The sequence below is a fragment of the Armigeres subalbatus genome, chromosome 2 (assembly GCF_024139115.2).
Source record: "Armigeres subalbatus isolate Guangzhou_Male chromosome 2, GZ_Asu_2, whole genome shotgun sequence".
In the NCBI taxonomy this organism is placed as follows: Eukaryota; Metazoa; Arthropoda; class Insecta; order Diptera; family Culicidae; genus Armigeres; species Armigeres subalbatus.
The window spans coordinates 233,232,565-233,290,030 of NC_085140.1; the positions used below are offsets into that span (position 1 = coordinate 233,232,565).

At 39.6% G+C, this 57,466-nt stretch overlaps 1 protein-coding gene across 1 annotated transcript; it reads right to left on the minus strand.

The window, feature by feature from the left end:
- Positions 1-32,984: 32,984 nt before the first annotated feature.
- On the minus strand, positions 32,985-49,875 carry LOC134216016 (lathosterol oxidase-like). The gene is made up of 5 exons (XM_062695056.1): positions 49,641-49,875; positions 48,717-48,901; positions 48,400-48,651; positions 33,533-33,716; positions 32,985-33,453 (listed from the first exon to the last, which is right to left on the minus strand). The coding sequence occupies exons 1-5, from the start codon at positions 49,816-49,818 to the stop codon at positions 33,059-33,061; spliced, it is 1,194 nt and encodes a 397-aa protein (XP_062551040.1). The 5' UTR covers positions 49,819-49,875; the 3' UTR covers positions 32,985-33,058.
- Positions 49,876-57,466: the final 7,591 nt, after the last annotated feature.

Here is a 57,466-nt window from a genome sequence, read left to right on the forward strand (position 1 = left end):
TTGATATGAAATTTGCGAAAAAGAATCTACGTGTCTCCAAAACGCGTGTTTTGCTATAAGAATATCGTCTGTATCTTCTTCCATTGTCGAGTTATATCAATTTTTTTGAAAAAACATGATTTTAGTAAAATTGGTAAAACTTGAGATAAAAAAATAACATATCTTCAATTTTTTGACATAATAAGGAATATGAATTTCTCTTTCAAATGCCGTATAAACATATTTTTTTGGTCTGCCCTAACCGGAGATATCAACTTATGAAAAAAATGTAATTTTGACAGAAAAACGATTATAACTTTTGATCGGTAGAAGATATTGAGCATATTTACCCATCAAAAGCTGCATTTTTTTGAGCTCTAAAAGTTACCTAAAGTCAACTTTTTCAAGAAATCTAAAACAAAAAAAGTAGATCAAAAATACTGTTTTTGTAAGGTACACCCTAATCAAATTAGGTAAAATTGCTCTAAATCAGCCAACTTAAGAGCTACAGAAAAAGTTTTTTCAGCAAAATTGATTGGAATAAGCTGCGCTACAACTTTGTAGAACATAATATGTCAATATTCCAAAAAATAGAAAAATATTTTCTAATTTTTTTTATATGATGGGCCACCCTATTTTTTGGTTGCACCATAATGATGGCCTTATTATTACGAACAATTTTGTAGAACAACAGTTTTTTCTAAAAAATATAGTTTTGGCGTAAAATGCATCTTTCCGCTTAAATCTGTATCCTGGACCATAGTGCAACGTCTCGAAAAACCGTAAACATTTTTTGCTTGACCTCTATTCACACTGATTGGAGTTGCTCAATAAACAAGTGCGTATAATTAGAAAATATGTAAAATCTACATAAATTACAAGGAATTGCCGATAATAATTCATAATTTTATCATAACTCCTAAATTCAATCTTATCCAGTACATTCTTCCTCTCCTCTACTCTTGAGATGTTTTATACTTAGAATGCCAATATTGCAAATATCTTTGGTTCTTAAAGAAACATCAATTCGATTCTTTCTGCACCAGTTGTGAATTGTCCATATTACAATATATAAAAACAACAGTTCCAACGACTCCAACCAACGAAACCAACCAAAATAAATAAAACTCTAATCCAATCCGAATCCAATTCAAATACAATCTAACTCGATTTCAAATCCAATTTAATCTTGATCCAATCCAAACCCTATCCAAACCTTATCGAAGTACAATCCAAATTGAACTTGAATATAAATCCAATCCAAATACAATCAAAATCTATTTTAAATCCAATTCAAATTCAATCAAATCTAATCCAAATGTAAACCAAATTCAACCAAATCCAATCCAAATCCAATCTGAATCCAATCCAAATTCAATCAAAATTCAACCAAATCTAATCCAAATTCAACCAAATCCAATCCATATCAAAATCCACTCTTAATTGAATACAAATCAAATTCGATCTAAATCCAATTAAAACTCAATCCAAATCCAATTTCAATCCAATCCAAATCCACTCCAAATCAAATTCAAATCCGTTCCAATCCAAATGCAATCCGAATTCAATTCAAATCCAATCAAAATCCAAGTGCAATCTAAATCCAATCCAATCCAATCCAAATCCAATCCAAATCCAACCCAAATCCGATCCGAATCCAATCCAATTCAAATCTAATCCAATCCAAATCCAATATCAATTCAGTCCAAATTCAGTCCGGATCCAATCTAAATCCCAAATCCAATCTGAATTCAATCCTGATCCTATCCAAATCTAATACAAATCCAATCAAATTCGATTAAAATCCAATTCAAATTTGGTCGACATCCAATCCAAATTTGACTTAAATCCAATCCAATCTAATATAAATCCTATCTAAATCCAATCAAAATTCAATCAAAATTCAATCAAAATCCAATTCAAATGCAATCCAATCAAAATACAATACAAATCAAAATCCACTCCAAACCGAATTTAAATCCAATCCAAATGCAATCCGAATTCAATTCAAAATCAATCAAAATCCAAGTCCAATCCAAATCCAACCTAAACATAATCCAAATTCAATCCAAACCAAATCAAAATCTAACCCAATCAAATCTAATCCAAATACAATCCAAATCTAGTCCAAATTCAATCCAATTATAATCGAACTCTGACCCAAATGCAATCCAAATCGAATCCAAATTCGATTAAAATCCAATTTCTAATTTAAAACCAATTCAAGTCCATTGCAAAACCAATTTAAAATCTAAACAAAGTACAATCCGAATCTAGCTTAAATGCAATCCAAATTCAATCCAAATCCAATCTAAATCTTACACAAATTTAAATCCAATTTTCATTCAACCAAATCAAATCCAAAATCAATCCATGTCGAATCCAATTTCAATGCAAACGCGATCCAAAATTCAACCTCATCCACTACGTCCGCCAGATACGAATTATGTACCACAGGCTTCTGTTGATGAACACCTACATCCGTTGGGTGTTCTCCACTGATACATACCATGTTTCGTTAGCATATAACAGCACAGATATCACTTAAGAGTTGAAATTTCGGATTTTGGTGCCTAAGTGACCGCAGTTCCTGTTTTTCCATATAAGCAGCACACATATTCCATATGGGTTACTGTAACACATATGTGACTAGATTTAGTCACAATCCAGTTGATGCAAATATTTTTGTCTGACTTGTGCTGCTCGGGATATTTCTAAAACTCGTAAAGGCAGCCCTTGCATTCTTGATCCGTGCGCCTATGTCGATCTTGGTACCGCTGTCTGACCCCATTTGGCTACCAATATATTGAAAGCTTTCAACATTCTTCACTGATTGCCTGGCTATAGTGAAACTGGGAGGGGTCGCCAATTTAGAGTGGCCCAGCCTAGTATGGGGAGAAAAAAAAGTCGTCGGATTCTACTATTCTACTATTACTAAATAAACTTTAAATCAGTTTTTGGCTGATTTATTTGGAGTTGGGTTGAGCACTTTGAAATTCATTAATTTCAGCTAAAAACTAATTTAAAGTTTATTTAATCATAGTAGAATTTTATGTCGAATTGTTCATTGGCATGTTAACTTCATTTCCTGCAAATCTGGGCTCAATCGGGCTTTTCCATCCAATTTCCTGTACGAAATAGTAACAGAGGTGTATTTTCCCATATATTTCGGCTGAAACCCCCATATTAACTTCAAATCAATTGCGCCAGCTTATGCAATAACCGATCAGGCTGAAATTTTCAGAGAATGATTTTCTTACCCAAAGGCAAAATCCTGGGGGGTGCCCCGTAGAATCGGACGACTTTTTGTATCCTGGGCCAGTCTAGTTGCCATGTTTTCATTCAATGATATGGTTTTGTTAAGGTTGATGACTAAACCTACCGAAGAGGAGCGCTCGGCAAAGTTGTTGAGGTCTGCATATCAGAGCGCCGTTGAGCGAGGAGTGCAACGTCATCAGCCAATTCGTGGTCTTTTAGGTGCTACATGGTTATTGGCTACGGTTGGCCCGCGGTTTGGTTCAAGGTCAATCGCATCTAACAGTATCTCTTCTATTACGATGAAAAACAATAGCGGTGATAGAATACACTTTTGTCTCACACCAGCTACGACCCGGATAGGGTCGGACAAGACTCCATTGTGCAGCACTCCGCACAAGAAGGCCTTGTACTGTGCTTCGATGAGGCCGATAATTTTCCCAGGAACCATCTTGCGTCGCAGGGCGCCCCACATATTCTCGTGATTGAGACCAAGATAAATACAGTAAACATGAATACAGAAAACCCCATTTATAAGAAGGTTATTCCCATCTTACTCTCATTCATTATAGGACTAGCTGAAAAACAGATGAAAAAACAATTAAATACAAATAAGAATGTACTCCAACATTTTACGCATTAGTACGAAATTCTGCGTAAAGGTGACATGCGTCGACATCACTATCAATAATGAAACACTATGCAGCTATTATACCGGTGAATAATTCATAGTAGTTTTGAAGTTTGAATTTTTCAACAGATTCGAGCGACAGTTGGCAACTTCTCATACATGTGTGACATGTTCTCATGCTGATGCAATGGAGCGAGTCATACCTATACTACTGGTCATTTTCCATCAACTGTAGGTTACTGGTCTGCTTAATTATCCAGCTACGGTTGCACGAATGAGACAGGACAAAAAGTATCTCATGGATACAGGAAGTGTGGATAAAATTTGAGAATTATTTTTTTCTTCTTATTAGTATTCCCACAGTTATTAAATGTTATGTCGGCTTTTAGAGGTAATTTAAAAGTTCCCTTTATTCTCATTCTGAAACCTGTTGGGTATATTAGCATCCCTGTAACCAGAGACCAGCGGAGTGGAAAACTGACAAAATGGGAACGTATGAAAACGTGAAAATAATATTGGCATCACTTAAACTTTTTGCTTCCTTAAGCCTAGTTCGCTGATCTTACGGAATGAATTTTTGACAGCTGATTCAGTATGGGAGAAATGTCACTTTTCCGTACGGAATATTTTTCCGTTAGGAAAAATGACAGCTCCATTTACTTTACGCAGACGTTATTAGCATTACGAAATTTTCTTTACTTGACAGGTACTGCTCACGGAATTTCATTCCGTGAGCATTCCGTATCCTATCTATTTGCACAGCACTTTTCAGCAGCGTACTAGCCTTAAAGCAGCCTATGTTTAGTCAAAGTATCATACTTGTTTAGAAAAAAACAAACTTTGAAGAAATAAAACGAAAAATGCCACAATCCTTTTTTTATGTCGCATCACGTAGAATCACGTGTGCCAGTTGTGAAGGCATGATGTTAAAGTGAAAATGTCCTGCGGCGAAATTTTATCATTTACCTACGTTCCATTGTGACTATATGTGTATGATTTTGCTTCAACAAGCCCTGCCAATTTGACAATGGTATCGACTGTCGTGTACACGTTATTTTGACTGCATTTTGAGCTGAAAACGGTTCTGCTTAATTAGTCATTTCTAGTACATGGCACGGAAAACATTTTAGTACATCATCCCTGGTCGTTCACATCGCTGATCAGATGCAAACGAACATTACAGTGCCGGGGAAATATCACCGCAAGATGTGTGATTATGTGTCCTCTCTAATTTGCATACCAATTCTATCGCATGTTTAGTGCACTTGGAAAAGAATTTATCCTGGACACAGCATACTGTACTTTGGCGTTGGAAGTCCCAATTTATTTGTTTGTGTTGTCGAATTGACGACTTGGAGAAAAGTAATTGGGTAATATATTGTTTTATTGAATCAAGTCTTCACAACAGATAACACTAACTGCGCTCAAATCTTCACAACAGATAAAATTAAGTAATTGAATGGATTTTTTGTTTATTATTTTTTAACTTGTCCCCTTGGCTCCATAGGGCATCTGGTTCAATCCTGCTGCAAAGTATTGATTGTTCCAGCCTATGGGGTTAAATATTTAATTAGTAGGTCTGACTCTCACGTGATGTAATTTAGTCGTCATGTACTGATTTACATTGCTGGACTCCACTTGACCCTACATCAATTTGGTATCGGTTTGTGCACCTGTAGGCAACATGCGATAAAGTGGAGAACTGTGTTTCCTGTTTGATTGAAATAAAATATTTGAATCACTAGATTGGATGCTGGACAGATGCTGGCTTGACCGAAAATGCCCTTTATTTGTAGGTTTCATGTGAGTTTTTGAATGACTGGTAATGGTGAAATGCTAATTAGCTGAAACAATTGCATAGCAATTACTCAGGATGCCATGGTCACAGCCAAATGAGAAATAGAGTAGATCGGAATAAAATAAGCAACATTAGTCGAAAAGCTTAAGAAAAAGTAGTACTGTAAAAAAAACGGTGTTGGTACCTTTCTCGTTCGTTAAAATGGGTTAAGAAATGTATAAGAAAAGTCTAAAATGACACTTATAAGTGGATAGATCCTATTTTCCATGTTTGTTTTATATGTATTATACTATTTCTCGCTGAACGTAACTTGTTGCAAGCAAATCGGATGAGCAGAAGTGTCAAAAAAGTGATTTTGTATTGAGGGTTTGGAATTAGTATTTTGGCCATAAATGCTGATCCCGATCCGGCCAATTTTCAATAGGAAACAATGGGACAGGATTCCCCGTCGAATGCAATCCGTTTCGAGCAAATGAATGAAGTCTAAGTGCCAAAAAAAGTGAGCTAGACTATTTGCACGATTTTTTCATAATAAATAGTATTTTGGCCTTAATTTCTAAGCCCATAGTCCGATCCGGCCAATTTTCAATAGGAAACAATGGTATGGCACCCTACCGAAGATTCTACAGTTAGCAAGAAAGGCAAAAGTAGAACAAACGGATTGATTCAACGGCAATAGACCCGGCAACGGATAAAGGAAAACGATTGGAAAGTTAGATCTTGGAACGTGATAGCTTTGAATGAACCCGCACGTGTTGGGCTCCTGGCTTGTGAGCTGCAGATGATCGGCTTGAGTGTGGCAGCAATTCAGGAAATACGGTGGGCTAGAACTGGAGAACGTGAATTCCTTGCCCACCGTATTTCCTGAATTGCTGCCACACTCAAGCCGATCATCTGCAGCTCACAAGCCAGGAGCCCAACACGTGCGGGTTCATTCAAAGCTATCACGTTCCAAGATCTAACTTTCCAATCGTTTTCCTCTATCCGTTGCCGGGTCTATTGCCGTTGAATCAATCCGTTTGTTCTACTTTTGCCTTTCTTGCTAACTGTAGAATCTTCGGTAGGGTGCCATACCATTGTTTCTTATTGAAAATTGGCCGGATCGGACTATGGGCTTAGACATTAAGGCCAAAATACTATTTATTATGAAAAAATCGTGCAAATAGTCTAGATCCCATAGCGAATACTTCCTTCAAGTACCACATCTACTATAGCGCTGGTGACAGAGCAGACCGAGGAGTTGGCTTCATGGTGATCGGGAAACAGATGAAGCGTGTTGTCCGGTGGAAGCCGAAAAGCGACCCCATTTACGTATTGAGAATGAAGGGCAAATTCTTCAACTATAGCCTGATCAGCATCTATGCTCCAATGAACGATAAGCCTGATGACGTGAAGGATAAGTTCTATGAGAGCCTTGATGAAGCCTACGGAAAGTACACAACACACGATGTAAAGATTATCATAGGGGAAACCTACGATAATGATCTGCGACTTGTAAACTTTGCTGCTGCTAGAGGGATGGCAATAAGCAGTATCTACTTCGCACGTAAGAATATAAACACCTGGCAACACCCGAGTGGAGACACTTGCTCACAGATATACCACGTGCTAATCGACGGACGACATTTCTCGGATGTTATAGATGTAAGGTCCTTCAGAGGTCAGAACATTGACTCGGATCATTACCTTGCAGTTGCAAAAATTTGGGCGCGACTTTGCAGCGTCACGAATTCACGAAACAACAGAACGATGCGTTTCAATATCCAACGCTTATCAGTTAAAGGAGTACTTGGCTGAACAGTACCATCAGATATAACCCAAGTATCACAAAAAATAAGATGTTTTCAGGTGATAGTAAAATGAGCTTTTAGGGGAACAATTAGAAACTTCTCATGCGGAAAAAGATCGTAGTAGTCAGCGGCATCGGGTGGATCATTTTTTGCGCAGGGCCGCCTTTTTTTTGCAAAAGTTTTGTGAATTTTTTAATGTGATTATTGTGTAGTGAACGAAAGAGTCGAAATTAATACCTACGAGTAATGTGTGTTATGAGTTGAAATCCATCCGCTGAGCACCATTCCAGTGCTGATGCAGTTATTTAACTACATGTGCGCCAGAAGCTCTTAGATGCAACCAAGTTTTGTCCGACACACGCTTTGTTTCTGAGTACCCAAGCGAGGAAAATCGGAGGAAGCGTGTCTCAACGATAATCCACCTGGTCGAGGGAGTAGCCATTTCCATCGCCATCTGCTTTCCGGTTATCCGGGACAAAGGGCAGTACGAGATATGTACAGGCGCTCGTAATTCCGGCAGTGGCGTTGTTTAGGCATCGGCACTTCCCCAATCCTGAAGTTGCGCGACAGCTGTTACTCCTTAATCGTGAAGTGTCTTGCCTATGGATATGGACTAATTTGGTAAGATTGTTTCAAAATGTATTTTATTATGTTTCTACGCGCTGGATATAAAAATCCAGAAGTTTGCTTATGGATCCATTATCCAATTGATAATGGTAGCATAAACAGGCGGGGCTTATTGTAAGCAAAAGTAACCTCGGACTGGCCATGAAATACCAGTTAGTCTGAAATGGGTTACTGGAACTGCAGTAGAGATAGCACTTTCTAATTCCCGGATTAAATCTGCCTGAACTATATAAACACACAGCTTTCTTCCATAACATCACTGCCAGACAGTGGGGGTTAGTTTGTACACACACACACACATACACAATTAGATACTTCTTATGCGGAACCGAGACCCATTTGAGCGCTGATATATGACTTATGTGGACGCAAACTACAGAAAAAAGGTAACACGAAGAGAGTGTGATAGCTTAAGTGCAGAAGAGCATGCATAAAAACGATGTGCGGAGATTTTACGCAACTGTAAATGGCGCGTGGCATAAAACTGCGCCAGTGCCCGCCATGTGCAATGACCGAGATAGGGAATTTGCTGACAGACAAGACTATGGTGACAGCCAGATGGAAAGAGCACTTCGAAGATTTGTTGAACGGTAATAATGAAGGTGTATTAAGGAGCAGGATGGACATAGTCACGGCCAAGCTGTGGAACTACCAACGCTGGACGAATTAAAGAAGGCCCTAAACGAGCTGAAAAACGAGGTCCCGGTCTAGCTTCTCAAACACAGAAGTGAGCAGCTGCATCAATCAATGAACCACATTATCCAGAAAATATGGGACGATAAAGAACTGCTTACCGGCTGATTGGATGGCCTCATATGCTCAATCTATAAGAAAGCGCACAGACTAGAGTGTGCCAATTACAGAGAAATCACCCTTCTGAACTCGGCGTCCAAAATCCTATCGCGTATCCTGTTTAACATACTGAGACCGCTTGAGAAATCCTACGTCGGCGAATTCCAGGCAGGTTTTCGTGAGGGCCGATCAACAACGGATCAGATGTTTAGCCTGCAGATGATCCTTGAAAAAATCCGGTACTCCCCAAGTAGCACACGCAACATCTTCCTAAAAGCACATTGTTTCTATTCAGTTTCATTAAAGGCGTTGGAAAAACATCAAAGCACGAAAAAGTTGCATCAAGATGTCAAACGTTCGAATTGTGATCAATGTTTCATTAAAATTGCAATGCAGTACTTGTTTGACATTTGGAAACAAACAACCAAAGAATACTTCACTTCATGTTACAAACACGAAACAAAATCATTAAATTGCATTTTTCTTACCATGTTACTTCAAATCGTCTTTCAAAATTCAATTGTTTGTTTCAATTAAGTTGCAGAAAAGTTGAGTGTGTCTTCATGTTTAATTTAGTATCGTTCAACGTTTTGACAACACACAATTTTTTCCTGTGATGGTCAGGAAACCCGAGTACAAAACTTCATAACCGTATGGTTTTTATGGCGAGTCAACATCCAGTCCCTTCGTAGTGTTGATTGGTGCTGTGGTAGAGTGAAGGACTATCAATCACAAGATCCATAAATCGAATCCAGTTTAACATTTTTATTTTTATTTTTTTCCGCTGTAGTGTTTTGCTGTTTCCGTAGGCTCCACCTCTTGCGCTTTTTAGATTGCAAAAGAGTTATATTTGATGAGACATACGCGAAGATTGTTTCTTTCCGAAAAGTTGCAACACAGTGAAATGTTCAGTAGTGAAACAATTTGTACTGCTTATCATCATCTGTTCATTGATTTCAAAGCAGCGTACGAGGAGGGCAGTATCAGCACACGGTTGCATATGCTCCTGGGCTTTACGACTACATCGACCTCATTGGAATCGATCGCAGAGCAGTAGTGGAGACTTTTGTCCCACTGAAGAGAGAGACGGCGAGGATAGGCTTAACACATTAACTCTACCAAGGCAAAGTGAATGGTGGAAGGTAGAGATAGATCAAGACCTAGTGGTGTTAGTGCTGAGGTAGTGCTTGATGGGGATGTGTTTGAAGTTGTTGAAGAATTTGTTTTTTAGCTTGGAACGCTTGTGACATGTGAGAATGACGTTCGTCGTAAATTGAAAAGACGTATTGCTGCTGCGAATAGGCCTTTCTACGGATTACGTAATCAGCTTAGGTCCCGCAACATGCAGACGGAAACGAAATTTGCTCTATACAAAACTCTGATTCTACCAGTGGCCCCTTATGGACATGAAGCATGGACGTTAAAAGAGGCGGACCGGAGAACTTTCGGGGTTTTCGAGCAAAAAGTCCTTCGAATAATACTCGGAGGGAAACTAGAAAATGGTGTGTGGCACAGGCGCATGAGTCATGGGCTGTATCAAGTATACAAAGAAGAAAATGTTGTGAATCGTATAAAATACGGCAGACTTCAGTGGGCTGGTCACTTAGTGTGAATGTCGGAAGAAAGAATAGAGAAAACAATATTCAACAGAGAACCAGATAGGGGCCGGACACGCTGGCTATACGCGGTGGAATCTGACCTGGGGACCCTAATCGTTCGAGGAAACTGGAGGAACATCGCCCAAGACCGACGATTATGAAGCTCTACAATACGATAGGTGTGCCGCCGTTATAGCCAACCATGTATCCAGGTAGGTATTATTATACAAGACCGATGGCGGTCAGAGAAGCGTTCCTTTGCCGCTGGAGCTCCGCAAGCTTCAATACTGGGCCCGGTATTATGGAACCTTATGTACGACGGGGTTCTGAAGCTAAAGTTTTCTACTTGTGTTAAGATCGTCGGCTTCGCCGATGACGTATACATAGAAGTCTACGGGGAGTCAATTCCCGAGGTAGAACTGACCGCACCACACGCGATCAGCACGGTGGCGAATTGGATGAGCGTTACATCCAAATAAGTCTCAAAGTGGTATGCTAGTACGTGAGTCATGCGACAGGGTGAGCAATGAGCATTAGAGTGATTCAAATTTTGACTTTTTTGCTCCCCTATGCTTAAACGATGGCATTTGCCATTTTAATAATCGTCTTAAATTTTCAGCTAATTTGGATGTAATTTGACTGAGCACAAGCAGCTTGAAGCTTGTATGAAAATTACTATGAAAACAGTAAGTTTTGTGAAAAACCGTTCCCCATCATTGTCCATTAAGCTCTAAAAATGTATGAATGCGTTAACAACATAGGAAATTCAACAAGGGAAAATATCGTCGTTGTTGCTAAACGATTTGATGCTGGCAACAAAAGTTATTATGGAAATACCGAATAGGGGGAAATTCAATTTAACACGTAAAAGAATAGCATCAATATCAATAATGAGCATTTCTGTTTTCTTTATAATTTTGCTCACAAAATTCAGATTGCTTCGCAACAACAACTGACTTTCAGCTTAGGATCTATTCTGTGATGGTGATGCTTTAAATATATTCAAATAGATTCTGGGCTGCTTCACGAAACGATCCTTTACATAAGTGGCAATTCTCATAGTAATTTTCATATAACCTTCAAACGGCACGTGCACAACCAAATTACATCCAAATCAGCTAAAAATTTGGGAGGACTATTAAAATAGCAAAAACAATCGTTTAAGCACAGGGGAGCGAAAAAGTCAAAATTTGAATCACTCTAATGAGCATCCAAGTTAATCTCACATGGTGCGTAAAGGGTGAGCACCCAAGATAGACTCACATGATATGTTAGTGGTGAGCATCCAAGTAAGACTCATATGGTGCGTCTAAAAGAGTGTCAGGGTGTGTTAGAGAGAGCATCCAAGTAAGCCTCATACGGGACGAGTGCCTGTGTGAGCGTGAATAAGCGAGTACACTAATTACGTAAGCATTTATGGGTGGAGGGGTGGGGTCTCTCATTTTCATACACTCCATATAAATAAAAAAATATTTGTATGGGAAAAATCTTACATGGGGGGAGAAAATTTGCTGACGTAATTAGAGTACGGCCCCTAAGTAGATACTGCCTGTTCCCCAGAAATAATTCTTAGAGGCAGTTCCTGGAGGAAATGATGGGCGGAGCCCAAGGAAGTTTATAGTAGGTATAACCTTCACTGGTTGAGTCCGACACTACAGTACACTTCCGCGTGGTAACTTGGCAACCACTTAAGAAAGTAAAAAATAAGACGTGCGTAGTGCCTACACCCAACCAGCGGATGGCAGATTTTAATACAGCTCTGCATAAGAACCTTACAGAAACCACAGAGAACAGACGTTCATCTTCATTCGCGTGCATGTGTAAAGTTTTTACTGATCATTTTGAAGTATGTCGTTATGCCCCCGTTACGCGGTGCTAGTGTGCTGATAAATATGGTTAAAATTTGCCGTGTTTTACTTTTTAGCGCTAGTGTTCATTCCGAATTGCTCCTAGGTGGCAGCACTACATTGTTTATGTAGTGTATGCCAACGCCATCACTTAGTGAGATTTAGTTTTTATGTCGGGCAGCCTGCGTTGGCGGCGCTGAGGTGCGATTTAAATCTTTACACACGTTTTTACCGACAATTTGTTCGAGCATCCATGTCTGTTCTCTGAGCAGAATCTGTATAATAATTGGGCATATACAATTTCGGAAGATTTTAATACAATTGTTGTATTGAAATAATACAGGTTTGTATTATTTTAATACAATATTTGTATAAAAAGCTTACAGAATTGTATATGCCCAGATTTTATACAATAATTGTCAGATTTGTTTTTTGGGTGTACCCGTGTCACCAAACATTGTGTCGAAAAACTGACAGTTCAAATATAACACTCGGTTTCAGTAACAAAAATCAACATATTTTACCTAAACGTATTAAAGTCACAAACTTTCAATAAATTTGTCTATGTGTAAGTACAGTCCTTAGTTCAACGATTCAAGGTCAAATTGAATAATAAAATATGGTACCATAACTTCTCAAGATACGTTTCTGACACTTAGTTTCATAGTTAGTAGCTGTATAGATCGATTTCTCTTCGTCGATGTTTTCTTTTTATTATTGTACCGAATTGCGCTAGTTTGTCGATGATTTAATGGTTTGGTGTGATCATAAAGGATAATTGCATCTTGCACCAAAATCAATAGTCACGGTTGTAGCTTTTGAAACAAATGAGTTATTAACAAAATATAAAATCGATTAAGAGAAATCGATCAATACAGTTACGCCCCTATGAAACTAAGCGCGAGATTTTTGCTACGGTAAAGTAAGGCAGAATGTGATGCATGTGTGCCATTGAGTAAATTCATGATGCTTTACAACTAAATAAATCGATCACTGGCCCAGTCACGTGCTAATATATCAATTATTAACCCCTCAGTACAGAACCTATTTCATAGCTTCTGTGCTACAAACAAATACAACACCAACTTTAACCACTCATCACTCAAAAGCAGAAAATCGCATTTCCATGATGGGGGATACATGGAAAAACTATTCCACCATAAATTGTGAAATTTATCTGCTTCCTTCTTTGATGCCCACCTTGCTCGGTCAGCGCTATCTCGTTTGCTAGCCGTCGCTCTTGGAGCAAAATAGGAGATGCACCTGATTCATCTCTCATGAATAGCATTCATACGCCGAAAACCCATGGACCATGGACCAGAAAGCAGAAAATGGGGGTAGAAAAATGCAATATATAATAAACTTGAAGGCAAAAATCTGGCCCCAATTTATGTAATGGATTTTGTCTGCTCTTTATTCTGTGGATCCAAAAGAGCGCCAGGGCTTTTTCAACACACATCTCCACGGTCGGATCTGTTATTACTTCATTCGTTCTGGCGCCCAGGCACAACATGCTGCGTGCTGACGAGTTGAATACTGACCAGTTCTTCTGTCCGCTGTCAGGTAACTTAGGTGATTAGGCTAAGCAACGTACTGCTTGCAGCTTTAATTCTTGTCTAGGTATAAGTTACTGTGCAGTGTACGTACACCCAACCGTAAATATTACCATTATGTATACAATCTTGGTTTTATACACAATTGCTATATTCATATTACCCAATTGAATATTATTCCATATTTATCATCATATCGTCAGCAAATGCATGGGGCTCACAAGGTTTACACATATACAGACGTTCAGTTGCGTCTTCTTTCTATGGAGTTGTTTAGTTGTGTTAACAAAAACCATCAGACTTGTAGTTGTGGATCGTTTTGGGAACCAAATTGTGTTAATATTCATAAACTATAGAGCAAATAGCTCAGAACAAAACATCGTAAACCATCTCCTCGAACGTTTTCGGGAGGAAGCTGAGGATAGTAATCCCAGGAGATCTGTTGAAAGGGACCAAATAATGCGATCGTTTAAAGTGATCATAACTACTATGGTGCACATCTGCGGCAATAACTTTTGTAATGATGAGCAATATGCAGTATGAGAATTTTTTTAGCGAGCACCATCCCAAATGCCTCTTCAAAGTGATTCCACAGATCAACTTTCGTCTCCTGTCACCATTAGTGTATAAGTTCGTGGGAAGTTATCAAGTCAACTTCGTTGATGGCAGCGGACCAGGCTTTTAATGTAAGGCAAATCGATAAAAAATGCCGTGAATATCAGGTCCCAATGCGCACAGTAATGACAATTTCAATACACTTTGTTGATTTTACGTTCATTTGATTCCCAACCCCAGGCAGTAGGAGTAGGAACAATGAATACAACAATGAACATCATTTGTAATATTCAAGTCGTATATAGATGTGTTGAATATCTGCTTGATAAGCCAACAAAGCGAAAGTAGTAGCTTTTCTGTGTTTTGACTGTAAAATAGAGAAATAAAAAAAAGTTGCCCCCCCTAGAATTGTTCCTTAGTTACGCCAATGGTTATTTATTATCTTTGGAAGTTCGTACTACATTTCTGATATATTCTACTTGAACTTTAGAATAAGAGAGTTTGATGGAGAAAATCAAATGCGCACACTTGCCCCGTGTTTGGGGTAAGTTAGGACATTTCGCGGTGCAAGAGTGCACACGAGAAAGATTGACTGATTTTAACAATTTTTGCTCCGTGTTCACTAATGATAAAAGGCAAATTTTTATGAACCATTTGCTCAAGGCTTTGCCCAGCTAGACCACTCCCTTTTAAACTGTGGGCCTTTTATTCGAACATGGTAATTATTGTGATTATTTTTATGATGATTCTAGACTAACATTTGAAAAGGGCGTAACAGCCAAATTTGATTCCTTCTGATTCTTCGTCTACATATATAGCTATGTATGTGGATGAAGAATCAGAAGGAATAAATTTTGGCTGTTACGCCCTTTTCAAAGGTTGGTCTAGGATTGACCAATATCCGTAAAGTAGGTAATGTACATGAGTTTGGACGATTAAAGCGTTAAAGCGCACACTTCCCCCAGCTACTTATTTTTTTGTAATAAATTAATTTTTTGCAAAATTTATGAATTTTGTCCACACAAACAATTCGTAATATACACTAGTTTTTTTTATTATTTAACGAATCAGATCGAGCAATAGTTTTTAAAATAGCGAATGTTTGAAATGATGAAATCGTATTAACAATTCCAAAGATTCGGTCGAATTTGGGTAGAATCCTAAGAACATCAACAAAACAGACACAACTTCACCAGACAATTTCACGTTGAAATTTCGAAAAGGTCTTCGTAAAAACTAAGATGAACTTCGAGTAAAAATTGTGAAATTCGTTGAAATCTGAACAATTCCTCGTTGAAATTGAATTTTTGAACGGAGAAGGGTCGTTTGGCATAAGGCCACATAGTAGAATATGTCATTTGAGCGAACTAATCATTTGAGCTGAGCTACAACATATTTTCTCACACTTGTAGACCCTAAATTGTATTTTCAAAATCAATTTTGAGAAGTTTTTGAAAATGTGACAGTTTTGTAGTTAGCTCACGTGTTGACACCTCGTCATATAGTAAAATCGAGCTAGAGGTGCTTAATACGCGAAATTATAAAGTTTTTCGAAATTGATTCAAAATAGGTAGTTCCTGTGCACAAAAATTCATAATTGTTCCTTCAATTCAAGATATGTAATTTGTATTTATTTATTAAATCCAACTGGCCACACAAGGTCATAGGGAAGATCCATTAATAACGTAACGCCAAAATCGAGTACTTTCAACGTTGTGGTTCAGTATCTCTAGCGATATCCATTGATAAAGGTATTTAGGTAGTAATAATCTCAATACCCCTAAAAGCCCAATTGGTCATTATACAAAAAAAAAGTCATTTAGCCGAATAGGTCATTTGGAAAAATATCCCTTTTGGACGAAATGGTTGTTTTGCAGAAATGACATTTTCAGGCCAGATAGCTCTTTCTGCCGAACGACCATTTCTACCAACAGCATTTTCTGCCAAATGATCTTTTTAGCCAAACGATTATTTCAGCCAAACGGCCATTTTCGGCCAAATTACCTGATAGGATAGACAACTTGTTCTGCCAAATTTCCAGTTCGGCCGAATGTCCCTTTCGGCTGTATTTCGATTTCGGCCAAATTTAGGAACTTTTTTCAAATAGGCGTTACTGTATTTGACCTTCCTAGAAATGTCCTTTTCGGCCAAACTATTTTTGACCTAAAAACCGTTTCTAACAAACTTTCATTACAGCCAAAAGGAATTGTTACTCGGTCAAGTAGCATCCGAACAAATGGCTTTTCACCGAATGACTTTCGGCCAAACGGCCATTCTGTCGAAGGCCACAAGCCCGAAAGAGGATAGTCGAATATGTCATTTGACCGAACAAACCTAGATATGTCCAACGCGGATGTTATGAGTTCTCCAAATCCTTATGGAGCTCAGACCAATTGATCTACAATTCAAAACCAATAGCAACCCATGGTGTCTATATAGGCCCTTAAAGGCCATGCGCATAATTTACGATCTAGATATGTTCAAACCGGATGTTCTAAATTCTTCAAATCGTTCTGGAGTCCAGACCTATTGATATACCATGTCAACTAGGTGCAACTTCGACGTCGTGGCGCTGCAGGAGATTTGCTGGACAGGACAGAAAGTGTGGAAAAGCGGGCATCGAGCGGCTACCTTCTACCAAAGCTGTGGCACCACCAACGAGCTGGGAACCGGCTTCAGAGTGCTGGGTAAGATGCGCCAACGCGTGATTGGGTGGCAGCCAATCAACGCAAGGATGTGCAAGCTGAGGATTAAAGGCCGTTTCTTCAACTATAGCATCATCAACGTGCACTGCCCACACGAAGGGAGACCCGACGACGAGAAAGAAGCGTTCTACGCACAGCTGGAGCAGACATACGATGGATGCCCACTGCGGGACGTTAAAATCGTCATCGGTGACATGAACGCACAGGTAGGAAGGGAGGAAATGTATAGACCGGTCATCGGACCGGATAGTCTGCACACCGTATCGAATGACAACGGCCAACGATGCATAAACTTCGCAGCCTCCCGCGGAATGGTAGTCCGAAGCACCTTCTTTCCCCGCAAAAATATCCACAAGGCCACATGGAGATCACCTAACCAAGAAACGGAAAACCAAATCGATCACGTTCTAATCGACGGTAAATTCTTCTCCGACATCACGAATGTCCGCACTTACCGCAGTGCGAATATTGAATCCGACCACTACCTCGTTGCAGTATGCCTGCGCTCAAAACTCTCGACGGTGTACAACACGCGTCGAAGTCGGACGCCGCGGCTTAACATTGGGCGGCTACAAGACGGTAGACTAGCCCAAGAATACGCGCAGCAGCTGGAAGTGGCACTTCCAACGGAAGAGCAGCTAGGCGCAGCGTCTCTTGAAGATGGCTGGAGAGATATTCGATCCGCCATTGGTAGCACCGCAACCGCTGCACTAGGCACGGTGCCCCGGATCAGAAAAACGACTGGTATGACGGCGAATGTGAGCAGTTAGTGGAGGAGAAGAATGCAGCATGGGCGAGATTGCTGCAACACCGCACGAGGGCGAACGAGGCACGATATAAACAGGCGCGGAACAGACAAAACTCGATTTTCCGGAGGAAAAAGCGCCAGCAGGAAGATCGAGACCGTGAAGAAACGGAGCAACTGTACCGCGCTAATAACACACGAAAGTTCTATGAGAAGTTAAACCGTTCACGTAAGGGCCACGTGCCACAGCCTGATATGTGTAAGGACATAAACGGGAACCTTCTTACGAACGAGCGTGAGGTGATCCAAAGGTGGCGGCAGCACTACGAAGAGCACCTGAATGGCGATGTGGCAGACGAAGATGGCGGTATGGTGATGGACCTGGGAGAACGCGCGCAGGACATAATTCTACCGGCTCCGGATCTCCAGGAAATCCAGGAGGAGATTGGCCGGCTGAAGAACAACAAAGCCCCTGGGGTTGACCAACTACCAGGAGAGCTATTTAAACACGGTGGTGAGACACTGGCTAGAGCGCTGCACTGGGTCATTACCAAGATTTGGGAGGAGGAAGTTTTGCCGCAGGAGTGGATGGAAGGTGTCGTGTGTCCCATCTACAAAAGGGCGATAAGCTGGATTGTAGCAACTACCGCGCAATCACATTGCTGAACGCCGCCTACAAGGTACTCTCCCAAATTTTATGCCGTCGACTAGCACCAACTGCAAGGGAGTTCGTGGGGCAGTACCAGGCGGGTTTTATGGGCGAACGCTCCACCACGGACCAGGTGTTCGCCATTCGCCAAATACTGCAGAAATGCCGCGAATACAACGTGCCCACACATCATCTATTCATCGACTTCAAAGCCGCATATGATACAATCGATCAGGACCAGCTATGGCAGCTAATGCACGAACACGGTTTTCCGGATAAACTGACACGATTGATCAAAGCGACGATGGATCGGGTGATGTGCGTAGTTCGAGTTTCAGGGCATTCTCGAGTCCCTTCGAAACCCGCAGAGGGTTACGGCAAGGTGATGGTCTTTCGTGTTTGCTATTCAACATCGCTTTGGAAGGGTAATACGAAGAGCAGGGATTAACACGAGTGGTACAATTTTCAATAAGTCCGTCCAGCTATTTGGTTTCGCCGACGACATAGATATTATGGCACGTAACTTTGAGAAGATGGAGGAAGCCTACATCAGACTGAAGAGGGAAGCTAAGCGGATCGGACTAGTCATCAACACGTCGAAGACGAAGTACATGATAGGCAGAGGTTCAAGAGAAGACAATGTGAGCCACCCACCGCGAATTTGCATCGGTGGTGACGAAATCGAGGTGGTAGAAGAATTTGTGTACTTGGGCTCACTGGTGACTGCCGAAAATGACACCAGCAGAGAAATTCGGAGACGCATAGTGGCTGGAAATCGTACGTACTTTGGACTCCGCAAGACGCTCCGATCGAATAGAGTTCGCCGCCGTACCAAACTGACAATCTACAAAACGCTAATTAGACCGGTAGTCCTCTACGGACACGAGACCTGGACGATGCTCGTGGAGGACCAACGCGCACTTGGAGTTTTGAAATGTAAAGTGCTGCGTACCATCTATGGTGGGGTGCAGATGGCGGACGGTACGTGGAGGAGGCGAATGAACCACGAATTGCATCAGCTGTTGGGAGAACCATCCATCGTTCACACCGCGAAAATCGGACGACTTCGATGGGCCGGGCACGTAGCCAGAATGTCGGACAGTAACCCGGTGAAAATGGTTCTCGACAACGATCCGACGGGCACAAGAAGGCGAGGTGCGCAGCGGGCAAGGTGGATCGATCAGGTGGAAGATGACTTGCGGACCCTCCGTAGACTGCGTGGTTGGCGACGTGTAGCCATGGACCGAGCCGAATGGAGAAGACTCTTATATACCGCACAGGCCACTTCGGCCTTAGTCTGAATAAATAATAATAATAGGTGCAATTTAAAACAATGGCAACCCATACAGGCTTGCGATCTAGATATGTCCAAACCGAATGTTCTAAGTTCTCCAACTCATTGTGAAGTTCAGACCAATTGATCAACCAAGTCATCCGGGCTCAAAATAAAGCCAATAGCAACCTATGATGTACATACAGGCTCTTAGAGTCCATGCACATTATTCACGATCTAGGTATATCCAAATCGTATGTTCTAACTTCTCCAAATCATCCTGGACTTCAGACCAATAGATCTACCATGTCAACTGGACATAATACAAAGCCAATAGCAACCCATGGTGTCCATACAGGCCCTTAGAAGCCATATGCATGATTTACGATCTAGATATGCCCAAACCGGATGTTCTAAGTTCTTCAAATCATTCGGGAGTTTGGACGAATTAGTCTTCCAATTCAAATGCGATCGATACAAAGGCAATAGTCATCCATGGCGTCCATAAAGGTCCTTAGAGGTCATGCGCATCAGACTGGCCCTGGAAACAAAAAGTTGTCGAGTTCCACGGGGCACCCCCCAGGATTGTGCCTTTTGATGATGATGATGATGATGATGATGATACTACCATCTATTGTAGCAAGGCACCTGCTGATAGCACTGGTCATATCTGACAAACGATTTGTTCATGATTATACTATTGTTTGTATTTCATCAAACTTCTGTATGAAGGGCCAAAATGGGTGGGGTGGTTCCATAAGCAAAGACACTTATGCGAATCCACGGGATGAATAGAGAATCTCCTTCCAGAAGAAAGTTCGTACATACAGTCATATAATTTAGCCCTCATTTCCCAGATTGACCCAATAGATGGGGAGAAGAGCCCGCCCTTTATCCACAAGATGTTAACAATAAGAAGTTGGCGATTCCACTCTTCCTATCCAAATCGCTTCAATCGGGTGCCCTGATGGTTTTTTTTATATAATTATATAGTTTCAAATATATGTAATGTAAATTGATAATATATGCAATGGAATTTTCTCACCAAAATCGAAATCTTTTCTTCATCACCAGTATGTTTTGAAACCAATTGTTGCTCGGAGATGGAAAACCGTCCGTCGAAGAATATTCTGGTTAAAATTAGGAAAACGAACCCATTTCAACATGAACAACATAATTTTTGAATCCTGAAAAGATGATATGAGAAGATGGAAGGCAGTATCAAATATAATAACATGAGTGTTTTTGTTTAAAATGAAATATGTATGTATATTTTTTATTTTTATCTGGGTACTAAACATTTGTTGGCCAAAACAGCTGCAATTTTTTCTGATTATATACCCGATGTATAATTGTAGGTATAAAAAGCAGATTTTATTTCAATAAATAATAATTCAATATTCAATTCAATAAATAATAATCGTGTCTTTATTTAAAATCCAATCAAGGGACGCAAATTTTCATCTAAATAGGGCGGTTGGTGATTAAGACGACAACAAGGGCGATCACGGTATGATACGATAGGATATATATACAGTTATTAAACTATATAACTGTCACTATGAAAAGCGTAGACTGCAACACCATAAATCAGTATAAGGTACCCCGGAGCAAGTGAAAATACGGGGTAAGTGGGTACTATGGCTGCCGATTAATCGGTGAACGTTTTTAATGGTAACAATGTTCTAGAAAGATGAAGCAGAATTATCAACGAATTCGCCTGACACAAAAAAAAATGGAATCAAAACCATTTGCGGCACCATACTAATGGTATTGTTTAATCATGACTTTAAACTACCGGCAAAATCTATCACTTTTATTTTAATTCAATGGATTTTCCAACAAAATAGTCGTTCCTGAATTCATAATTGATGTGGAAAGTGAATATTTTGAGCAATTAAATAATTGTGTGACATCAAAAACGATTTAAATGTTTTGATTAAAGCCAAAATCTGCAATTTTCACTTTCCCTTGATTTTTAACATACATGGGGCAAGTGGGACATATTTGAACAACATTTTTGATAGAGCCATTTTAGGGGCCGTACACATATTACGTAAGCACTTATGGAGGGAGGGGGGGTCGGTCAATATCTTACGCTCCATATAAATAAAAAATCATTTGTATGAAAGAAATCTTGCATGGGGGGAGGGGGTGTCGAAAAACCCAGAAAAATTGCTTACGTAATAAGTGTACGACCCCTTATCTGTTTTTAGATTGTTGTCTAGTAAAAAATAACTTCGACACTCATATATCATATGGATCTGAATCAAATGCAGTTGATATCGTTGGTTTAGTTGTTAAGAAGTAGTGTCCAGTTGATTTACCAAATGTGTATTATACTTTCCGAAAATTATCTCCCTCATGGAAAAGAGCAATGGTTATAACTATGCAAAATTTTCCGTTTACAGTGCAAACAATCTACTTATTCTACAATAGATCAACAGGTTTTGTGTTGTGTTTTGTTTTTTTTAAACTTCGCATCAGATTCACAGATTTTAAGATAAATAAAGTGCTTAAGACATAAATTGGCCATTACGTTCTATTACAAATTTACAACACCGCCTGAATAAAACCGTTCCTTTTGAGGTTCTAATTTGTGTAATAATTTGTGTTAAACAGAGAAACATTCATTCGAAAAGTGAACAAAGATTTGCTTATCTCTTCCATCTAACACATTTGGTAAGAAAGTAAGCTAATGTAAAGCCAGACAACAGACAATTAAACGGTAAACCGGCTGTTGTCTTGATTTTATATCTGCTAACATTGTAATCCCTTTCTTTTGCCAAAAACAAAAGTCTGACAAGCAATAAACCTTCATCCATGATCTGAAATACTACGGCTCAGAAATTACATGAGCATTATATCTACATTTTTCAAATTAGTTTCGTTCGACAGTATAGAACAGAATAGGTCCCACTTGCCCCGTTTGAAGGGGTAAGTGGGTCCCACAGGTAAATTTAGTTAAGTCACTACCAATATTTTTGTAACTGAATAAATGGCTTACAACACGTCTACAATTCAACAACGGAAGCATATTATGATGTATCCGTGGTTAATGTCCTGAAATACCCTGTTTTCTAAATATGCTTTAGCGATTTTGCTGAACTAGCGTTTTTTTAGGTCCCACTTGCCCCGGGGTACCTTATACATACTTACTTGATACTTGATACTTGATGGGCTACAGCTCTTCGATGAGCCTACGCCGAATGGAGTATCCTTCTCCACTGGACTCGATCCTGGGCCAATCGCTTCCAGTCGCCCTGAACATTGAGCGCCCTCAGGTCCTCTTCAACTGCAAAAGGCCATCGTGTACGCGGCCTTCCACGAAGCCTGCGGCCTCTTCCGGGTTCTCTACTAAATATTATCTTCGCTTGACGTTCTTCCGGCATACGAACAACGTGACCAGCCCACCGTAGTCTGCCGTGTTGTCTAAGCTTAATAATATCCAGCCCTTTATACACCTGGTACAATTCGTGATTCATGCGACGCCGCCAGATACCGTTCTCCTGTTTACCGCCGAGTATTGTCCGCAGCACCTTACGCTCAAACACTCCGAGAGCTCTCCGATCAGCCTCCTCCTCCTTATACATACAATTACATAAAATTCTGCTGTTATCAATGATTGAACACTCGAGCACGCGCGCTGTTGTGTTTTGTACAACACTAACGAAAAAAAACATGATCAAGAAACACAGCACGAGCGAGCCAGCATGAGTTTTCCAAGACCGCGCGCGTGATGAACTGTTCATGGGACTAGCATAAATACAGGATACTAAAAATCTGCTTACTTACTTAGATTACTTAGATTACTTACCTTGTTAAAAAACCTGTAACGAACATCCAGAGGGCACACATATACAAACCATTCATCCTTTGTACATTCGATAGTCGAGGGAAAAGGTTCTTGATTTGATCCAAATATAACGGCCAGGTACCAGACGTCGACACGTTCAGCAGAGACATCACTGTTAGTGTTAGCATCACATCTTTGTTGAGGTTGAGCCTCACATATTGGATCATGCGGGTTGCGTGCGGTATAGGTCCTTTCCAGAAATACCCCAGACAGATAACCGGCGGAATCGCAAAACCCCAAAAAATGGCAGTCGACACGTAGGGCTCGCTTTTTGAACTGGATTCGCTTGTTAACACTCTTGATCGTGTTTTCGAAGTTCAAGCCAACGGTTTGAATAGCAGCGATTTCCTGGCTTCGAAAACTTCTCAACTATTTGCTTCTTCCAGACTACCTTGTAGATATCCATGATCAAGTGTAACAAGTGCGTGTTTTTTGCAGGGACCGTACACTTTTACAACATGGGCAATAAGTTTGACCGAAGCGCTCGTTGGTTTGGGATATTAATCAGACGATTTGAGATGATTTTGAAATTCGAAAATCGGTCAATAATTCCATAAATTATTGGAGTTTAATTTGAAAGGAAGATTTTTTTTTGGTGTCCGCCGACTATCACAGCACACTTTGTTCTTCTCCCAGGATTGTGCCTTTTGATGAGAAAATCAATCTCTCAAAATTTCAGCTCAATCGCTTGTTGCATAAGCTGGCGCATTTGATATGAAATTTGTATGGGGATTTCAGTCAAAATATATAGTAAAATACACTTCCGTCACTCATTCGATCTGGAAATTGGTTCTGATTGCTCGATTGCGAAAAGGGTAGTTGGTATGTTACAGAACAATTTCACAGAACATTGCACGAGGATTAAATGAACTTTTATATAGTTTTCAGCGGATGCCATTCGATCAATAATTCCAAAATCACACAATCCAGCTCCTAATAAATCTCCCAAATTGTATGCCGCCGACTAACACCAATTGCAAGAGAGTTTGTGGGGCAGTACCAGACGGGATTTATGGGTGAACGCTTTACAACAGATCAGGTGTTCGCCATACGTCAGGTACTGCAGAAATGCCGCAAATACAACGTTCCCTCACATCATCTATTCATCGACTTCAAAGCCGCATATGATACAATCGATCGGGAACAGCTATGGCAGCTAATGCACGAAAACGGACTTCCGGATAAACTGATAAGGTTGATCAAGGCGACGATGGATCGGGTGATGTGCGTAGTTCGAGTTTCAGGGGCATTCTCGAGTCCCTTCGAAACGCACAGAGGGTTACGGCAAGGTGATGGTCTTTCGTGTGTGCTATTCCGTCCAGTTATTTCGAAGATGAAGTACATGATAGGAAGAGGCTCAAGAGAGGACAACGTAAGTCACCCACCACGAATTTGTATCGGTGGTGACGAAATCGACTATCTACAAAGCGCTTATTAGATCGGTAGTTCTCTACGGACACGAGACCTGGACGATGCTCGTGGAGGATCAACGCACACTGGGAGTTTTCGAAAGAAAAGTGCTGCATACCATCGATGGTATGGTGCAGATGGCAGACGGTACGTGGAGGAGGCGAATGAACCACGAGTTGCATCACCTTTTGGGAGAATGAGATGGATGCATCGTTCAGACCGCGAAAATCGGAAGACTGCGGTGGGCCGGGCACGTAGCCAGAATGTCGGACAGTAATCCGGTGAAAATGGTTCTCGACAATAATCCGACGGGAACAAGAAGGCGAGGTGCACAGCGAGCAAGGTGGATCAATCAGGTGGAGGACGATTTGCGGACCCTCTGCAGACTGCGTGGTTGGCGACGTGCAGCCATGGACCACTCCAGCCTTAGTCTTAGTCTAAGCTAAATGAATGAAGAGTACTTTCGATAAAATATACTGCAGAAATGATCATATAACATGTTATTATAGGAAGAAAAATATATTAAGCTCTTTTAGTGGAATGTATTAAACCGTCTAAGACGAATTAAGTACTGTCCATTTAATTCCACTAGTTAATTTTCGTTATCTTTGCAGATACGTATTTCGACCACAACTGTGTGGTCGTCTTCAGTGTCTTGTACTCGACTCGACTTGTTATTATACATATCAATATTTTTTTTAATAATAACTCGGCACCAACATTTCAAAAGGGTGAAACTGCTTTTGTAAACAAGAGCTTTTCACGTCGCTGGCGGGGTAATTTATGCCCACTCACGTAATCCAGTGCCTTCGAATGAAAGAAGAGGATTCGCTGCTTCTGTCAGTGGTGTTGGATTGCGTGGGTGTGCTCAAATTTGCCCACAAGCGACGTCAGAAGCTCTTGTTTACAAAAGCAGTTTCGCTCTTTTGAAATGTTGGTGCCGAGCTGTGTTATTTTGATGCACTTTGAAGGTGTATCTTAACTTTCCAAACACGGTGCAGTCCACATATCGTTGCATTCGACTGGGAATCCTGTCCCATTATTTCCTATTGAAAATTAGCTGGATGGTAAAGCAGGCCCGAATGGTAATTTAAATAGGATGCAGTTTGTCAAAAATGCTTTCTACATACGTTAAAACATTCTTGGTTTTCTAAAAAGTGATGCAAGTAATTGAACCGTTTGCTTAAGAAACTGCATTTGTGCCCGCACTTTGAAAAGCAATTATGGAGTACATCTTATAGTTTGCAAACTGGAAGTGCCCCAGTGAGTTGAAATGAAAAATATTGATCTGTATCAAAGAAGACGAAAAATTCGGTGCCAATTTGATCAAAAACAGTTTTTTGTTGTTTTCTCGAAATTGTGTAAAATGGATACAGTTAGTTTCTCAAACATATGATTCAATTATTATGCTCAATCAATTAGTTAAACAAAACCTCGGTACCCGGTCCTAGGCTGAACTGACTACTGGAAAAATCGAGTTAGGAGTTTAAATACGTACTAACTCTTCTTGAACTGGTGAACAATGGTAGTGATAGGAACACCTACCTATCTGAATACATGGCTGGCTACAGCGTCGATACACCTATGCCTGGTGTATTGTAGAGCTCCATAATCGTCGGTCTTGGGCGATGTTCCTCCAGTTTCCCCGAACGTTCAGGGTCCCCAGGTCTGATTCCACCGCGTGCAGCCAGCGTGTTCATGGCATTCCACGAAGTCGCCGGCCCCTATCTAGCTCTCTTTTGAATATTGTTTTCGCTCTTTCTTCCGAAGTTCGCACTAAGTCAGCCCACTGAAGTCTCCTGTATTTTATACGATTCACAATATTTTCTTCTTTGTACCCTTTATACAGCTCATGATTCATGCGTTTGCGCCACACACCATTTTCTAGTTTCCCTCCGAGTATTGTACGCAGCACTTTTCGCTCGAAAACCCCGAAGCTCTCCGGTCCGCCGTCGTTTCCGTCTGCATGTTGCGGTACCTTTTTTTTAATTCTTTATTAATATGTTTTTTTAGTCTATAGATTAAGTTCAACACCGGGTTGCGGGACCTAAGCTGGTTACGTAATCAGAAAAAGGCTCTATTCGCAGCAGCAATACGTCTTTTCACTTCACGGGAAACGTCATTGTCACATGCTACAAGCGTTCCAAGCATGAGCATGAGCATGAGCATGAGCATGAGCATGAGCATGATGACCGTGCATTTCGTAGTTGCTACTCCGTGATCGACCAGAACAATCGCAATTGCACAGGGAACCAATGGATGGAAGCATGGGATTTGCACTCCAACCTCAATGTGCACAGTCCGAGAGCTCTAGTATTTTGGATGGTCGATAACAGCGCTGGCCACGTCCTCACGGTCATCGGGGATGGGAAGGAATTGATGATGCAGTCACTCGCCCACTGCAAGCCGAGAACACCTCTGCACTCGCCACGAGTTCCTGCGGAATTGCAATCTGGGGGTTAGGTGTTATGGCAGAGGTTCGTCTCTTTAACGGGTTGCCAATGTGATAGTAATGAAAGGGTGGTGTAGTATTCTAATTCGATGCCGAAACGAACTTTTTCGCTCATTTCGAACTCTAACAGTTACCTGCTAGAACTAATCAAGTTGTAGTTATAGTTATTTCCAGTTCTAGCGATTGCTAGAACATGAGAATTATATGAAAAGATACAAAGTAGGAGCATGGAACGGGCCTGGGATTGAACCCACGACCTCCTGCGTATGAGGCAGAAGCGGTAGCCATACGACCACCAAACCCGTTATCACATGCTACAAGCGTTCCAAGATAAACAAATTTTTCAACAACTTCGAAAACATCCCCATCAAGCACTACCTCTGCACCAACACCACTAGGTCTTCCCCTATCTCTACCTGCCACCATGTACTTTCTCTTGGTAGCGTTAATAGTTAAGCCTATCCTCGCCGTCTTCCTCTTCAGTGGGACAAAAGCCTCCACTACTGCTCTGCGATCGATTCCAGTAAGGTCGTTGTCGTCCGCAAAACCCAGGAGCATATGCGACCGTGTGATCTCGTAATAGCGCCTTCGAGTGCAACGTTGAACAATAAATTCGAAAGTGCATCACCCTGCTTCAATCCGTCTTAGGTCACAAACGATGTTGACACTGCAGTCAGAATACTTGATTTCGAGCCATCCAGCGTTGCACGTATCAGTCTAATCAGTTTCGTCGGAAAACCATGTTCGGAAATCATCTACCACAGCTCATTTCTCTTCACTGAATTGTATGCTGCTTTGAAATCAATGAACAGATGGTGAATCTGCAAGTTGTACTCCCGGAATTTATCAAATTCTCTTGCTTGAAATGGTCTTGTAGACAGAGCCAAATCCCGGGTTTGTAGCTTTACTGGTGATATTCTAGAAGCAAGACAAGGATGTGGCTAGGGCTCCGATGCATGGCCAAAAACAAGTATTACTGTTCTGTTTTCTCAAGGAAGGATTGATTTCCTATTGATAAGGGGCGCGCCTTCAATGGGATTGCTCTCTGTGAAGAGTCTAAATAGCGGGACCTTGTCATGGTGCTCTTGAGAAAACAAAACATCAACTATAACGAAACCGATACTGCATTGCTTATTAATAGTAATGGAGAAATTCGACATGCACTTAAACACTAAGGATAGATCTAATAACTGGTCGCAGTGGCACACCCGTACAGGAAAAAAAAAGATGTTTATAGTCTGTTTAGATTACGAGATCTATAACTTGATATAATGTTAAACGACAACTTTGACATCAAGATACTCCTTATTATAGCTTTATGCTGATCAAGCTTGTAGTCGGAATAGGCTAATAATAAGAGTGCCATTTTGACCTCTCTAAAGTGCTTTTCTCTATACATTTTATAATGAGTGAGAAAGGCATCATCACAGATTGGTGAATTAATCTGGGTTTTATGTTTTAGAAGGAGTTTGCGGTTTTTAAAATATAACACAGTTGTTATTTACTTTATTGATCTCACACAGAGACACTAACACATTTCATAGGGTATAGAACGAATGCTTTTCAAGAAGTAGCAGATGTAATTCATTTAGATATTTGAGATGATAATTCATTTCAATGATTTCTGCTCTTTGTGCCCATAGATTTTCATTCGGGCTTAAGCTTACGATGTCTATCGCATGCTAATACAACATGGTATTTGAGAGAAACAATACTTGACGGATATAAGTAATCCAAAAGCGATTTATTACACTTATAAAAATAAGGAATCTATGTACAATTTTACTATTTAACCTTAATACGATATGGGAATATTATATTTTTTGGTTGTTTTCTATTTTTTAAGCCTAAAGGTCTTCTTCGCACGTTTTCTATGCTGCTTTAATAGTGACAGCCAGCATAATCCATTGTCGATCTTGACACTATGCATGTCAAAAGTATGCTTATACCTGGGCCTGATCACATGCTTCTTCAAACAATAATATTCAGCAAAATGAAACAATTGCTAAAAATAATACTGAAGCAGAAAGCTACACTTCCGTTTGTTTAACGCTAAACCGGTTCCACTCCTCTATGAAAAATCGGGGGAAGTAATCATAACTAATAAATGCCTGTAGCAGCCTTATGATTTAATGGCGAGCGAAATATTGCAGTCCGAGAGGCACCTTTGTTATTTAGTAGTGATTTCATTTTTCACCCGTTTCCTTACGTGACGTGATATATTTGATTTCTTATGCCACTTGACGACAGGAAGCATGTGGCTGAAAGAATTCTCCGCCACACTGAACAGGAAATGCAGTTTGTGGGCGAACGTTTCAATTTGAGCCCAGCAGAATGGGCTGGTGCAAGGCGCTTTGGGATTTTGTTTTATGTTCAATCTAAACTGAGCCCACCAACAATGTAGATATCTTGTCCCTCTCGGAAGTTGCTGTCATAAATCAAGTGTCTTAAAATTATCATTAAAGTGGTGCATGCCGCAACCTATCTCCATACATAATGTGCTCAATTATATGCAAATTAAATAACACCAACAAATTTACATACATCAAACACCTCTCTCTCTACTATTGCTTTATAATTAATTTCTTGGAAATTTTGCGTCTTCATTGTTGCTCACTCTATCATGAGGTTCTGGAGGGGAAGATGCCCCACAACGCATACTCCCGTTCCTCGCTTTTCTCGGAGGAAAACGTAACTTCGATTGTCCCACATATAAGTCGTATGTCTAGAAAGTTAGGATGAAATATGTGTTACCATGGCTGCCAGAAAAGCAAGAGACATTGAATGTTTCCAAATTTGTAAGAACATCTAACGGTTTTGCGAAGACAAATACCTGAACAACACTGATCCACGATGTACCAAGCGCCTCCATGCTTCATCAAAACTAAAAGTAAAATAACAAAAAGGTTAATTTTGAGTGTCCTGGAAATAGGACAATGCTCGGGCCAGCTTTATGGTTTTCTCACTGGAAAGATAAAAAATAAAATAACAAGGCCACTAACTGTCAAAACAGACTTTTACTGGCTCCGTTTTTTTCAAACTTTCATAAAGAACGAAAGAAAAAAGATCCGATCATACAGTGCCCTATTCAATAACAGCCCATACACTAATTACGTAAGCACTTATGCAGGGAGGAGAAGTATGTCATACTTCTGCCTTACGCTCCATATACATAAAAATAAACTTGTATGAAACAAATCTTACTTGGGAGGAGATGTGTTGTAAAACCCAGGTTTGCCGGGAATTTGCGAGTTGCGGCCCATGTACTAAATTGGCTATAGCAAGGTACTGTAGATCAAATTTCTTTCGATTGCTTTGGTGTCAGGCCATTAGGCCGAAGGCCATTTGGCCGAAGGTCATTAGGCCGAATGGCCATTAGGCCGAATTAGCAAAAAGAAGCAAGAAGTGAAAAATGAGAAGGGCTTTTTTCACCTTACTCCTTCTTCCTTCTTCCTTCTTGTATCTTCCTTCTTCTTTTTTCATTCTTCTTACTTCCTTCTTCCTTATTCCTTATTCTTTCTTCCTTATTCCTTCTTCCTTCTTCCTTCTACCTTTTCCCTTCTTCCTTTTTCCTTCTTCTTTCTTCTTTTTTCTTCCTTCCTCCTTTCCTCTTCCTTCTTCCCTCTTCCTTCTTCCTTCTACCTTTTTCCTTCTTCCTTTTTCCTTCTAATTTCTTCTTTTTTCTTCCTTCTTCCTTTCCTCTTTCTGCTTCCTTCTTCCTTCTTCCCTCTTACTTCTACCTTCTTTCTTGTTCCTTCTTCTTTATTCTTTCTTCTTTCTTTCGTTTTCTTCCTTCTCCCTTCTACCTTCTACCTTCTTCCTTCTTCCTCCTTCCCTCATCCTTCTTCCTTCTTCCGTCTTCCTTCTTCCATCTTCCTTCTTCCTTCTTCCTTCCTGCTTCCCTCTTCCTTCTTCCTTCTTTCTTCTTCCCTCTTCCTTCTTCCCTCTTCCTCTTCCGTCTTCCTTCTTCCTTCTTCCTTCTTCCTTCTTTCTTTCTGCTTGTTCTTTCTTTCTTCTTTCTTTTTCCTTCTTCCTTCTTCATTCTTCCTTCTTCCTTCTTCCTCCTTCCCTCATCCTTCTTCCTTCTTCCGTCTTCTTTCTTCCATCTTCTTTCTTCCTTTTTCCTTCCTGGGAAGTCCTTCTTCCCTCTTCCTTCTTCCGTCTTCCGTCTTCCTTCTTCCTTCTTTCTTCTTTCTTTTTGCTTCTTCCTTCTTTCTTCTTCATTCTTCCTTCTTTCTTCCTTCTTCTTTCTTCTTCCTTCTTCCTTCTTCCTTTTTCCTTCTTCCTTCTTTCTTCTTCCTTCTTCCTTCTTTTTTCTTCCTTCTTTCTTCTTCCTTCTATCTTCTTCCTTCTTCCTTCTTCCTTCTTCCTTTTTCCGTCTTCCTTCTTCCTTCTTCCGTCTTCCTTCTTCTTTCTTCCTTCTTCCTTCTTCCTTTTTCCTTCTGCCTTCTTCCTTCTTCCTTCTTCCTTCTTTCTTCTTCCTTCTCCTTCTTCCTTCTTGCTTCTTCCTTCTTGCTTCTTGCTTCTTCATTCTTGCTTCTTCATTCTTCCGTCTTCTTTCTTCCTTCTTCCTTTTTCCTTTTTCCTTCTTCCTTCTTCCATCTTCCTTTTTTTTATTTTTCCTTCTTCCTTCTTCCTCCTTCTTCCTTTCTACTTCTTCCTCATTGCGCACTACTCACTTCCCACTCCCCAGTTCTCATTCGGCCTAATGGCCATTCGGCCTAATGACCGTTCGGCCTGATGACCATTCGGCCAAATGGCCTTCGGCCTAATGACCTTCGGCCTAACGGCCTTCGGCCTAATGACCCAGCATCGATTGCTTTATATACCTTCAATGATATTTACCTTCTTTTGGCATAACATTTTGCCACTCAATGCCATTTTAGGTTGCCATTTTAGGTCGAATAATTTAGCTGTTTTTGTAAAAAAAACACATACACACATGGGAATACATCATTATTGGTATTGGTACCTAAGGCGTATTACTCCCATCTCCCCATTAGGTCCGCAATCAAGGCAAGCAGACTATGCAGGGCGTACTTTTGTCAGATTTTGATGCAAGAAGGATCGACACCGATTACGGAAGCAAAACATTATGCAAAGTATGCAACGGCTCTTTACCATCATGTTACAAGAAACAGGTCTATTTATGAATTTCGGGCTATGCACATTGTTACATTTTACAATTCATCAAACATAATAACTAATTTATCTAAGTATAATGTGAAGGTAAATTTTACGACAGCAAAAATGCAAAACGCATTCTATGGATTTACAAAAAGGAAGAAAACGGATTTAGAATTAAGAATTAATATAAGAAAATAGAACAAGAAGGTATTTCCAAATTAATGAATACCATTGAAAACACAAATGAGTTTTTTTGAAAAATCCTGCCCAAATGCGGAAGAATAATTATCACAGAACAATTTTTTTTTTATTCGTTTATTAGCATTCAAAATACATTTCGATATTATCTTATGCCTATGCAGCATAATAAAATAAACGCAACAATTTCACTACCAGGTGGGTCGAAGCGCTTCCATCTATCTGGGTTTGATTCCATCGCTTCCACCAAGCCGATTCAAGTCCTTTTGGTTCAGTTTGTAGCGATGTAAGTTGTTCCGATATGCCTGTGGATTTTCCAGATTTCTCTCTATGATGTCTGTCTGCAGCACTTCCCTTGACACTTCGTCCAGCTTTTTCCCTCGTCCATAGAAAATATTTTCCGAGTAGACCCGATCTTTTTGGCGATACGTCCCGTGCAGAATGTCCCAATAGTAAATATTAAAACCGAAGTTGACGTGGAAGTACTGATGATGATTGTCATGGAAGATGGTGTCCGGCTGCCATGGTTGCCACCAGAAGGACTTGAAATTAACACCGGAATGGCTCAAAATCCCATGGCAGTAAGCATAAACCACAACGATGTAGAACGGTGCTGAAAAAGTTACGAGACAGAGAGAAAGATCAATTGAACCGAAACTAAAGCTGGCGACACATTCGATACTGTGTCATACCCCAGTGGACAGGAACAGTGACAATCGGAATGAGCATTACAAGTTGAGTGAAAATAATCTCCACCGGATGGCTTGCCGTTACGGAGAAAGCCGTTGGCTGCTTGTAGGTGTGATGCAGTTTGTGGAAGTTTTTATATAGCCATGGCCAGTGGAATATCCGATGGACCCAGTACGTTGTGTAGTCCTAGGAAAAGTCACACATGATTAGTCAAATTGATATTCACAAACAATGATAAAAGCAATATAAAATCAATTAGAAAAATCTCTTAGAAGTGGACAACTGTAGTTTTTGGTATTGATCAATAAAACTGCCAAGAAACATATAGGTATTTTATTTTATTTTATTTTTAAAATTGACTCTTCATATGAGGTACATATATATACCGGAAGTAATTTAAGCTCCCCAAACTCACACATTTCCTTTGCAATGGTGAGCATAGTTTGCTGCTGTAGTTATGTATCAATGCTGCTTGTGCTCTGTTGTGGGCATTTTTACCGGGGGTCTGATGTTTTGATTGTGTTTTCGTAGTGTAGATGCAGTCTCTTTTCTTCTGCTTTTAGTTTATGGAAATGTCAGTGTGGATCACACCTGTCTTTTTTCTTCCCGCGATTATCCTTATGGCTGTCAGTGCGGAATTTTCAATGTTGACTACGAAACAAGCTGTGGTGGAGGGATACAAGTGTCAGTCCCGTGATTTTTACAGCAGAACGGGATCATTTGATACGGAAGAAGAAAAGATATTTTAGTTACTAGATAAAGATTGTCGCTGTCGTCGCTGTCCGGAACATCTTTTGCTGGCGAGGATAGGGGAGCTAAATGTCAAAGAAGGAAAATCCATACGATTTGACAGGTATGTACCACACATGTTTCGGACAGCAGAACAAAGGGAACCGAAGCGACAATCTTTATCTAGTAACTAAAATATCTTTTGGAAGAAGTCATAGAATTGTGTGCAGCGGTGTAGTTTTTACTCCGGAAGTCATGAATTGAAAACAAATCAGATAAATTCAGATGATCGATGTTGGCACCCAGTAAAAAGAATATGTTTGTAGTTATGATAGGTTGTTTGTATGCTTTTGTACTATAAAAATGTAACGTTTTTCGCAATCTGTTACGATAATGAATTGATTCGGGGACTCTACACCACGATAGATTATTTAAAAAAAAAAACTCCAATTGCAAGGGAAACCGATTCTGATGGTACTTTTCAACTTTATTTGCAAAGCTTAGCGAAAAAAAATGATCTTACCAGAAACCGAGCGAGAACGAAGCGTTTTATCATACGTTCACGATGGGGGCTGCCTATCTGATTTTGTTTTTGTTTTTCGCTTGCATACAAGAGCGATAAACTTGTTTTTGTTGACTTGTAATGATTCGAAGAGATTTTTGCATCTCTTTCATCGTTGTTCTTTATCTATTGAGAGCGATTTCTGTAAACCTTGCCCATGCATGTGAACTTTCTATACTAAAGGTTTGAAAATTGCAATGGTGCTATAATTTCTCCTGAGATGGTGGTTCTGGATTATTACTCTATTCGTATTTTCTTCTTCTTCTTCTTCTTCTTATTGGCATTACACCACCCACTGGGACAGAGCCGCCTCGCAGCTTAGTGTTCATTAAGTATTTCCACAGGTATTTACTGCGAGGTTTCTAAGCCAAGTTACCTGCATTATGCATGAGGCTAACACGATGATACTTTTATGCCCAGGGAGGGAAGTCGAAAAAAGAAAACGGGCATGAATATAAAAAATGCTAAATAATTACATTTACGCGAAGACCAAATACTATTCATCTACGTTACGCTACAGAATCCATTCATTTTGAACGTGTGCCACCGGGCGTAGGTGATTTGTTAGTGTTTGGAAGCTTGTGTGTTTGCGTTGCGCGTTTCTTCGGTTGTCCAAAGCGCGATACTCCACAGCTTGCATATGCCAACCAGCGATTCCAGATTTACAGACATGTCTTCAATTCGAGAACATTTGAATATCTGCGAAGACATTTATTTCGTGAAGACATTTTGAATTTTTTTCCAAATATTTAAAGACTTAGCATTAGTATTGAGCAATTTGCACAAACTCGTAGGTGGTACAAGCCAAGACAATAGTATGAGAATAGCATCACTTTTATTAGTTACCACAGATATTGATTTGGGACCAGGGAATCAATATCCGAGCAACGCCTAACGATATACCCTTTGTCATCAACAGAGTTTGTTACTGACAACGCACCTTGCAACAAGCCTTTGTCAGAACCTGAACACAATATGACAAGAATCATTTGCCTTGCATGCTCTGATATTTCCAAGAATATGAGGCTATTTTTGTAATCAGCGTTAGATTCTCGAATATTTCCATGAAAGTAAAATCTACCATAGCATAAAACCGGAATTTGCTCTAGAGAGAATGCATAATAACGGAATGAAAAGTAAGCAACAAAATTGTCTTCTTTTTTTGTCGTGGACGAAATTTTTCGGACCTTTGTCATTATTATCTCCGACAAAAACAAAGCTTTGTCGTTGGTTCTCTTTTGTCGTTTGTTTCGTATGCGCATCGACGAAAAATTGATTCCCTGTTTGGGTCTAATCACTATCTCTTGGATGGAAGCAATGCACTCTTCAATAGTCGAGATCTGTCCTGGCTGAATGCTGAGGAAGGGGAAGGATGGTTAGTTGGACACCTACTTAGGAAAGATGCAGAGAACTCTACGACCCCTCATAGGTGCCACGGGAGGTTTTGGAATTATGTGGAAAGGTACAACAGTAGGAATCGTTTTGGTTGAAACACAGAAAGAACTAAGATAGAAATACAAAGTAGGAAAGGGACGAGCCTGGAATTAAACCCACGACCTCCTGCTTATAAGGCAGAAGCAGTATGTCTGAAACTTGATTATGCATATGTACAACATGTGATAGATTTAGTTCGGAAAAGGTATTGGAGGGTAACCGCCCCTTCGGTGGGGTTTGATCCCACGACCCCAGTTCGCAAGACAGGTGTTTTCCCTACTAAGCTACGAAGAACCAGTTAGGGGGTACTGATGAAACCAAATTCCCAGCACCAGGTACCAGCCGATCTCTAGCAATACATTTTCAGAACCAACTCTCTCATACACTCAACCCTCTTTTTACGTCACTTATTGGGGGGACGTAAAACGAATGTGACGTAAAAAGAATTTTTGCTAAAATTTCTAGTATTTCACTTAATTTATTGATCGTGAGGATACTTTCAAATACATTCACTTGCGTCTTGCATGAGGTATTGTAAGATCTCTCCAAATCCAGGCATATGAGATGTTATAAGATCTCCAAATTGTCCTGGAGTTTGAATCAAATGGTCTACCGAATCAACCAAAGCCTTCATGATGTCCCAAGCCGTGGTATCAACTCAATTATGTCCTCCGAGGATTTGTCTTTCACTTGCGTCTCAAAACAAGACATATGAGATGTAGTAAGATCTCCAAATCGTCCTGGAGTTTGAATCAAATGGTCTGCCGAATCAACCAAGGCTTCCATGATGTCCATAGCTGCGGTATCAACCCAATTATGTCCTCCGAGTATTTTTCTTTCACTTGCGTCTCAAATCCCGACATATGAGATGTAGTAAGATCTCCAAATTGTCCTGAAGTTTGAATCAAATGGTCTACCGAATCTACTGAGGCTTGCATGATGTCCTCAGCCGCGGTATCATCCCAATCATGCCTTCCGAGTATTTATCTTTCACTTGCGTCTCAAGTACAGATATATTAGATGTTTTAAGATCTCCAAATTGTCCTGGAGTTTGAATCAAGTGGTCTACATAATCAACCAAGGCTTCCACGATGTCCAGAGCCGCGGTGTTAACTAAATTTTGTTTTCTGAGTGTTGGTCTTTTACTAACGTCTTAAATACAGGTATATTAGATATTCTAAGATCTCCAAATTGTCCTGGAGTTTAAATCAAATGGTCTATCGAATCAACCAAAGCCTTCATGATGTCCTAAGCCGTGCTTTCAACTTAATTATGTTCTCTGAGTATTTGTCTTTTACTTGCGTCTCAAAACAAAACATATGAGGTGTTGTAAGCTCTCCAAATTGTCCTGGAGTTTGAATCAAATGGTGTAATGAATCAACCAACGCTTCCATGGTGCCCCCGTCGCGGTATCAATCCAATTATGTCCTCCGATTATTTATCTTTCACTTACGTATCAAATCCAGACATATGATATGTTTCAAAATCTCCAAATTGTTCTGGAGTTTCAATCAAATCTGCTGAATCAAACAAGGCTTTCACGATGTACCCACCCGCGGTGTCAACCCAATTTTGTCTTCTGAGTATTAGCCTTTCACTTGAGTCATAACTTTTAGCATGTAAGATGTTGTAAGATCTTTAAATTATCTGGAGTTTGAATCAAGTGGTCTACCAAATCAACCGAGGCTTCCATGATTTCTTCACTTGCGACATCAACTCAATTATATTCCCCGAGTGTTTGTCTTTCACTCGTCTCAAATCAAGGCATATGAGGTGTTGTAAGATCTCCAAATTTATCCTGGAATTTGGATAGTTTGCGAATTGCGTCTCAAATTCTGACATGTAACATGTTGTAAGATCTCCCAATTGTTCTAGAGATTGAATGAAATGGTCTACCGAATCAATCAAGGCTTCCAATATGTACCCAGCCACGAAGTCTAGACTTCAGAGATTTCTTCGATGACCTGGAATGGAATAATTGTTGAATGCGTATCTAATATGGATCTATGGATCAAAATGGGATGAACCATTTAAAAATAATAATCCTGAAGACCTAAAGACCTGTACTCCATGACTTTCTTAAATTACCTGGAATGGAACAATAGTTGAAAAGGTATCCAATTTAATCCTATGGATCAAAACTGGTATGAGCATTTTTTTTAAAGAGATAGCAGCCTTTTATTTCAGGGATGGATGATATTCATGGATGATCTGCAATGGAACAATAGTTGAAGCCGTATTCACTTTGGTTCTTTGGATCAAAAAGGGCATGGCCCATATAAATTCACCGAATTTAGTCACAATCAAATTGCTACAACCATCCCTACAAACATTTTAGTTTTAGGCTGATTTTACCGAAGTCTTTTTCTTCTTCTTCTTATTGGCATTACATCCCCACACTGGGACAGAGCCGCCTCGCAGCTTAGTGTTCATTAAGCACTACCACAGTTATTAACTGCGAGGTTTCTAAGCCAAGTTCCATTTCAGCATTCGTATATCATGAGGCTAACACGATGATACTTGTATGCCCAGGGAAGTCGAGACAATTTCCAATCCGAAAATTGCCTAGACCGGCACCGGGATTCGAACCCAGCCACCCTCAGCATGGTCTTGCTTTGTAGATTTTACTACATCTCATGTGTCTGAATTTGAGACCCAAGTGAAAGACAAATACTTGGAGCACATAATTGAGTTGATACCGCTGCTGGGGAAATCATGAAAGCCTTGGTTGATTCGGGAGACCATTTCATTGAAACTCCAGGACGATTTGGAGATCTTACTACATTTCATATGTCTGGATTTGAGACGCAAGTGAAAGACAAATTTTCGGAGGACATAATTGGGTTATTACCGCAGCTATGGACATCATGGAAGCCTTGGTTGATTCGGCAGACCATTTGATTCAAACTCCAGGTCGATTTGGAGATCTTACTACATCTCATATGTCTAGATTTGAGACGCAAGTGAAAGACAAATATTCGGAGCATATAATTGGGTTGATACCACTGATGGGGACATCATGAAAGCCTTGGTTGATTCGGCAGACCATTTCATTGAAACTCCAGGACGATTTGGAGATCTTACTACATCTCATATACTCATATAATACTCGGAGGACATAATTGGGCTATTACCGCAGCTATGGACATCATGGAAGCCTTGGTTGATTCGGCAGTCCATTTGATTCAAACTCCAGGACGATTTGGAGATTTTAATACATCTCTTGTGTCTGGATTTGAGACCCAAGTGAAAAACCAATACTCGGAGCACATAATTGGGTATCGCTGCTGGGGACATCATGAAAGCCTTGGTTGATTCTGCAGACCATTTCAGTCAAACTCCAGGACGATTTGGAGATCTTACTACATTTCATATGTCTGGATTTGAGACGCAAGTGAAAGATAAATACTGGGAGGATATAATTGGGTTATTACCGCGGCTGGGGACATCATGGAAGCCTCGGTTGATTCGGCAGACCATTTGATTCAAACTCCAGGAGGATTTGGAGTTCTTACTACATCTCATATGTCTGGATTTGAGACGCAAATGAAAGAAAAATACTCGGAGGACATAATTGGGTTGATATCGCTGCTATGGACATTATGGAAGCATTGGTTGATTCGGCAGAATATTTGATTCAAACTCCTGGACGATTTGGAGATCTTAGAACAACTCATATGATTGGATTTAACACGCAAGCAAAAGACAAATACTTGGAGGACATAAATGGGTGGTTAACGTGGCTGGAAACATCATGGAAGCCTTGGTTGATTCGGTAGACCATTTGATTCAAACTCCAAGACAATTTGGAGATCTTAGAACAACTCATAAGCCTACATTTGAGACGTAAGTGAAAGACAAATACTCGTAGGACATAATTGGGTTGATACCGCTGCTGGGGACATCATGGAAGCCTCGGTTGATTCGGCAGACCATTTGATTCAAACTCCAGGAGGATTTGGAGTTCTTACTACATCTCATATGTCTGGATTTGAGACGCAAATGAAAGAAAAATACTCGGAGGACATAATTGGGTTGATATCGCTGCTATGGACATTATGGAAGCATTGGTTGATTCGGCATAATATTTCATTCAAACTCCTGGACGATTTGGAGATCTTAGAACAACTCATATGATTGGATTTAACACGCAAGCAAAAGACAAATACTTGGAGGACATAAATGGGTGGTTAACGTGGCTGGAAACATCATGGAAGCCTTGGTTGATTCGGTAGACCATTTGATTCAAACTCCAAGACAATTTGGAGATCTTAGAACAACTCATATGCCTACATTTGAGACGCAAGTGAAAGACAAACACTCGTAGGACATAATTGGGTTGATACCGCTGCTGGGGACATCATGAAAGCCTTGGTTGATTCGGCAGACCATTTGATTCAAACTCCAGGACAATTTGGAGATCTTAGAACATCTCATATGCCTACATTCAAGACGCAAGTGAAAGACAAATACTCGGAGGACATATTTGGGATGAATCCGTGGCTGAGGAGTCTGGGGAATTCTTGGATGACCAGGAAAGGAACGGCTTCTTAAGGCATATTGAGTTTGGTTTAATAGATCATATGGAGCATGAACCATTTTATGGAGATAACAGCCCATCGGTTACGCGGGTAGACCTCAAGACCTATAATTCAGGGAATTCTTGTATGACCTTGAACGGAATTTGGTATAATATATCAAATAGGGCATAAACCATAAAAACTGCCGTAAAAAGAGGGTTGAGTGTATGTATTTTTGTACACATGCCAACCAAGTATAGGATTCAATATAAGCCTTTGACTTGTTTGTTTTCTAGATCTCGGGTGTTTGAACGCTATTACCTAACGCTAATTACCAAAGGAACCCAAGGAAGAATTTAACGAGAGTGTGTAACAAGTTTCCTCTGATTTTTCTACTGAGTCTTTAATTAAAATTCCATAGGATTTTTGAGGAATTTCTTTGAATTTCTTTTAAGATTTTCCTGTAGAAATTTACCGCGGAAATTCTGAGGAATCTCGATAATTTTTTTCTAAAATATTGCAATCAACAGACATCTTCCGGTAATCAAACGGTTCGAAAGTTTGCACAACAGCACCTTACAAATCATCATAGGAACATTCCATACCACTTGGTAGGGTTTGGGTCACCGTAAATTTTTATATCGCTAATTTGTTGATATTTCTCGGTGAAAACTAAACACACACTTTGCATAATTTTGCATAACGTGTCGGCCTACTGCTTTTCAGCCGTCAAAATCTATGTGGGACAGACGGGCAGAATGCTGGACACAAGACTCAACGAGCACCAGAAAAACATGAAGAAAAAGGAGGCAAAACGGGTCTTACACATCATTTCCTAGAAGAAGGACATAATTTCAACTTCAGCAAAACCGAAAATTTGGAGAGGATCGAAAACCAGGGGATCAGACTGATAGCAGTGGCTTTCCACATCAAGCTAATTGGTGACGACAGAACCGTCAACATGCAGCGTATTGTATTCTTTAAATAAAAATTGTTAACTTTGTGTTTAATAAATTTTAGATCTGATGGTTGAAAAGCCGAAACGTTATGCAAAATTATGCAAAGTGTGTGTTTAGTCTTCACCGAAAACTATCAACAAATTAACGATATACATTCCATACCAGCCCAATAATAAGCATTCAGGCCGAAGCAGGCATCCCAAACATCAGATATCTTTTGAAACAAAGACTAGCGATATTTGCAGCAAAGGTAGCCAACAATGCTCATCAACCATTAAACAGCGAAACAGAAGAACTCAGTAGCCACAGTTCAGAAGAACTTTGGAATCAAAGACCTACTACTGAACCAAACACCATAAAAACAAAAACTCAAAACGAATCATTGAAAAGCTAGAAACAAACATCCCAGCAAGCAAACCTTTCTACATACCACCTACTCCACCATGGAAAAGAAAACAAATACGTGTCGATAATACAGTCCTGTGTACGAATGTGTACTAAATACAGATTCCATACAGCTTTATACACTGACGGATCAAGAACAGACTCCAGAACCGGCTTCAGAGTAATTGTGGAAGGAAACGTAGTACGTAAAAGAACCCCCATAACTCTCTGAGTGTAATAACAACTATCGAAAAAAGAAAGATAAAATCTTCCCTCAAAGATGAAATAATCACAGTGTACAATGACATAACCGAAAAAAAGGAACATCCATTACCTTCTGTTGGATCCCAAGCCACATCGGCATTCCTGGGAAAGAAAAGGCTGAACTGAACCCAAACGAGCCCTCGAGCTTAATACGATTATGCAAAAAATAGTTGATCACAAGAAAAACAAAACCATCATAAAAAGATATTTTAATAACAGATGGTAATTGGAATGGGAATCAACCAGAAATAAAAAATTAAGAGAACTACACCATTTTAGAGAGGCAATCACAGAAAATCGCAGAGAGGACGTTATACTAATCAGACTACGAATTAGCAATACGCAATTAACGCATCCCTATCTACTAGAAAAACAGATCAACTCTGCCGAGCCAGCCAAGGGCTGAAGATATAAATAAAAAAAATTAAAAAATATATCCACCCATTTGCGTAAAATGTGACCAAATTCTTACTGACAAACAAATTATAGTCAACTGTCCAGGATATGATTGAAAATTTGGTTTATGGACAGCTCCTTACGTACTATGGAAACTATCGAAATGTAATTCAAACATGCTTAAATGGACTTACAGTGTTTTATTTATTTATCATCAGACTAAGGCCGGAGTGGCCTGTGCTGCACATAAAAGACTTCTCCATTCAGCTCGGTTCATGGCTGCACTTCGCCAACCACGCAGTCTGCGGAGGGTCCGCAAGTCGTCCTCCACCTGATCGATCCACCTTGCCCGCTGTGCACCTCGCCTTCTTGTTCCCGTCGGATCGTTGTCGAGAACCATTTTCACCGGATTACTGTCCGACATTCTGGCTATGTGCCCGGCCCACCGCAGTCTTCCGATTTTCGCGGTGTGAACGATGGATAGTTCTCCCAACCTCTGATGCAATTCGTGGTTCATTCGCCTCCTCCATGTACCGTCCGCCATCTGCACCACCATAGATGGTACGCAACACTTTCCTTTCGAAAACTCCCAGTGCGCGTTGGTCCTCCACGAGCATCGTCCAGGTCTCGTGTCCGTAGAGAACTACCGGTCTTATAAGCGTTTTGTAGATAGTCAGTTTGGTACGGCGGCGAACTCTATTCGATCGAAGCGTCTTGCGGAGTCCAAAGTACGTACGATTTCCAGCCACTATGCGTCTCCGAATTTCTCTGCTGGTATCGTTATCGGCGGTCACCAGTGAGCCCAAGTACACGAATTCTTCAACCACCTCGATTTCGTCACCACCGATAGAAACTCGTGGTGGGTGGCTCACATTGACCTCTCTTGAGCCTCTTCCTATCATGTACTTCGTCTTCGACGTGCTGATGACTAGTCCAATCCGTTTAGCTTCGCTTTTCAGTCTGATGTAGGCTTCCTCCATCCTCTCAAAGTTACGTGCCATGATATCAATGTCGTCGGCGAAACCAAATAACTGGACGGACTTCGTGAAAATCGTACCACTCGTGTCAATCCCTGCCCTTCGTATTACTCCCTCCAAAGCGATGTTGAATAGCAGACACGAAAGACTATCACCTTGCAGTAACCCTCTACGTGTTTCGAAGGGACTCGAGAATGCCCTGAAACTCGAACTACGCACATCACCCGATCCATCGTCGCCTTGACCAACCGTATCAGTTTATCCGGAAATCCGTTTTCGTGCATTAGCTGCCACAGCTGGTCCCGATCGATTGTATCATATGCGGCTTTGAAGTCGATAAATAGATGTGTGGGCACGTTGTATTCGCGGCATTTCTGCAATACCTGACGTATGGCGAACACCTGGTCTGTGGTAGAGCGTTCACCCATAAATCCCGCCTGGTACTGCTCCACGAACTCTCTTGCAATTGGTGTTAGTCGACGGCATAAAATTTGGGAGAGTACCTTGTAGGCGGCGTTCAGCAATGTGATTGCGCGGTAGTTGCTACAATCCAGCTTATCGCCCTTTTTGTAGATGGGACACACGACACCTTCCATCCACTCCTGCGGCAGAACCTCATCCTCCCAAACCTTGGTAATCACCCAATGCAGCGCTCTAGCCAGTGCTTCACCACCGTGTTTAAACAGCTCTCCTGGTAGTTGGTCAACTCCAGGGGCTTTGTTGTTTTTCAGCCGGCCGATCTCCTCCTGGATTTCCTGGAGATTCGGAGCCGGAAGTCGCATGTCCTGCGCGCGTGCTCCTAGGTGACTTACAGTGACCGGCATAATAAAAAGCCCACTTGTCGTTTCTCATAAAAATGATTAAATTTGGAGATCTAGATCTCGGTTGCGTGTAAATAAATTTGCTGAAAATTTGACCCGAGCTCAGATATAACCAAAGTTTCGATCATATTAATTCATAGAGTAAAAATTGTTGCGGTAAAACCAAAATAAATTGTAAGGTAAAAACATAGTTTTGACATCTTGAAAACCACAACTCTTAGACGTTAGGCAGAATAACAGCGATATCAACAATTCTTGTTCCCAGGTATGGCCCTCTGCTAATATTCAGTTTCTATTCTTTTCACACTTGCCGCTCGCTTTCGATGTCAATCGAATCTGTATCTTCATTACTTTCATCTAATCATCTTAGTATAATTATCACCGAAAAAAGCAAATTAATTAATTTCGATCATCTCAATTTGTCGCTATTTTACTATACTACTTTTTATTTTAACAAATGTTTATGGAGCAAACATATAATAGTTAGGCTTTTGCGACAAAAATGATTTGAAATTATGTATAGTATAGATCATGCGTTACAATATTTGAAATTATTCTGTCGCGAAAGCCTTAGGGGAAGAGGTTCGATTATGGGTACCCTTTTGAATTTTGTCCATAACTTTAGTTCTAGTTGGTATTATGTCTACATTTTTACACCAATGTAAAGCTAGACGTACAACCTAACTGCTAGAGAATAAATTGGTTTTATTTCATCGATTTGAAACATTTTGTGGTCAATTTCGCAAATTTGGAATTTTTGGACATTTCAGTTTTGTGGTTCGGTTGTGGGTACCCTTGAAAATCCGGCTAATAATGAAGAATAACTAATGAAATCCACCCAGTTTCAAAGAAAATGAATATTTTATTAGTTTTAATTGTCATGAAACAATAAAAACCCTAGATTAATCCACCTAGCAGTGATGATGCCTTTCTCATGCATCGAAAAGGGTAACAAAAACAAACACTTAAGAAAGGTCAAAAATAGCACACATACATCACAGGCAAACAAATATTTTTTATTTTAATTCCGCATTTTTCTTCTCAATGAGTGGTCCCTATGTAGGCTGACCAGATCATTTCGGTGAAAAAACGGGACAATCGCACTAGCAAAACGGGACATGTCAAAAAACTTTACGAGAAAATTCAAGAGCTGTGGAAATTTCTAAATGTATGGGCTTAATTTTCATTTTCCGTGTAAAAAGTTAGAGGATTTTTTTAGAGAGAATCATTCACCACCATAACCTTCTCTTGTGTTAAGTTAATTGGGGGAAAATACTACAAATAAAGGGGCATGGAAAAAAACAAAGCACCAATATTTTTAAAAAATTGTGGGATTTTGAAATTTTTAATCTTTTCTTTAACATGGATTTCATTACTGACTAATATCAATAACTTTTCCAATTCTGAACAATTTAAAATAACAAAAAAAATATCAATGCACATGTGAAAAGAGCAATTGGGTTGGATTATAGATTTTGCGTGCTAAAACCCTTCTACGGATCTACGGATAAGAATCACAACAAGAAAAGAACATTAATAAAATTTATTTTTTATTATTTCCATGAATATGGGTAGCGCATATGCTTAAATGTAATATCTAACCAATTCACAGTATTTTTTGATCGAAATTAATTAAAATGACGCTAAAAGTCACATCGGAAATCTTGTCCATTGATTTTGTTCCTATGTGCGTCTAAAAGGGCGGAACTCATGCAATTTCGTCGCGAAAAGTCAAACGAATCCCGGTTAATTTATAGGCAGGTTTACAGCTCTGACTCTCGGAATTTTCCGCCGGATTGTATTTTGAATCGGGCCGAAATTCTAACTTCCTACAACGGAATCCCATAAATCCCGCCCACACATATGGAAGCGAAACTTGAAGACAAGCTCCTGATCTGTAAACTAGCCTTAAAGACACTACTCACGGAATTCAAGTTTCAAAGTGCTCGCGTTTTCGAGGGCACACCACTTGATACGGAGGTGGCGCACAACTGTCATTCTTGGTTATTTAGCTTTGCTGCGACGCAGCATGCGTGAAATAATAATAATAATGACAATTGTGCGTTGCTTCCGTATCGAGTGGTGTGCCCCCGAAAACGCGAGCACTTTGAAACTTGGATTCCGTGAGGAGTGACCTTAAAGTACGTGAGGACCGAAATCCGAACAAACTTTCCTCGGTTTGAAACTGCCTCAAACTCGATTTGTTCAACTGATTTAAATGTTTTTTTTATTGTCTTCGATTTTTTACATTAGATGATTTCGAAATATTCAGAATTATTTAGAAAGACTTCGAATGATTCCTAATTTTTCGAAAAGAATCAATTGATTGAAAAATATGTAGTAAAGCGGACTTGAAAAAAACAGAATTACCTACTGCGCAAGAAAATAAAATCAGAATGTCTGTCCCTGTGCTTCATTTTCTTGACGTTGAGGCCTGACCTGATTCTCAGGATGTACTTGCCTACTAAGACCGGTTCCGTTTGATTCATTGATGAAATTGGTCAAATTTTGAATGGCTTCGAAATAAGCAGACAAAAGTAGTAGAAATGAAACTGTATGAATAAATCTCCCGTTGTCATTAGCTGTGAAAAACCTTAAGAAAATCAATTTATGCAAAATACATAACGGCATAAATAGCTTTCTTTGAAAATCAGCACAAATAATATAACATCTCATACTTCTTTTATGGGTTTCGTTCACTTTCTTTGTATTTGGGTTTAAATTCCTGCCTAAAATATTGATTTTTTTTTATTTTGGAAAAATCAATGAAAAAACGGGACATATTGAGGATTTTTAAGATTATGACGGGACAGCAGAATAAGGTCTAAAAAACGGGACTGTCCCGTTAAATACGGTACGTATGGTCAGCCTATCCCTATGAAAATAAATGATCATTTGTCTAACAACTTCGAAAGGCAATGTCTGAAAGGTCCAATTTTAAATGGCAAATAATACAACTGAATTCCCCGCCTAATGCAATTTGTTGCGTGTAAATCGGTCAACGCTTAGTTCCAAGAAGCGCATATGCAATGGCTAGATGCGCCTAAAAAAACAAATAAATAATAAAACTTATTATTACAATAAATTATGACTGAATTATTTGAAGAAAATGCATAAAAATAAGTTTGTTAATATGTTTGTTGATAAGCTCAGTGATATTGAACGATTTGTCAATAAAAAGAGGGTGCCCATAACCGAACCAATAAAGGTGCCCACAACCGAATTTAGCAGCGTTTCAGGAAAGTGATGAAAAAATTTTTAAAAGAAGCGTGGAAGTGCCCTCAACCGAACCACCTCCTACTATTTATTCTCTAAGCTAAATCCTAAATCCTTAGTGATCGAAATAGAAATTACTTCATTCCACAGCATCGCTCTACATATTAAAGTCAATCACTATTCGCACTAAGTGTTTCATATTGAAATCATGTTCTTCTTCTTTTTCTATGGCTCTACATCCGAACTGGAACTTGCATTCGAACTGGCCTGCTTTCCAACTTAGTTCTTTTAGCATATCCTCAATTATTAATTAAAAGCATTTCTATGCCCGTCATTGCATGAGTATGTATCTTATGTACAAGTACAATGGATAGTCTATACCCAGAGAGCCGAGAGTGTTTCCCACTCAAAAACATCCTAGGCCGGACCGAGAATCGAACTCCCCATCTACAGATAAGCAATCCTACGCTAAACTACGGCTAACTAACTACGATTAACTAAAATGAATACATAAGAAAATATAGCCTTTCGGTAAACTTAGTGTATGAGAAATACAAAACACACAGAGTATACGTTTGTGAAAGACAGTCGTTAATTGCATACTCACCTGATAGATAAATATAGCGACGAACTGAAGCCAAAACCAGAGCCATCCGTACTCGTTACATGCGTAATAGATAGTAAGCATGCTGCCGTTATTCATAGCATAACATGCAATAACGCCGGATATAACGCTAACGACAAGCAAGGACGAAGCTCCAACCATTATCTCGTGAAGCTCCAGCTCGGGCGAGAGAAACTTTTCCGGCTGGCACTTCCATTCGTGAGCTTTATCTCTACGGCAAACATAGAAATACCACTGAAAGAAAGGCACACCGTTGTCAATGGTCATGGTTCAACACAATCGAGATTAATTTGCCGTACGTGGATAAACCCGCCGATTGCGAAGTAGATAAGGTAGGAGCCCAGTACAGCTGCTATAATATAGAACGTCAGGTCATTCAGATTATAGCGCATAAGGATGGTTTGAGCAGAATCATCGTCCGAATTTGAAGGGTATTCAACCCCAAATTGTTTCAGTAGGTGCACCACGATAACGATCCAATCACCTGGCAAAAATAGAATACAAATATTTATTTGATTTAGTGTACTCATATTTATAAAATGCACTTAAAGCTGCTTTGTATATAACTCTGTGTGTCTGTAAATTTATGCGTGTGTGTAGGTATATGTTTGAAAAAACTGAACAGAGAAAAACTTAAATCTTGTTGTGAGATTCAGCTTATGTGTGCTGAAAAGAGCCTGTGTGTGCGAGTAAATTTGTGAGTGAAAGGCTAAGCCTGTAAAGATAGTTAATACACCGGTATATTTGTCGGATATTCTTACAATACTGTATGAGAACTATGCAAAATCTGTATTCTCGTAATCTCGTAATCTCGAAGGATTACGACGCTAGCGCCTCTAGTTGTGAAACGCGCAATTAATCAAATTCAATTTGATCATTGAAGTCATTGTCGATGGTAATTTCTCTAGTGTTACATCTGTTTGTCTGTGAATATACGCTAGTAGCTTGTATACATGTGCGAATTTAACTGATTATGTGCAAAAAGCCAAATGACCAAAAACAAAAAACTAAAGTATTTGAAAACCTTATCAAAAAATTTCTCTTTACCTACATGGTGCATTTTAGGTAAAATCTAAAACGATTCTATTTTACAGACGTCATTTACCTCATACCCTCATAACCGTTAAAACCTCCACAGAGGTTAATAAAATGTTATGTATTAACTTACTTTAAAATCTTTGGTTTAATTATAAAAATATGTATAACATTTCGTTTCATCGTACCTTTGAGAGTTGCAGCAAACGAAAGTAGAGAAGCAGTAATAATAAGATTTTTCAAGTATAAAGGTAAAATCGTCCACACTCTGGACAATCGCTTTGAATATTTTTCAGACCACCGCACTCCCTCTAATAACGGATTTTTAAACGTTTTTTTGATATCAATATTCTTCGATTCACTCATGATGTCTTGAACACAGTTTAAAAATTTAAAGATAGAACAAAGAACTGATCCACAAAACACATTTATATTGCACAAGCTCTCAGGCAACACTATCTACTTACCTGATATGCAGCAAAATATTGCCAAAAGTATTATCGCAACTCGCTGATTACGCTGCCACAAAGGCTCCTGAGTTCTACACAGTGGTCACGACTTATTTACCTATGAATAAATATTGATACAAGACCAGAGTGTAAAAATCGAATTTATTCGGTAAAGTCCACCTTTCTTCACTTGTCAGCTTTACTTCATGGCACATTCATAGTCGGCTCTGAATAGAATAGAACTTGGAAGGCAATCCTACGCATTTGCTCGCAAAGCTAACTGGAGACCCAACGGAAAACTGAAATATATTTCAATAAACTTTTCTAAATATATAGTTATTCCTTCTAAAATTCCTTTCTGTCAGGATTTTGCCCTGGGATTTCTTTCTAGCAATCGAAAAAAATCCTCCTAACATTCCCACTAGCTCTCCTGCAGGAAGGCTACTACAAATTTATTCTGAAGTGACTTCCGGAGATTTGAAAAGTTTTCGTATGAAATCATCGCCTCGCAGCTTAGTGTTCATTAGACACTTCCACAGTTAATAACTGCGAGATTTCTAAGCCAAGTTACCATTTTTGCATTCGTAACACGTAACGATAACACGATGATACTTTTATGCACAGGGAAGTCGAGAAAAATTCCAACCCGAAAATTTTCTAGACCGGACCAGGAATCGAACCCAGTCACCCTCAGCATGGTCTTACTTTGTATCCGCGCTTCTTACCGCACGGCTAATGAAGGCCCCTTCATTATTGCGATTACTTCTTCGCAAAACAAACATACCAACACTGGTGGAGTTGAATTGAAGCACGTTATATAACGAATTGCATAATTTTCCTGCTTTAGTTATGCCTTCATACCGACGCCATAATTGTTCTGAAAATAAAAACAGATTTTCCGCAATTTTTTATCAGTGGGTACCAAAGTGACGTTTCACAAAATAGCAACCCAATGCAATGTTGAAATTTAGTGGGACGCTAAATTTGCAAACTCGCGGCTAGTTTTAAGTTGCGTTTTTATTTTACAAAAAATAAAAAAGAGCAATTAAAATAATGAAGAAATATAAAAAGCAATAAAACTGATCATTTTTCCATAGATGACCCCTTCTTTAAAAGCGTTTAAAGTTCATGAAATATTTTATCTATTTTATTGCTTTTTTGTATTTTTTATGGGAATTTTCTTAATTTTTTTGCTCTTTATTGATTATTTTGTGGAAAATTTTTTATCTTTTATTAAAAAAAAAATTTGTTAAAGTTTTTGTAATTGTTTATTGCTAACTAGCGAAAAATACCCAGTTTTTCCTGGGTATTTGTGTTGCAAATCTCATATACTGAACTATTTGCAGCACCGCATTCTAGATCAATTTCCGTGCTATTGTTTTGTTTCCCTCAACCACTGTCTCAAAGTTACTTTCTAATGATTTTTTACCTTTCCCCGTTAAATTAACCAACTTTTTGTACATACAAACCTTACGGATCCCAAGACGAATCGTTTAAGGAGAAAATTTTGCAAATCGGTTAACTCGTTCGTGGGTTAAATCGTCAGGAAGGAAACCTGAACTAATTTTTATTTATATAGATATTGATTTATTTATGGAAAATTTGTATTTTTTTCATGGGACTAATTGCAATTTTTGCCTTTAAAAATGCTAATTTATAATGATATATGGAAATGCTAATATCATCTTTCAAGCTTAGACGTACATGTTCATAATAGAATTCGAGGCGAAAGTATAGAATTGATAGTTCCGTTAGGATACAACAGGCATGAAGAATGTTTTTATAGAAGTCGATTTGAAAGCGAGCGGAGGGCCATATTTGTGATATATAAAAACATTCTTCATGCCTCGAAAAATTCAAGTGCGCATTGGTCCTCCACGAGGATCTCTCAGGTCTGGTGTCCGTAGAGGACTACCAGTCCAATAAGCGTTTTGGTTAATGAGCGTCAGTTTGGTCAGGTGGTCTCGATCATCATATGTGGGTCTGAAGTCAATGAATAGATGATGTGTAGCGCAAATTATGTATTTTGGACATATTTTGTATTATGTATTTTGTATAGGGTAACCGTACCCTTAGTGGAGGTAGCACCAATAGTGGAGGTAGTGGGGTTTTAACGAAATTTATCATATTTATACATTTTACGATGGTTTCAGTTGATCCGTCATGCTTTAAATATCCTGTTAAATGCAACTTATCCTAATATTTCGCTTGGAAAACTATTGAAAACAATGATTTTCCTTAACAAAATTGACTCCCTTGCACCTATAGTGGTGCAACTGTACCAATAGTGGCGAGTCTCATAAGAAACCAATGGATAGCACCACTATGGGAACCAAAATTATTTTTTACCTTCACAAAAGGAACAGTATACCCATAGTGGTGCAAGCAATATTTGGTAATTGTTGATGTTAAATGACATCTATCTCATTTTTGTTAGCAAATTTTTTAGTTTTTCTATTGACTAAGATATTAAAGCTGTAAATTTCCCATAATTATCAAATTTTTAAAAAATATTTTCTTTTGTGGATCTACTAATACCTCCACTATTGGTACCGTTACCCTATATTTTGGACTTTTGGCTATACTTTGCGTGTTTTTCTACTTAGTTTTCTTTAAATAAATAGGAATCATCTGTCTGTTTTGCCTCGTTCATAATCACATTTCGAACCATATTTATGTAACAAAATAAACAAAATATAGCCAAAAGTCCAAAATATGTACATATGTCTAAAATAACATCGTTGCCCTAGCCACGTTGTATTCGCGACATTTTGACACCATGTAGGCGGCGTTCAGCAATGTGATTGCGCGGAACTTGCTTTAATCCAGCTTATCGCCCTTTCTGTAGATGGGACAGGGACACACGACACCTTCCACCAACTCCTGCAGGAATCTTCCTCCTGCTCGCATTCGCCGTCATACCAATCGTTTTTTCTGATCCGGGGGCACCGTGCCCAATGCAGAGGATGCGGCGCTGCCAATATGGCAGATCAAATACCTCTCCCGCCATCCATCCAAAACAAAACAACAAAATAAACCCTTATTAATCTACCTAACGGCGACAATGCCCTTCCCGTGCATTACAAAATTTAATTTGTAAAATATGTAAAACATATTAGAAATTTCAACCCTCCGGTAATTCCTCCGCGAATTCCTCTGGAAGTTCTGGCAAGAATTAACCTTTAATTATTTAGATCAGCGGTTCTCAACCTGAGGTACATGTACCCCTGGGGGTACCTTCGCTGGCCCTAGGGGGTACCTCGAACAGAAATGCGTGATGACGGATGTGTTACAATTCCAATCAAAACTTATCGAACATTTCAGTGCAATCTACCTGATCGAAACAAAATTTTGAATGATATGTGTGGGTTGATAAAGTTGAATATGCTTCTGAACTAAAATCTTGAGTCAAAAGGTCCGTAATCCACCATTTAAGAGGCATGAATGCTTGAATGCATGAATGCTCAGTTGCTTCTTTGGAAAAGGGTTGGAAGCATCCTTCTCTGAGAGAGAGAAGCCAGCTCACTGACAGATCGTTTATTTACTATGTCTTCTCCTTCTTTATTTGTGTGGAAACCGAGGAAACTCAACAAATCAAAGTAACATTTCATAACGTCGAACTTGTTCGAATTAGCTGATTTTAATAGTTATGAACTTCATAACGTGCAACAAACCCGATTTCTCATAATACGGGATCATTCACATGGATAATTACGGGTTCAATTCACTGTAGCAGATATAAGAAAAGTTGCAAACATAAATCGGCAAATTAATAATTTTTGTTACGGCCATTTGAAATTGCATCGCAGTGTTTACTTTTTCGGTTCGCAGTGACTGGATCGCGGTGACATTAGGATGAACGTAAATAAAGCGAGCTGTCTTCTCTCTCTCAGATCCTTCTATGCTTCTCGGAATCTTCTTCCAAGCAGCTCGGAAGCCCACTTTCCAGAGGCTCAGGTGCCTCTTCCTCGGAAACCTCTTTTCAAGAGACTCGGAATCTTTCTTTCACGAGGCTCGGAAGCCTCCTGTAAATATTTAACGAGACTAAGGAATCACTTGACATGGGAAAGCACAATTGCAGATGCCTTTCCCGCGTGAAGATCTGTTCTGGACTGAAAGGATGACGATGCACCCCCTGTGTTGCTTGCGCGTACCGGCGGTTCGACACAGCATTGACACAGCGACAAAACAGTGGGACGATGAATCTGTCATCATCGTCATTGTCAATCATGCGCGAGGGGTAAGAAGGCATTACAGTAAGAGCCTTGCATGCACCTCACATCCCCCTTCCACTCAAAAAAAAAATATATATATCTATATATATAAAAATGAAATGGTCTGTGTTCGTATCCGCATAACTTAAAAACGGCTGGAAGGATTTTCTTCATTCCTTCTGCAAATAGGTTCGTTATCATTTCCGACGGGTTTATATGATATTTCCTAATGCGAAAATCATGAGTAAAGTTAAGTAAATCGTGAAAAACCAAAATTAAGAATCGTATGGAAACTTCGCATGGGTAGTTCAGAACACGCATTTTCGCCTACTATGCAGGACAACGTCTGCCGGGTCGACTAGTATATATATATATATTCACGCGTACAAAATAATTTTCATGCGGCATACATATTCTGTGCACAACAATTTCAACTATTACATCACCCGCATACATGTCCCGATGTTGTTTGAAATGAAGCTTAAAGTTATGAAACCAATAAGTACAATTAGTTGTACAATCCATATTTCTTCTCATCATTTTTACTGTTTAAATATAATATTTTCTAAATATTGGTCATCCATTATCCTCTCTAATATTTGCTTTGGATACATTCCCGCATTCCACAACTGGAACATTGACGCCTCGCGCCTTCCGAGCAGCACAAGTCAGGTAAATCGGTATTCGTTAAGCAATAAGTATTAAGCTGCAAAGTTACTAAGTTAAATACCATTTATGCTTCCATACATCTCGTGGCTAGCAAGGGTACTTTCATGCTCTGGGTAGTTGCTGAAATTTCTCACACAAAGCAGCACATTCACATTCAAATATATTCAAACATATGCAGTTTTTGTCAGCTTTAGCTTTCAAATGCGCCACAAAAAAAATATATGGATCGTTAGCCATTGTGGGTAGTAATGTCTAGGCAACCATGGGATATTAGCTAGATGGGGGGATGAGTTCTTGATTATCGAGTTGAGTGATTTAATTGTGATTCAGGACCCCGGTGTTTTACCTTGGAAATTGGTCTCGGCGTTAACAAAGTATTCGCGTGAAAATTCGCAGTAACCTTCTGTTGACGTTCTGTGTCTATTCAACCGGTTACCTTGACTTCTGCAAGCCAGCCGATACTGCTCAGTGATGGCTTTGTAGCAGACTCGACATACCATACAATTTACGGAACGTACGCAAATCAGCTTTCAGTCATGATTATTCAATACGTAGAATGGCGTAGTCAAACTACACTCTAAGGAACATCTATGCTAACTGCGTTTCTCCTGGTTGACAATATGAAAAATGATTTATTTGTATGCTATTACAGGTTGGTCTATTTCTGAGTGTACTGTACCATCGACTCATTCATACAACTGTCACTGAGAGTGCTTACTTTGGGCAGAAAAAAACATAATAAGCAAGTTTTACTGCTGAAAGCGCCTCACGGTTGAAAAATCGAACTCAGTTCTGTGTGATACATTACTTTTCTTATTTAAAAGGTGTTTAAATTTAAAATAATTTATTGGTTTGTAGAATGTACATTATAATCAATGACCAATAGTCAACCGAATATTGATAGTCTAGAGCCGACTTTGAATATGTCTGACAGTAAGCTAACAAGTGATGAAATGAGAACTTCACCAAATAATTTAGATTATTTCGCACTCTGCAACTAAGAGATCACCCAACAACCGATGAAACTCGTGGTTTATTTGCCCCCTCCATGTTCCGTTTTCCATCTGCACCACACCATATATGGATATCGACACTTTCTAAGACAAATTGCGCGGTGATACTCTGCAATCATTGTTTAGGACTCGTAACCCTAGAGGACTACCGGTTTTGTGGATGGTTAATTTGGAACGACAGCGTCTCTATCAATCCAAGTGTATTGCAAAGTCTAAAATAAGTATTACAATCGACTCTATACATTTCGATGTTCTATATCTCGATATCTCTCCCTATGTCGATGATTTTCTCGGTCCCTTCAATCTAAATATATCTTTGCTTTCTATAACTCGATAACCTTCCTATCTCGATGTGTTCAGGTCATACTTTGCGCAGGGTTCTCTCTCCCTATGTCCGATATATCCAAATTTGTAGGTTACTAGACTACCTTTGGACAATAACAAACACATCAAAAACATGAAACGCTTAGCTCCTAGTCAGTCTTGTACTTTCTTGAAAATTTAGTCTGGCATTTTCATGAGGTAACATGCCATAACATAAATGTCGTCGGAGAAGCCAAATAGTTGAAAGAAGGATTGGAAAATTGTTGCACTCATATCAATCCTTGCTCTTCGTATAATCATCCTCAAAGAGATATTAAATAGCAGGCACATTACCTTGTCGTAACCCTTGGCGCGTTTCGATAAAGGCTCGAAAACGACCATAAAATTGGAATTATGATTCTTGACTAGTTGTGTCGGTTTATCCGGAAATTCGTGTTCATGCATTTACCACCGTAGCCGGTCTTAAATTAAAATTTTATAAAATCGTATACAAAAACTTAAATCCAACAACCTTTTGAATAATGAAGTAAATACTTTTCGTTGGTAAATCAATACCTATCCATACTATCAATAGTCAGGGTTCTGACTTTAAAATTCATTAAATCTATTTTGGAGTGGAGGGATAATAATTGTGTTTGTATTTTTCATAAGTACCTTCACAAGTTTTTTCTTTAACAAGTTTTTTTCTTTAGCCGAAAATGAATGTGATTGATAATTAAATATTGTGGCTACTAATTGAAAATGTTTCTCAGATTCAATAGTTTTTCGTCCGAAACACTTTTCGCAAAAAATGCTCGGTATTCAAATAACAATCGGTAAATTCCAATCTTGTACATTTTAATAAGTTATGCATTTGTACGTTACTTCTACTACGCTATCACCTTCACTATTCTACTATCGGCAGCATCAATGATGACATAAATAATCATATCACTCAGTTATGTTTCAAGAAACGACATCTCTGGAATGGCAGTTCTACACCTTTGCCCGCAAGGCTATTTCACTCTACTTGCAGTCTTCTTCTTCTTCTTCTTACTGGCATTACATCCCCACACTGGGACAGAGCCGCCTCGCAGCTTAGTGTTCATTTTGCACTTCCACAGTTATTAACTGCGAGGTTTCTAAGCCAAGTTACCATTTTTGCATTCGCATATCATGAGGCAAACACGATGATACTACTTTATGCCCAGGGAAGTCGAGACAATTTCCAATCCGAAAATTACCTATAGACAGGCATTGGTAATCGAACCCAGCCACCCTCAGCAGGGTCTTGCTTTGTAGTCGCGCGTCTTACCGCACGGCTAAGGAGGGCCCCTGCTTGCAGTCTATTCCCATTGTATAAAGC

What these genes read in the sequence shown, in the direction of transcription:
- LOC134216016 (XM_062695056.1), bottom strand. Translation starts at nt 49,818, where the DNA reads ATGAGTGAATCGAAGAATATTGATATCAAAAAAACGTTTAAAAATCCG. An exon ending in TCGCTATATTTATCTATCAG is followed by an intron (nt 33,717 to 48,399) that starts GTGAGTATGCAA and finishes GACTTTTCCTAG; the next exon opens with GACTACACAACGTACTGGGT. An exon ending in CACTGTTCCTGTCCACTGGG is followed by an intron (nt 33,454 to 33,532) that starts GTATGACACAGT and finishes TAACTTTTTCAG; the next exon opens with CACCGTTCTACATCGTTGTG.